Here is a 72089-nt window from a genome sequence, read left to right on the forward strand (position 1 = left end):
CTAAAATATACAGATAGGTTGCCTATTGCCTCATGTTGTACTACCTAATCTATACATATGACTTGCCTATTACCTAATGTTGTACTACCTAATATATACATATGAATTGCCTATTGCCTAATGTTGTACTACCTAAAATATACAGATAGGTTGCCTATTGCCTCATGTTGTACTACCTAATCTATACATATGACTTGCCGATTACCTAATGTTGTACTACCTAAAATATACAGATGAATTGCCTATTGCCTAATGTTGTACTACCTAAAATATACAGATAGGTTGCCTATTGCCTCATGTTGTACTACCTAATCTATACAGATGACTTGATTATTGCCTAATGTTGTACTACCTAATCTATACAGATGAATTGCCTATTGCCTAATGTTGTACTGCCTAATCTATACAGATAGCTTGCCTATTGCCTAATGGTGTACTACCTAATCTATTAGGATGCCTATGTTTTAAACGTGGAACCATTTGATTACGTTACCTGTCCGTACATAATAAAATTAAAAAAAAAACCAGGTAATTTATTAGGTTTATTACCAGTTTAATATAAAGATTGTTACTGGTTGTAACGACGCCATTGCTGTCCACTAATTGTTACACATTCCTCATCCTTTCCCACATCTTGTTCAGTGGTTCTAACTACGTTTTCATCTAGACCAGCAGTAGCATGTACCGTTTTAACTGAATAAATGCGCTCTATAAAACCCTCAACAAGAGGGGAAACAATCCAACCTATGTATCATCATACAACTTTCTAACGCTAACACAGTGGACACAGACGACACTAGAACAGCGGTCGGCAACCTTTTGAGACGGAAGAGCCAAAAGTTACAATTTTAAAAATTTCCCAGTTTTAAAGAGCCACACACATTTTTTTATACCAATATTTTATTATTCGATTAGGATTAGGTAAATACATTTGATATGCTATTTCAAATAAATAGCTTTAAATATAACATACACTTCTTTCGAGAATCAAAAAATAAAAACATTGGACTATCCCAATCCACTTTAGAAGCAGTTAACTTTCTCTTTCTTTACGTGCATCACCTGCTCAATGGGTGTCTCCCATTAGCCAGGCAGGCCTTGACACGGCAAACTAGGACTAAGTGGCTTGAATATTCGTTTGATTACCGTGTATTGGTCTTTTCTATCCTTTGGATCTCACCAGGCTTATCTTCCACCCCACTGAACGGAAAGTAAACTCGTATCCCACCGTCCAGTACCCGGTTCAACAATCTATATATATAATTCTCCTCTTCGAGCCGTTAGAAAACAAGCTGCAAACGCTCTCCCTACCTTCCCACCCCTACATGGTTTTAGTGAGCTGTGTTCACTCTAAATGTTTACAAGCAGAGCCAACGATTTTAAACGTAGGGGGGGGGGGAGGGGGGGGGAAGGAAGGGGGGGGGGTTATGGTCCTTAACGAGCTACTTATAGTGTTTTAAAGAAATATTTTCAGTGTCAGCGTTGGTACTGTCGAATTCACAAATTATGAATTATTGAAAATTAGAAACAACTAAATAGCGGCGTATGTTATGCCGCGGGCCGGCTCGTAGTAACTAATCACTTAAAAACTACTACACGCACGTCAAATTAAAGATTACTAACCGATACGGACATGCATTCTGAATAAAATGACATTGACATTTAACGCTATTCGACAAAGTCGGCACTTGACAGTGGCAAGCATGGAATAGTCGCCACGCGGCTGGCCACAACACGGATGTGGGGCTGGGCCTGGTGCCCAAGCAGCTGTCCGTATACTTTCTACTCCACCTACTCTTAATGTTCTCTGATGAGTGTTTTTATCCTGTTTAAAGTTTAGTTTCTTTAAAGTATAATATTTGTTGCGAAGTGGAAATAATATTTTCCGTAGGCCAACCAGAACAAGCCTTCGCCGTTTTGAGGGTTAACAAGGGGGACAACTGGATATTGGATTGGTGGTCTGTCGTCCACACTAAAATACATTAACTATTGTTTATGTCAGGGGTCGGCAACCTGCGGCTCGCGAGCCGCATGCGGCTCTTTTGATATCAAGATGCGGCTCTCCTGCTCCTTGAACAAATACTAATAATCTTAATAAAAAAATAAAATATTTGAAATAAAAAAAAAATTTAGTGGCTCTTTAAAACCAGGGACATTTTGAAAATGGTAACTTTTGGCTCTTCCGCTTCAAAAGGTTGCCGACCCCTGGTTTATGTTCCCTTTTTCAAGGGAGCCAGAAATAGTTTATTATTAACAAAATAGTATGATAGCGTTGAGTGAAGTGCACAGATTATGATTAGCATTAAAACAAAAATTATCTAGTGTTTGTAATTTATAATGTAACATTAAGTTATATTACATATGTAAAACGTTAAGAAAGTAATAAATGTTTCATTAAAAATGTAAAAGATGTAATGATTTTCTACTCTAGTTGTAAATGTTTATTGATAATTTTTATAGTTAGATACGTATATATTTCTTGCAAGCCAGTGTTAAAAGTTGTCTCCCTCGTTAGTTTTTTTTAAATTAATATATTTAACATAGGGGAAGTAATGCATTTTGTCCAAGCCAAGTTAACTTGTGCTTGCCGCTGCTTTGAAAAAAAAAAAGGAAAAAAGAAAGACAAACATTTTCTCAATAGATTAAACATTGCTTAAATATTTATTGTTTCAACTGAGCAAATGATGTTTCGACAGAATGCTTAGTTGTTTGGAAGGAAGCAATCGGTTTTTCAAACCGATGGCAGTTAGGTGGACGAAATATTTGTGTGTAAGTATTAGCTCATATACATGTTTCTATCATGTTTTGGGGGATTTTCGGTAACTGGAAGTGGTGTAAGTTACCGGTTAAACGTCCACTGATGTCATGTGATGGGGTCCACCTTGTGAGGCTAAAGATCTGTACTGTATCGTAATACAAAAACTCTAGGCGATAGTCATAATATCTATAGAGTCGATGGGCCCGTTGTTTAAACCACTGTACATACGTCTGGCCTTTCGCTCAATAAGTTTTAAAAAACGGTAAACAATAACGGCCTCGTTTTAAACAGCTGCATTCATTGGATATTTATAAAATATCACAAGTTTGATGTACTTACAGGTAAAAAGACGTGCGGTTATCTAAAGTGTATGATACCTTTTAAACTGCTTAAGGGTCAATATTTCAGTAAAGAAGGATTCAGTACTGTCGTGAAAGGGTATGGCTGAAGGGACAGAATGAGTTAAAGTCCGTGTAGTTTATCATATTGCAGGTTAACATGTGCATTCTGCCCGTGTCTTCGCGTGGTACTCGAGTACTTAGTTGATTTAAATATATTCCAGGTATAGAAGTAGCATAAGAACATCCCCCGATTGGAATACAGTATTATTTAATACGGTGTAGATACATATTTTATCTACCGTCGATGACGGCTTGTATGAGTGAGAAAAACTAAGACAACTATATTTTTTTTTATCAAGTTATACATTGTAACAATTATAAGATCGTTATAAACTATCTCATTTATAGCGTCGTTGAAAACTGTTAAATTATAACGTCGTTATAAACTTCCGTTTGTGTTTTAAAACAACACAGACGAATAACGCTAGGTTTGGGAGTGTGGGTGTACTGCCCGCTTAAGGCTATGGAGACGTATTTGGTTTTTTGTTCAGTTAGTCGAAATATATTCGACTTCAAATATATCGTCCTCTTTTTTACGTTCTCGTATATACGAAGTATAGAGAAAGCTGTGACTATGTCTGTTCATAACATCTGTACAACGTTATTTTGTGAACGTGTTAAACCTTTTTTTTTCTTTACTAATTTTTTTTACATATATTTTTAGAAATTGAAAATATTTTTAAGAATTGCTGCAGTTAGTTTCTTTACTAACGTTAATGTTTTTTTCCTACATCCCGTTTACGTGATTAAATAATTCACAAACTATTTCACGTTGAATTTTTAATCCTTAGATCGATCTCATACAATCACTCGTGCTTGTAACACACAGTAACAAGTAGTTATATGTTTATAGTTTAGTTATTCTGATTTTTATTCATCCCCCCCCTTCCACATAATAACCACTAATGACATCGAGCAGAAAACAGTGGCTACTATAGCGAACTAAACTCTACTAACCTGGTATTCGGAAGTTACTAGACTGAGACCACGTGACCACACCCCTATTATACACGTACAATAAACAAGAACAAACAGGAGAGGTCAACGTGACAACAGACATCACATAACACGAGGGTTGAACATGAACAATACAGACAGGTATTATATAACACGAGGGTTGAACATGAACAATACGGACAGGTAACATATAGCACGAGGGTTGGACATGAACAATACAGACAGGTAACATATAACACGAGGGTTGGAAATGAACAATACAGACAGGTAACAGATAGCTTGAGGGTTGAACATGAACAATAGGGACAGTAACATCGTATAATGAACATTATCCATCCATACTATTCACTACAAGAATACATTGATCTACAAACTCAAGAAAACAGTGGCATCTAATCACTCCAGATTATCCTACAATACTCGCACTATATAATATAGACTGACTGTTAGCGTAAATATTGGTGTGCAGGGATTAGTTCATATTTAACGCTATTTATTTAAAAAAAAATATCAAATTTATTTACATAATCCTTATGAAATACCACAATATTGGAATATAATATTACTGGCTCTTTAAAAACTGTGAAATTTTGTAAATTGTAACTTTTGGCTCTTCTTCTCTAAAGGTAGCCGACCGCTGGACTAAGATCAGTGCAGATTTGTCCCTTTTGTAAGGGATCCAAAAAATAAGATTAAATAATCAATAGAAAACGTGCTATAGCGTGATTGCTTCAATCTGTAGAGAACAATGTGAATAAAAGTTTCATCTGTCTACTTTCTTCTTTAAAAATGAAATGATTAAAATAATTAATAGTCAACCAAATTAAACTTGCATACTGTTTGTGTTTATTCATCTCTGTTAATTTTATTTTTATATCTTGTAGTTTGTTTTATAAAGGGGAAGTAATAAATATGCAACCATCCTGTCTACATCCCAATTAAACAACTCGAGTTTGATAACACAAAATTGTACTTTTCGTCCATTACTGATTGTCCAACTACATATTCATAGTCTTTACCGAAGTACCTCAAATGCTATAAAATTAAAACAAATAAATAAAAATAAAAATGTATATTGTGTTTCTGCATTTCTAAGCTTTTTATTCGCAGCTGTTAATTCGTTTCGCTGTAATTGTTTTTTTTATGTATCGTTCTAATAAGAATGTGATCTACAAGACATGTCAGTGTGTCCACTTAATTAAAACGCACGGAAGTCATCATGTTTCAACACACACACACACACACACACACACACACACACATACACACACACACACGCGCGCATACATACACACTGGGCAAGAATGCAAAACTGGACTCTTTTGACTCATTAAAGACTATTGTCAAACTTAGTTTCTTGTACATTACCACAAAACGTTTGTTGTAAAATTCATAAAGATTTTTTTTTTATGTCTCGTTCTTATAAGAATTTGATATAATAGACATGGCACGGTGGCCTCTTAATTAAAACGTACGGAAGTCATCATGCTTAAACACACACACACACACACACACACACACATACACATTGGGCAAGAATGCAAAGCTTGACTCTTTTGATTCGATAAAGTCTATCGTCAAACTTAGTTTCTTGTTCATTACCGCAACTAGGTTGTTGTAAAATTCATAATGACAAAAGAGACAAGAGCAAATACTGTTTCTAAAAGATAATGTCAGAAAAATGCTCAAGTCGACATAAATACCCAACATACACAAGTGTACTCTTTGTTTTAATATTTTTATTCATGCTTAATGAAACAAATATAATGTTTGGTGGTATGTTTTCCACACCAAACCTAACGATGCCGTTTATTTTACTTTAATTAGTCCCTCATGTAAGGGATCCAGAAATAAATGATTCTACCATTAACTACCTATGCTGAAACAAATTTTAACACTACTTAAATAATTATTCTTAAAATAAAGGTAATGTTTATTCATTATAAGTGAAAATATGGTACAAGTTGTATTTTATTTTATCCATAACTAGTACACAATTATTTGCCTACAGAATAATTGCATACATTTTTTAAGTAAAACAGTAATAGACATTGTGCATTTTGTTATGAGTTGTTCTATTCGAATCTGTTTGAGCTATTTTAATAAGTTATTTCCCTTGAATTTAAAAAATGTGTGTCCCTTCTGTCAGAGATACAGAATTAATATTAAACAAAGTGATTTAAGTGTAGTTATGCATCGTTTTTTCTTACTTAAAAAACTTTTTTTTAATAAAGTAAATGTTTATTCTGGGTGAAAACGATATATAAGATAAAGGTTGAAACAATCGATATTACTGCACGATATTGTGATTTATATAAAATTATGTAAATTAAAATTATGAATAAAAAAGCCACATCGTATTATATTACTACTTTTCCAATGAAATTTGTACTGCGTTTTAATTAGATATGAACTTTTTTGAGGATATCAAATTTTTTGAACCATATAATTTTACTTTTCCCAAATTTTCTTGCAATTTTTTAATTAAATAAAGTTCACAAACAAATATCTTAGGGGTCGTCCAAAAATGACGTCACACTCGTAGGGGGGAGGGGGGTCCGTAATTTTGTGACGATGTGTGATAAGGGGAAGAGGGGGGGGGTGTTATAAAAAAAGTTAGAAAACGAGTTTTAGCCTTTATTTCACGTTAAAGAAAACGGTTTTAATAAATCGTAATAGGAATTGATCAAAATACTCTACGATGACATAGTTCTGACAAGATTTTGTAAAAATGTCGATGTTTTAAGAAAAATTTAACAGCAATTTTGAGGAGGGATTGTAGGCTGATGAGGGGTGGGGTCTGGTTTTTTGTGACGACGTGTGACGGAGGGGAGGGGGGAGGTAAAAATCGTCAAAACAGCGCGTGACGTCATTTATGAATGACCCTTTATAGTCAAATTAAATATAACCAGACATTGTAGCATTACACGCTTGGAGGAGGGGGTAGGTGGATGGCATCAAAGCAAAAAAAAAAAAAACATATACACCACATGTGTATATCTATCTTCTATATATATAACTCTTCGTGGAGACATAAGAAAACAAACACCACGCAGTTTAGCCACCACCCTCATCCCCACCTGTCAGGTGAGCTGTGGTTCACCCCGAATGTCTACCATACTAGAGCAAGGTTAGTGACGGCTATTAGGGGCAGATAATTTAGTATTAAACGATTTGAAACGAAGGGGAGGTAACAATTTATGATTGATCTTTTCTTTGTCTGTAAATGTAAACGGCTACTTTCACGGGATGGGGGGAGGGGGGGGGGGGGGGGGCGGGAGGGGGTAGTGTTGAATTCACAAATTATGAATTGCTGATAAGCAGAAAATAAAACAACTAGATGGCGGCGTATACTACGTCGCTGGTCAGCTCGTTTCAATTAAAGTTCCAAAATGCATTCTGAACAGAGGCGTAGCGACCCTACCCGGCGCCCGGGGACAAACTTTTCGATTTGCACCCCCCCCCCCTCGTGATTTCGATTTGCACCCCCCCTCAAACTTTCGATTTGCACCCCCCCTCGAGATTTCGATTTGCACCCCCCTCAAACTTTCGATTTGCACCCCCCCCCCCCTCGAGATTTTGATTTGCACCCCCCCTCAAACTTTCAATTTGCACCCCCCTCAACCTTTCAATTTATTTTTCCAACCCATTTTGGCGCCCCCTAAGCTCGGCGCCCGGGGACATATGTCCCCCCCCGCCCCCCCCTCCTTCGCTACGCTAATGCAGCATTCAACAAAAACTGAAAACTCACGAATTGTTGGGGAGGATGACTTCTAGAAGGATTGAGCTGATATTAGAGAAAACAATGCTAGAACCTTCTGTGTTAATCACTGACTAAAGATTAGCACATCGCTATTATTGACTTTCATTATTTTAAAGATATTAGTTTTGTTCACTGGCCACTAGACATGTCTGACTCGACATGATGGCCAAAACACATTGGGCCACAACACGGGTGGCCAAAGGCAGTATAGATCTCAACCTATGGGCCACGATGATGTGACCTCTGAGAACGGGTTGTAGCGGGTTGATGTAGTTTGGGTTGAACTTTACCAGGAGGCTCCTAAATGTATTTTTTTATCAAATCATTATCCCATTTTTGATGCAATATTTTACTGTTGGCTTTGTAAACTTCTGGCTCTAATAACATGAGTAAACATTATTTATAAATTAAAACTTCAATAAAATTAGCGTGTCTGATTTCGGAGTAATATTGCACTTGAGAGTAAATAATGTTGCTTTCTGTTGTTGGTGATTTTAATGTATTAAAATAAAACTAAGGTTGTTTAAATCAAAGAGCGAAATCACGGAAACAACATATTGAGTAGTCGCTCACCCTTCACTTCAACTGCCCAGACTGTCTACTATATCACATATTTCATTCATATCGTGATAGAGGATAAAGTATTATTTGTAACATCAACTATAACATATATCTATCAACGAGAATACAGTGATCTACAATAGTGGCATTTAACTTCTACAAACTATCCTACAGTACTCACACTATTCTACCGTAGAATGACTTCTAGCACAAAATGTAGACCACCGAATTGACGAGAATTGTTATTACATATTGTAGACATGAATTAATAAATTAATACATATTTTACGACTTCAGTACAATCATATATTTTTAAAAAGAAAAACTATGAAGTATAGTGAATTACATTTTTTTTTGTTTCGAATTCATTTCATGTATTTGATTTAGTTATTTCCCTTCATGTAAAAATGTTTTCTAAACTACTCTAAGGTGATAATGCTTTCGGCCTTAGCCCGCGCCCTTTTCAAAATATACTATACATAGTTTTCCCAACTACTGGGCCTTTTAGCGTTGAAAACAAGGCTAAAGATTGGAAGAAACTATATCAATGGGCTAGCTCATCTATTGATGAAAGTGTTAAGAAAACACACCTTCATAGCGAGGTGGCCGCTCACTTTGTTGGCGGACAAGCCATAAGGGAGAAGACATCCGCCCTCATTGGACAATGCATCTAGCATCTAAAATCTAGAGTATTATTTCCTTCACACCTTAGTAATCATACGACAAATCCCAGTGACGTCGTTGTTTCGAGGGTCACCCGGTTTCGCCCTCCTCCCAAAAATCAAATATATATTTGATATATATATATAGTTGCAATTGGTGTCATCCCTCTCCATTTTGCCTAATGGCGTCAATTTGTGCGTGTTAAATTAATCCACCGAAAACCTCATCTTGAAAAACCATTGTTTTCATCGTAGATTATTAGATTTTGGTGTCACCCAAACCTCGGTCGTTGATTGACATCAGCTATTTAAAATATTTAACAAAATCATTTTTTTCATCTGTAAATTTTGTAGTTGGTGTCACCAACACCCACCCGGGTGATAGTTTTAAAGTGTGCACAGTAATAATAAAGTTCTTTATCTATAGTCAGTTATTAATACATGTGGATTAATTTTAATTAATCATTAATTGAACTGGAAAAATGCGTATTTCTTCTATATGTTTTGCAATTTTTCGCCTTGATGCCATTCCCCTTAACGGTGTCATCCGGTGCGGTCCCCACTCCCCACATCCGCCTCGAGACGCCTTTGACAAAACCAATGTTTAAGGAGCAAGGTTATTCGTAATGTGCTTGCAAACAAAGCGGTATAAGTGATTATTATCCTGCTATTACTTTTTCTTTTGTTACTTCGCAGGGGACATCTTTTTTTTTAAAGTCAGATTGGCGCTAGACAACACCCAACAAAGTAATGTTACCTTGTACCTTTGTGTTGATGATACACTAAAAACACTGAATTACTTAAATGTAAAACAAGAAGGCGCTGTTTTTCTTAGATCATAGTTGTTGGGGCGCGGGTTTGTCCACACTACTGCCAGGACGCCCCAGGGAGTTCTGTAAGAAAACCTTGAGAGTACGTTAATTATCTTCCGTTATACTGAAATAGAACAAACCTCGGCGACCGCCCAGGTGTCAGGGTCGTCACTGTGTCAGGAGCCACCGGTTACACTACCACAGGGGCGTCACGAGGCGCACTCAGGAGCCACCGGTTACACTACCACAGGGGCGTCACGAGGCGCACTCAGGAACCACCGGTTACACTACCACAGGGGCGTCACGAGGCGCACTCAGGAGCCACCGGTTACACTACCACAGGGGCGTCACGAGGCGCACTCAGGAGCCACCGGTTACACTACCACAGGGGCGTCACGAGGCGCACTCAGGAACCACCGGTTACACTACCACAGGGGCGTCACGAGGCGCACTCAGGAGCCACCGGTTACACTACCACAGGGGCGTCACTAGGCGCACTCAGGAACCACCGGTTACACTACCACAGGGGCGTCACTAGGCGCACTCAGGAGCCACCGGTTACACTACCACAGGGGCGTCACGAGGCGCACTCAGGAGCCACCGGTTACACTACCACAGGGGCGTCACGAGGCGCACTCAGGAACCACCGGTTACACTACCACAGGGGCGTCACGAGGCGCACTCAGGAGCCACCGGTTACACTACCACAGGGGCGTCACTAGGCGCACTCAGGAACCACCGGTTACACTACCACAGGGGCGTCACTAGGCGCACTCAGGAGCCACCGGTTACACTACCACAGGGGCGTCACGAGGCGCACTCAGGAACCACCGGTTACACTACCACAGGGGCGTCACGAGGCGCACTCAGGAGCCACCGGTTACACTACCACAGGGGCGTCACTAGGCGCACTCAGGAACCACCGGTTACACTACCACAGGGGCGTCACTAGGCGCACTCAGGAACCACCGGTTACACTACCACAGGGGGGTAACTGGGCGCACTGTTATTCGTATAAGATAGTAACTTAGCTGTATTTTGTTTTTACAATATTTGAGTGGGTGGGGGAGGGTTGGATTGAGACGACCGAATCATTGAGGCGTGTTTTGCCGTTAAAATATTTCTTTATGTAGGATGTGTTGCTATAGAGAGACCGATGACGGTAGATGAGGGTAAGCGTGTATCAGCGGTCAGCCAGTCACGCGGAGTTCTTTTCGCTGTGGTTGCTGTGGTTGATGTGGTTGCTGTGGTTGCTGTGGTAGCTGTGGTTGATGTGGTTGCTGTGGTTGATGTGGTTGCTGTGGTCGCTGTGGTCGCTGTGGTTTCTGTGGTTGCTGTGGTAGCTGTGGTTGATGTGGTTGCTATGGTTGCTATGGTTGATGTGGTTGCTGTGGTTGCTGTGGTTGATGTGGTTGCTATGGTTGATGTGGTTGCTGTGGTTGATATGGTTGCTGTGGTTGCTGTGGTTGATATGGTTGCTGTGGTCACTGTGGCAGCTGTGGTTGCTTTGGTTGCTGTGGTTGCTGTGGTTGCTGTGGTTGATATGGTTGCTGTGGTTGCTGTGGTTGCTGTGGTTGCTGTGTTATTGTGGCATGGGGTAAACAGCGGGGTGTTCATATAAAAAGCAGTAGACTTAAAGACATTCGCTGGTATATTTGACCAGATACATAGTGTAAGATTTAAGTAAATAATGGGTAAATACTATAGCTGTAACGAAGCTGTTGAACAGACAGCGGGCTATAAATGTTGAGGATAATATATCGGACACAGTCGAAGTTGCATTTGTTATGGAGATGTAGCCGGCAGCATTACATGTGTAAAATGTTACCGTGTTTGTTTATTGTATGCTTACTTCATGTATGTGTATGTGTGTGTTTGTGTGTGTTTAGTGTGCGGATTTGACTAATACAAAACTGATGTGTTATTTTAAAATACATTTTAATTAACTGCTGCTTACAAACTTTTTTTTAATGTATGGTCTCCTTTCCAACGAAACGTTAGAGAAAAATGGGATGATACAAGCGAGTTACTTCTCGGAGGTGGTGACAAAGATAAATTACCTCCCATGTAGATTTATTATTATTTTTTTCTGTTTTTTTTATTGCAGGTTAAATAATATTAATGTAATTATAATTTCTTTTTTAAATTCTAGATTGTAATTTTTTTTTAAATGAAGGTAATTAGGTTTCAACTTCATCAAAAATTCTTAATTAAAAAATACATAGAAATCTGAAAACATCAATTTTTCTTATTGTTTGTAAATTGTGTTTAAATAAAAAAAAAATTTAAGAAGTTTAGCACCCCCCCCCAAATTTTTATGAGTTTAATTTTAGAATAAATTTGAATTTTTCCTAATGCATTGATATAGAACAGGGGTCTCCAAAATACGGCCCGCGGGCCGCATAAATCAAAGACATGTCTGGAAGAAACTGGCCCCCGAACTGAAATTTAATAGTTAATTTGGCCCTCGGACTGAAAAGTTTGAAGACCCCTGGACTAGACAATAAAGTGGCTCCCTACAATAAAATTATTACAAATCGCCTCACAACAAACCTAACGATACCGATTTATTATTTTCATTTGATTTTTTTTTTTACCTAGGGGTAAAAATGGTTGACGTAATTGTCTGGTGGAAGGCTTTAGCTTTCATCTTGTAGAGCGTCTGCGTAGGTATATAGGCCTATTATGCTGTCTTTGTAGGGCCCCCCTACACCGATATTTCATTATAGCTTATAGGGTTCTGGGGATGTTAGTGTTTTAGGTGTAGCTTGATTCCTTTTACTTGGGGGGGGGGTGTTAAATCGCAGAAAACACATTGGAAGGCAATTACGTTTAAATGCTCTTATGCACGGTGCCTTACATTTTCAAGTGGATAACGTTAATTATGTAATTACTTATTGTTGTCCCTCGAAATAGAAGGAGCCAAAATTGTTTTATATAAAGAGATCATCTATATTCGCTTGATGATTTGAGAATCACCATTGAAAAAATAATGTATCTTAAAATAAAGCTAAAGTTTGATATTTAAGATTTTTTAAAATTTTCAATTTTGTTTTATAAAAATACATTTTTAATTACAAGATTTAAGTTTGCACTAATTTTATTTCTAAAATATTTATTCAATTAATATATGTGTTTAGCAAACTGTACTAATTTCTTATTTATTTATTTTTACTTATCTATTTAAATAAGTTGTCTCCCTTAATATAAATTTTCCGAAAAAGGGAAAGCAATACCCTTTGTCTAGAATCTAGACCAAGCCTAAGGCAAAATTTAACTTTTTGTGTTGGTTATTGCAGTTTTCCTTTACTCTTGTCTTTAGAAGAAAGAAAAAAAAAACGATTAACATCTTATAGACAAAAAGAACATTGTCTTAAAGAATCTAGATTTCAACAAAAAACACTCGAAAGACGCCACACTATCGATTCTCTCAAACAGTGCTCGAAACAAAGTGTAAAAATAAAACTATATTAAAAGGAATTAAACATATCTTTAAAATTCTATTAAAAATAAAAAAAAAACTCTAAATGCGTTGGTGTTTAACATATGAGGCTATTATATGTAAGTGTTGGTGTCCCCAACATATGAGACTGTTATATGTAAGTGTTGGTAGGCCCAACAAATGAGACTATCAATACATTTACATCTTTATTTTTATTTAATTATGTATTTATTTATTTTAATTTTTAATTTTCTTCATATTTTGAAAACAAAACAATCAAAACAGAAGTATGTGCTTAGACATATGTTTACGGCACCGGGAGGCTTAGCGGTAGAGAGCTAGACTGCTAACCTGAAAGTATGGCGATCGAATCCGGGTCCAAGTCAGTAGAACGTCCTTTAATGCACACATCTGTGATGTGTACCTATGTCATGTTATGGAAATTAAGTGCTGACCACACTTTCCGTTATATGCAAGAAACATATGAACTCTATCTGCCCATGATTGCTGGGTGTAAACAGGATTATGTACTATTTTCTTACTTTCTACATCCAACTTATATATTAACATGTAAGCGTTTTCCAACATTATGTTTACTTAATTAATTAATTTGTTTTGCACATTCTTTTTGAATAGAAAGAATATAAAGACCACCATGTGGGTTACTTGAGTTATAGGATCCAATTAGATGTGTTTCTATTACATTCAATTAGGGGAAGTAGAGTTTGATTGCGTGGGTGGCAAACAGAAGACCGACATCAGTGTATTATGGGATAGATGACTTTAAGATAGAGCATATGATGTTCACCATGACCGAAAAAACTTTTAAGCTTCAAATTTTTTTCTGGAAAACTCCCGTCTGACGTATTGCACTGCTGACATACTAGTGTCTCTACGATCAACGAATGTTTAATTACGTTTTGTTGAAGCTTAGTCATTGATTGTGAAATCAATACAACTAACGCTACAAACAGAAACTAATACAAAAACCAAATGCTATTAAAACAAAACGCTACAACAACTAAAAGCACTACTTCATCCGCCTTTTTTGTCTTTAGCGTGAGACAGGTACATCAGAGCTCGGTGGACTCATGAACGTCTTACAGTAAAGAGTCCGATTCGAGATCCGAACTCGAAACCTTCGGGCTAATAATACCACTTTTATATCTTGATTGTTACTGGTTACAGCGACACCATTGCTGTCCACTAATTGTTACACATTCCTCATCCTTTCTCACATCTTGTTCAGTGGTTCTAACTACGTTTTCATCTAGACCAGCAGTAGCATGTACCGTTTTAACTGAATAAACGCGCTCTATAAGACCCTCAACAAGAGGGGAAACAATCCAACCTATGTATCATCATACAACTTTCTAACGCTAACACAGTGGACACAGACGACACTCGAACAAAAACATATTAGTGGAAATAATATTTTCTGTAGGCCAACCAGAACAAGCCTTCGCCGTTTTAAAAGTTAAAAGGGGACAACTGGACATTGGATTGTTGATTTGTCGTCCACACAACTTGGTGGTTGACATAGAGGGTGATACACACACCCTCCTCACCCAGCTCAATAGTTGACAGAGATGGTGATACACACACCCTCCTCAATGGTTGACATAGAGGGTGATACACACACCCTCCTCACCCAGCTCAATGGAAGGTGGACAGTTTGTTTTTATATAAGCAAACACGGTCATGTTGCCTGTAGATCATCTGTGATAGTGACAATACAACTAGAGATTAAGATAGCAACTACATGGCGGTATTACAGCAGAAGGTAGATTATGCGTTGCGATACATAAGAACAATCCACATAGCTCTTGATATAACAAGACTTATTTAATTATCCCTATTTGAAAGGGAGCCAAAAATTTTACAGAGTAATAATAGCAAAGTAATACGTTTAGGCAACATGAAATATATATATAGAATATATTTTTTATTAGAGCTTGTGTTTTATATTTCAGGCTATAGCAATTATTTTTAATATCTATGTAAAAAATTAAGTTACTAAACAAAAATGTAATAAAAAGTGTTGTTAGGTAAAAAGTTTTGATACACATTTTAAAGGTATATTGAGTATTATATTAATTAGTTGTGCATGTATTTGTAATAAATTAATGCAAAGAGTTGTTTCCCCTATTTTTTTAAAAAATGTATTTAAAAAAAATAATATTCACATAGGGGAAGTAATACGTTTTGAACTGCCCAAGCAAAATTGTACTGGCCGCTGCATTTAAAAAAAAACGAGAGAGATGAAAGATTATTGTTGATTAAACAAATTAAACATGGTCTTTTCTGTTATTGATTTCAACATGATCAAAACGGATTCGAGTTTGAACCTTAGGGCAAATAAAGCTTGACAGCTAGAGGCAGTAATTCTTCTGGGACTGCGTAACGCTTTTTTTTGGACGATTTTTACCTCCCCCTTCCCCTCTGTCACACATCGTCACAAAAAGCCAGACTCCCCTTAAAATGAAGTCATACCTCAGCCTAAAACCCCCTCAAAATTGCAGTTGAATTGTTCTTAAAACAGCGATATTTTCTCAAAATCTTGTCGGATCTCTGGCAACATAGAGTGTTTAATCAACTTCCATTACAATCTATACAAACAGTTTTCTAAAATTCGTTTTTTAATAATGCAAAAGCATGACATCACACCATCTGAACACCACAACCCCCCCTCGCCCCACTCATCACACACCGTTACAAAATTACGGACCCTTCTCCTTACATTGTTTACGTGATTAAAATAATTCACAAAATATTTTACGTCGAATATTTTCCCGAGTTTGGTCTCATACAATCAGTCGTGTTTGCAACACAGAGTAACAAGTAATTATATTGTTATAGTTTAGTTATTCTGATTTTCTTCATTACCTCCTCCCCCCCCCCCCCCCCCCTCTTTCCACATAATAACGACTAATGACATCGAGCAGAAAACAATGGCTACTATAGCAAACTAAACTCTACTAACCTGGTATTAGGAAGTTACTAGACTGAGACCACGTGACCACACCCCTATTATACCCGTACAATAAACAAGAACAAACAGGAGAGGTCAACGTGACAACAGACATCACATAACACGAGGGTTGGACATGAACAATACGGACAGGTAACATATAACACGAGGGTTGGACATTAACAATACGGACAGGTAACATATAACACGAGGGTTGAACATGAACAATACGGACAGGTAACACATAACACGAGGGTTGAACATGAACAATACGGACAGTAACAGCGTATAGTGAACATTTATCCATCAATACTATTCGCTACAATAATACATTAATCTACAAACTCAAGAAAACAGTGGCATCTAATCACTCCAGATTATCCTACAATACTCGCACTATATAATGTGGACTGACTGCTAGCATAAATATTGGAGCGCAGTGATTAGTTCATATTTAACGCTATTTATTTCAAATAAAATATCAAATGTATTTACCTAATCCTTATGAAATACCACAATATTGGAATATAATATTACTGGCTCTTTAAAAACTGTGAAATTTTGTAAATTGTAACATTTGGCTCTTCATCTCTAAAGCTAGCCAACCGCTGGGTTAAGATCAGTGCAGATTTGTCCCTTTTGTAAGGGATCCAGACATTTAAAATGAAACACATCAATCATAATATGATTGAGAATATTTTACCACAACTTAAATAATAGATTCTTAAATAAAGCTAATGTGTCTCTGTTCTTAGTGAAAATTTGGTACAAGTTAAATTTTATTTTTTATCTAAATTTAGTACAAAATTGTTTGCATACTGTACAATTGCATACATTTATATGTAAAACAATAAATAGATATGGTGTATTTTGTTATCAGAACTTCTTCCAGGCATCTCTTTTACCGCCCCCCCCCCCCGAACGAAAGTCTACCGCCCCCCCGAAAATTTCAAGTGCCCCCCCTGAGAAAAAAGTCTGGAAGAAACACTGTTTGTTATGAGGTGTTCGATTCGTTTTTATTTGAGCTATTTTGTTAAGTTATTTCCCTTGCATTGTAAAATTGTGTCCCTTCTTTAAGGGATATAGAATTAATCTTAAATAGAAGGATTTTAGTGTAGTAATGCATCGTTTTTTTTTTACTTAAAGATCTTTAAAAAAAAAAGTAAAAAATTATTCTGAAAACGGTATTTAAGATAAAGGTTGAAAAATCGATATTACTATGGGACATTGTGATTTATATATAACTAGTGTGCCCTTCCCGCGCGTTAATGCGATCTTCAAAGTTTAAACAAATTAAACAAACACATTATGAAAGTAATGATGACATTACATTTACATTTTTTATTGAAACTTATCATTCCTTTAAAAAAGGAAGTATTATTACATTTAATTTGCATCTTCAAAAATGTATAAACTAATTTTACGAGCCGGCCCGCGGCATAACATACGCCGCTATTTAGTTGTTTCTAATTTTCAATAATTCATAATTTGTGAATTCGACAGTACCAACGCTGACACTGAAAATATTTCTTTAAAACACTATAAGTAGCTCGTTAAGGACCATAACCCCCCCCCTTTCCTTCCCCCTCCCCCCCCCCCCCCGTACGTTTAAAATCGTTGGCTCTGCTTGTAAACATTTAGAGTGAACACAGCTCACTAAAACCATGTAGGGGTGGGGAGGTAGGGAGAGCGTTTGCAGCTTGTTTTCTAACGGCTCGAAGAAGAGAATTATATATATAGATACGGAAAACTATTATAACATTCATTGTACATTTTTACTATAACATATTTATCATTGTAATATGGACATATGATTAACATTTACTTTACATATTAATTGATACGTTTATAGCATTTTTATATATTGTTACCATTTCTCAACTGTCATCTTCCCAATTGTTTTGCAAAACGTTAGGCGGATGCATCATATCGAAGTTGAGCACGCATATTGGTTGTCAAGGTTAATTTCTTTACATGTTGCCATAGAACAGATGATTTGAGACATGCATAAAGCGCATCGGCCGGTGTTGAACGTGGTATAACTGGCAGACTTTGTCTAAAATAAAATGACAATAAAATGATAGGTCCGCCAAAGATCTGCCCAATATCCCTCAAATCTTGAACTGTGCCATCAATCGCTTCAAATGCTTTTTTTTAGCTCCTTCGTGCATATTTCCCATATGGTCAGTTCACATGTTTGGTGAACTTTTCCCATTTCAGAATTTTCGGTGATATTGCATGTTGGCGTCTTGATGGAATGCAAATTCAACGGTAATTTTAGGGCTGAATGTGCTGTTCAACCACCATCTAAAAGTGTTGCTGCAATTCCAGATGAGGCAATTGCCAAGGCAATTTTATTTTTTGATCGTATCGTTGCCAAAATGATTGAAATAAGAAAGCGCCTGAGGCGCCGGGAAGTGCCATATCGGGCACCCGACCACTTTGCTTTATATTTATATATTACATATACTTTTGTATGTATGTATATACGCATGTTTATATGTATTCTCATATATTTTTTTCTGGGTGTATTTAATTTTTTTTTACCTCCCACCATACATGAATTAACACATACGTTGTTACAATTCTCAACCAAACCATTTACCTCAGGCATATTTAGCAACATTGAGTTAATGTAACTGCCCCCCCCCCCCCCACTCACCCCCTCCCCACCCCTGAGGTGATTGCTTTAAACGGTTCTAAGATAATACTAACGATTTTTATCTGTAGTCGGTTATAAATACAGCTTGATGTTGCATGTTTTCTATATCATTAGCAGGTTTACGTCATGGTGTCACCCCCCCCCCCGCTCTACCCTTGTCGGGATTTGTCAAATTTGCTCTTAAAAGACTATTTAACTCACTCTAATTAATCACTTAATTAAATGGAACTATCATTTTTCTGTATATGTTGCTATTTTAACACGTTTTTCTTAACTCAGCTTCGCGTTTGTTTGTTTGTTTGGATGTTTGTTGTTAAAAGTGACATCGAAAATTAGCCCACTTCTGATTGCTCTAGAGATCTGAAATTTGGCATGTAGGCTACTTTCGCCTAACAATTTCAGATGCAATCATAAAAACTAGCAATTAGAGACCGTAATTAGCTTAATTTAATTACGCCACAAGGACCATAACATTGAGGACATGATTTCTAAAGATGCCGACAAGACTGGAGGCCTATTGACACAGTTACTTCGGCCTCAATCGATGTGAGCGCGCTGGCCGTGATCGTATAGTGGTTAGTACTTCGCGTTGTGGCCGCGACAACCCAGGTTCGAATCCTGGTCACGGCATGTATGCTTAATTAAATTACGCCCTTTCTCTGTTTAAAGCGTATCGGTCGCTCAAGATTTTTAGTCCGTGTATTTATAAACACTTAGTCAAGTCAAACTTAATCAAGTCATTAGATAAAGTAGAAAATAAACTATATAAAAAACTTTTTAAAAACCACGTTTTTCATGTGTAGCAACGGAATAAAAAGGAGAAAATAAAATACTTAAAAAAAACTTTTAAAAAAACCACGTTTTTCTTGTGGACTAAAAAGTAGAAAATAAATTTTTCTTTTGTGCTTCCTCGAGCTGTGCAGGTTCTTGTGATGACTGACAAAAAACGTGGTTCGGGCAGATGGGTCGGGAAATTTGATGGTGAACGCACCCACGTTTTTTGTCAGTCATCACAAGAACCTGCACAGCTCGAGGAAGCACAAAAGAAAAATTTATTTTCTACTTTTTAGTCCACAAGAAAAACGTGGTTTTTTAAAAAGTTTTTTTTATTTAAAACGTTTTTCTTAACTCAGCTTCGCGTTTGTTTGTTTGTTTGGATGTTTGTTGTTAAAATTGACATCGAAAATTAGCCCACTTCTGATTGCTCTAGAGACCTTAAATTTGGCATGCATGCTACTTTCGCCTAACAATTTCAGATGCAATCATAAAAACTAGCAATTAGTGACCGTAATTAGCTTAATTTAATTACGCCCCAAGGACCATAAAATTGAGGACATGATTTCTAAAGATACCGACAAGACTGCAGTCCTATTGACACAGTTACTTCGGCCCCAATCGATGTGAGCGCGCTGGCCGTGATCGTATAGTGGTTAGTACTTCGCGTTGTGGCCGCGACAACCCAGGTTCGAATCCTGGTCGCTCAAGATTTTTAGTCCGTGTATTTATAAACACTTTTTTAAAAACCACGTTTTTCATGTGTAGCAACGGACTAAAAAGGAGAAAATAAAATACTTAAAAAAAACTTTTTAAAAAACCACGTTTTTTATGTGTAGCAACGGACTAAAAAGGAGAACGGACACGGTAACACATTGTTAAAGGTGACACGGTTGGTACGCTGGGCATGCTAAAATACACATAAACACGTTTTTCCTTAACTCAGCTTCGCGTTTATTTGTTTGTTTATGGGAGATTTGATCACGTGATTCGTGAGTAGATCTCCACGCCAGCAACGTAAATTACACCCTTTCTCTGTTTAAAGCGTATCGGTCGCTCAAGATTTTTTTAGTCCGTGTATTTAAAAACACTTAGTCAAGTCATACTTAATCAAGTGATTAGATAAAGTAGAAAATAAACTATATAAAAACTTTTTAAAAACCACGTTTTTCATGTGTAGCAACGGACTAAAAAGGAGAAAATAAAATACTTAAAAAAAACTTTTAAAAAAAACACGTTTTTCTTGTGGACTAAAAAGTAGAAAATAACTATTTACATACATTTGATGACAAAAAACGTGGGTCGGGCAGATGGGTCGGGAAATTTGATGGTGAACGTACCCACGTTTTTTGTCATCAAATGTATGTAAATAGTTATTTTCTACTTTTTAGTCCACAAGAAAAACGTGGTTTTTTTTAAAGTTTTTTTTAAGTATTTTATTTGCTTTGATGTCACCTCGCACTCTAAATGGTGTCACCTGGTGCGGTTCGCACTCCTGCCTCCCCATCGCGATGCCTATGATTGTACTTACATCAATTAGAGAGCTATTGTGATAGTCTTTGACTTAGCTAGTGAGTTGGGGGGGGGGGGGGGGAAGTTGAAAGGGGGTGGGGGGGGGGGGCGGGGAAGGAAAAGGTATTCCCTTTCCCAAAGCGAAATAAAAAAAAATGATGTAGAAAATATACCTACCAGACATTTTTAAAAGAGCCGTTGTAAAATGCTAAATTTTATCTATCTATAAATATAAAAAGCAATGTATGTTTGTGTGTGTGTGTGTGTGTCTGTCTGTTTGTCCTTTATGCATTACTACACCTCTCATCACATCGCCGTGAAACTTTGGGAGGTTGTTGAGAATATTCCTGGGGAGGTTTCTGCGAAAAAAAATATCAAAGATAACGCCACAGACAACAATCAAAATAAAAGATCAACAAAACGCAATAATTGAAACAACAGTGTCACTATTGTCTCATCAAGTTTCTTAATCTTTTCATATTTTAAGCGTACTTTATTATAATAGAAATTATTTTATAGTAATTTATTCTTTACGAAAATGTATGATACATCTATGTATAGAAGCATATAGAACCGTATTTTAAAAAAAAAATGTGTAAAAAAATTCCATATATAAGTGTTTTATCAAAATCGTAGATCCGTATCAACTTTTGAGCGATTTCCGATAACCGGAAGTGGTACTTTTCCTACTTTGAATTTTTCAAAAGCCTATAACTTGAGTACTATTTCAGATAGATAAATGAAATTTCACATGTAAGTAAAAGATCTAATTCTCTACTTTCTGTCAAATTTTGAGTAATTTCCGTTGACCGGAAGTAATAATTTACGCTACTTCCGATTTCTCAAAAAACTAATGTAAATTTTAAAAGTACTAATAATATTGCGCACTATTATGCGCTTTTTTATTTGGCGTTCACTTGGTGTGCAATTAATTTGTCTACGAGATTTTATTCTATTTTTAAATCTTTAAGTATTTAAAATGGATTAAAAATCATGTCTATAGCCCGAGTTCCCATCCCCTGTTATTTTATATAAGAATATTCGAGAAAGTTAAGGGGAGATCACTCCAGGTTTATTATATCTTGTAGTTTGTTTTATGAAGGGGAAGTAATAGACATGCACCCATCCCGTCTACAGCCCAGTCAAACAACTCGAGTTTGATAACACAAAATTGTACTTTTCGTCCATTACTGATTGTCCAACTACATATTCATTGTCTATACCAAAGTACATTAAATGCTATAAATTTAAAACAAATAAAAATGTTTATTGTGTTTCTGCATTTCTAAGCTTTTTATTCGCAGCTGTTAATTCGTTTCGCTGTAATTGTTTTATTTTTATGTATCTTTCTAATAAGAATGTGATCTACAAGACATGTCAGTGTGTCCACTTAATTAAAATGCACGGAAGTCATCATGTTTCAACACACACACACACATACGCATACATACACATTGGGCAAGAATGCAAAACTGGACTCTTTTGACTCATTAAAGTTTACCAGCCGACCCGCGGCGTATCATACGCCGCTATTTAGTTGTTTTATTTTCTACTTTTCAGTAATTCATAATTTGTGAATTCGACAATACCAATGCTGCCACTGAAAATATTTGCTTTAAAATACTAACCCCCCCCCCTTTCCCCTGACCCCGACCCTACCCCCCCTCCCACCGTGAAAGCAGCCTCCTCTTAGTTACCTCCTGTAAGTTTAAAATCGTTTCAAACTAAATTATCTGCCACTAATAGCCGTCACTAGGCCCGGCTCTACGATTTGTAAACATTTAGTTTGACTACAGCTCACCAGACCGTGTGGGGTGGGGTGGGGGTGGTAGTGAAGGTGATATAGAGAAAGAGAGGGGACAGTAAGGCGCGCTTTGCAGCTTGTTTTCTAGCGTCTCCCAGAAGAGAATTATATATATATAGATTGTCAAACTTAGTTTTGTTCATTACCGCAACTAGGTTGTTGTAAAATTCATAATGACAAAAGAGACAAGAGCAAATACCGTTTCTAAAAGATAGTGTCAGAAAAATGCTGAAGTCGACATAAATACCCAAAAATACACAAGTGTAGGCCTACTCTTTGTTTTTAATATTTTTTATTCATGCTTAATAAAACAAATATAATGTTTGGTGGTATGTTTTCCCACACCAAGCATAACAATGCTGTTTATTTTATTTTAATTAGTCCCTCGTGTAAGGGATTTTAATTAGTCCCTCGTGTAAGGGATCCAGAAATAAACGATTTTACAGGTAACATCAAATGTTTAGACAAATTTTAACACTACTTAAATAATTATTCTTAAAATAAAGGTAATGTTTATTCATTATAAGTAAAAAATATTGTACAAGTTGTATTTTATTTTATCCATAACTAGTACACAATGTTTTGCTTACAGAATAATTGCATACATTTTTTAAGTTAAACAGTAGTAGACATTGTGCATTTTGTTATGAGTTGTTAAATTCGAATTTGTTTGAGCTATTTTGTTATGTTATTTCCCTTGAATTTAAAAAAAAAATGTGTCCCTTCTGTAAGAGATATAGAATTATTATTAAACAAAGGGACTTTCGCCTCTGTTTGTTTGTTTGTTTGTTTTTCCAATCAAATCTTGCGATCGAAATTTCGGGCACTTCCAGGTTAGCTAGCGCGCTGAAATTTTCAGGGAAGCTTTGTTTCCGATGACAATAGAATATTCAATTGTTATTATTACTAAATTGATCCATGGAAACATTTTATTGATCATTTTAGACCGCTATATAATTGTACAAAAAACGTGGGGAAAAAGGGACATAACCCAGTAACTGTAATTTGATGAAAACAAGGTTCGGTACTCTCCCTCTTTTTGCTTACTGAGTAGTGTTCACGCGGTGTTTGTGTACAAACAACCGTAACAACTGGTGGCCAGTATTCGGGAGACGATATGGTCGAGTGGTTGGGCACACGATTGCTATCCCACTCGACACGTGTTTTTTACGAGTTGTCTTCGTTTACCCAAAAAAGAAGTGAAAAGATAAAATCGATAGAAAGATTTTAATGCAAACAAACAGACAAAGACTAAAAAGTAGAAAATAATAATCATTAAAAAAGTTAAAAAAAACCACGTTTTCTGATTGAACTAAAAAATAGAAAATACATGCTATACATCACAATAATGCAAGCGATCACTCTACTATAATCGATGAAAAACGTTGGGCGCCGTGATTTTCTTACAGTTTCTAATACTGTTGACTCTCTACAAGCTCCCTAATAAAAGTCAATAGTATTATCTAATCAATAGTAATATAACTTTTACTAGAATAGAATCTCATAGAAAAAATAATTGCGCACCAAGCGAACGCCAAAACAAAATGTGCATAATAGTGCTCAATATTATTAGTACTTTATAAATTTACATGCGTTTTTTGAGAAATCGGAAATAGCGTTAATTAGTACTTCCGATCAACGGAAATTACTCAAAATTTGATAGAAGGTAGAGAATTAGATCTTTTACTTACATGTGAAATTTTATTGATCTATCTCAAATAGTACTCAAGTTATAGGCTTTTGAAAAATTCAAAGTAGAAAAAGTACCACTTCCGGTTATCGGAAATTGTTCAAAAGTTAAACAGGATCTACGATTTTGATAAAATACTTATATATATAAAATTTCATCAACATAGCTGTAACGGTACGCAAGTTATCGTGTTTACACACAATGTGGCACACAGACAGACACACGGACATACGGACAAGATTGCAAAATTATGTTTTTCCGTATCCGTGAGGTGTAAAACGTCGAGATTTGTAAAAATCTCGATTTTTTTGCACGATTTCTATACTTTCTCTATAGGCCTACTTCGTATATACGAGAAAGTAAAAATGTTTAATTGCAAGGGAAATAACCAAATTAAATATATATATATTAAATATATATATATATATATATATATATATATATATATATATATATATATATATATAATGCAAATCCAAAATCAGAAAACTTAAATACACTAAAGTTATTACAGACTTATATAAATACGTATACTTCTGCTTAATAATCAAACATGTCTACCAACACTAGACGTATTTAAAATGCAAGTTACATCTTATTTTCACTTAGAGACTAGAAACATTAACTTTATTATAATAATCGTTCATTTAGTATTGTTAAAGCACGCTTTACCATACCTGTGAGCATAGTGATGTTTTTGTATTTCTGTATCCCTTGCATAAGGGACAAAATCAAATTAAAATTATACTTAGTGTACTTTATTTAAAGTATAGGTTTAGTTGGGCGCCGAGTTATAATGGATCATTAAGATACCATTATTATACTGAACCTAATGTAACATGTAACATTTAAATCTACATAATAGATGAAATAGACATCACAACAACAACAAAAATAAACCGGGAGTGATCTCCCCTAAACTTTCTCGAATATTCGTATATAACTTGGAATACAGACATGGTTTTTAATTAATTAAACTTTAAAAAAAAAATCATAAAAAACGTTTTAATAACAAGCTTTTATGTAATAATGCACTAAAAAGTAGAAAATAAATTATAGACTACTATTTAAATAACTAAAAAGAAAAGCGTGGGTGTCTTCCTTAACATCAGTAAAGGTATCAAATAGATACTAATAGTGACCCACGTTTTTCTTTCTAGTTATTTAAATAGTAGTCTATAATTTATTTTCTACTTTTTAGTGCATTATTACATAAAAGCTTGTTATTAATTCGTTTTTTTTTTAAAAAAATTTCAGTATTTTACATGTTTTATTTACAATAGTTACATGACTAAAAACCATTGCGCGCCTAGCTACTGAACGTGATGGCGCAGCCATTGAACGCGATGGCGCAGCTATTGAACGTGATGACGCGTGTGGTGTGGTTGGATAAACATGCCTACTAAAGTGTTTACTTCTTATAATTTATTCTGGTATTAGACTTGTTTATAATCTTCATCTGCATGCACATCTCACGAATCACTCTCCCGACTTGAGTCACACCGGTCAGTATACGTCCTTTCACCACGATGATATTCTTCTTCTTCGTTCTTAATGTTAGTGTTGGAAGGTATCCTTTTTAGTATACGTGTCAACTGGTTATGCACCATTGAGCCCATTCACTCCGATTTTTTTTTTGGATTTGCTTCCGTAGCCTTTGTCCAACCAAGAACAAACTACAAGGCAGCAGTTGTTTAAGACAATAAGATAGTCGTTTGTGAATTTTATATGGTTTCAAAATTGCAAGAAAAATTTGGTAAAAGTAAAGTATGCTGTTTTTTCTAAAAATCGTTTATCTTCAAAAAGGGGGACACTAATTAAAACACAGTATAGACATCTTTTGAAAAATAGTAATTTAATACGATGTGGGTTTTTTTAATGTTTCACAATTTTAAATAATTGTGTATAAATATCAATTTCCAACAGTAATATCGATTTTTCTCAAACTTTATCTTTTAAATTGTTTTCACTGAGTATAGACATTAACCTTATTTAAAAATACTTCTTTAAGTAAGAGCAAACTTGCATAACTAATCAACAATCCCTTTATTTAATATGAAATCTGTATCCTTAACAGAAGGGACACAATTTTTAAATGCAAGGGAAGTAGCTTTTAAAAATAACTAAAATAAATACAAATCGAACAAATCATAACAAAATACACTATATGTATTACTGTTATACCATTACAATGCATGCATTTGTTTAATAGATAACACAATTGCGTTAATAGTTATAGATATAAATAAAATACAACAAATACCACAATTTCTATTAGAATTTAGACACATTAGCTTTAATTTAAGAATTCTTAAATAATTAGTGTTAAAATTTGCATAATCTGACTTGTGGATTCGTTTCACTATTTGATGAGTATAATTTACTATAATATTTATGTTGTGTACAGCATGAAATATGTTGGAAGCCAAAGTGGCATATGTCCTTCAGTTAGCTATTATTTATTAAGATAAACTGGTGAGCTCAAATTTCCCTGGGTATCGACTCTGGTTAAAATGCATTCTCCCCTCACCCCCCCCCCCTCCCCCCACCCCCTTGAGGAAAGACTTACGAAATAATCAATACGAGCTGACCCGCGACGTAGCATACGCTACAATCAAGTTGTTTTATTTTGTGAATTCAACACTCTCCCTCCCGAGAATCATATATATAGATACGTAATGATCAGACACTGCTCTGCCTGTATGAAGGTTAGTGGATGCTATAATATAAAGTTCGAGGTTGGTACAATGTCCAGGTTTCTCAACTGTCCATTGTGTTTTATTTTATACAAACATGTTTGTAAAATTTGGTAATTTTGATCTTTGGTGTTGTGGCCAGGGATGATGTCACAGAGTGCGGATATGACAATAAGGATCTTTCACTTACATTTTTCTCTTTATGGTATATGAATTGAACTATACAATGTTAATGTCTGGAACAATTAACAGTGTCCGTAGAAGCTTAATTAAAATATCTGCCCCAATGTATATGGATCCAAAATTTACGTTTCGATAATTAAACCACATTACTTTAATATTTTTTATCATATTTAAGGGTTAAGCTTTAACATAAAAATAATGTGTAACGTTGTAATATACATTTTAATTAAATAATATTAACACACTTTTTTAAAATGTCAAGTTTGCATTTAATTTTTTTTTTCTTTTGAAAGTCGTCTCCATTTATAAAAATTGTATAAAAACAAAAAAACAAAAACTTCACAAGGGAAAGACATAGAATAAAGTGGACAGTATATAAAGGTTAGGATCCGAGTCACATTAGGACATAGAGGCAAGTAGTAAAACAACTTCAATACGTCCACTGAATGCAATGGCGTAGCCAGGATCGTCTCATGGAGGGGAGGCTTCAAATTTTTTCCAGCATTATATATATATATATATATATATATATATATATATATATATATATATATATATATATATATATATATATATATATATAATGGCTTCACTATGACGTAAAATAAATTGAAAGTACTCTGAAAGTACTCTGAAGAAATAAGAAAAAAACACAATGTTGGCCGACAAAATAAAACAATTTATCACTCTAAATAAATAAACCAAAAAAAGACACACACAATGAACGCAACACAATCTTTTTGTAATCCTTTTAAAAAACAATTTGAAATAATGATTCCTAGAAAATTAAGATAAACGAACTAGGGGAAATAATCGCTCTCTTAATATAAATATGTATATTTCTACAAATTTAATTGTAAATATAAAAACATATCACTAATTACTTTAGTATGTAGTAAAAAACTTTACTTTATTCGTTTTTACAAAAATAATTTGTCTGCAATCAGAATTTAATATATTGTCATCATAAATGCTAAAATGTTACGGTATAATTTAAGTTTTCAAAATTAGAGTTGGTATAAAATCACGCTTTTCAGTTTTTATTAAAAGTAAACCTGATAGGTGGAAGATTTTAATTAATAGCCTACATGTAACTAAACAATTGGACTTACAGTTGAGATCAAACATTTTCTAATTAGCAACAGTTTTTTTGTGTTCTTTAAAGATCATTTTTTTTTAAATAATGATAAGGTATGGGTTGGATCAATGAATTGCACACACACCTATTTACTGGTAATTGCAAAAAATAATATTTAAATAGTTTTACCTGTTTCAAAAGCTATTATTCTGGCGGCAAGATACTTTGGTACGTCATTACGCTGTTCCCCAAATGTACCAACAGATCAGTTTTGGGTGGATTGGGAGGGGCGGGGGTTCAACTTCATTCACCGCTGTCCGGTCACCTTAGGTCAATTATCCTACCCAGCGTATACCTAGGTGTGTCCCGTTTTAGGTGGTGAAGTGTGGTTTTTAGATGATGGTTCTAAACATACATATACAATTTTACATATATACTGATTCAGAAATAGATTTAAGTAAGGAACAGTGGTATTATGACAGTAAAAAATTTACAGAGGGGTCCGTGGGGGTTGTAACCCCCCCCCCCCACCTCTGCCTACGCCACTGACTGAATGTCATGTTTGTCTTGTCAGAGTGTCGTGTTTAGAAAATAAGTTGAGTAGCATCCTAGTCACTCTAGACAAAATGTATTACTTCCCCTATGAATTAGGGGAAAATATGATATCTAAAAATAAATAAATAAGTAATTAGTACAATTTGCCAAAACAAATATATTATTGTATGAAGTTAGTAAAAAAATGTAATGCCAACTGGAGTAAAGTATAGTTTATATTTTTTTTGATAAACACATTTAATACAATTTTTAAAATCTGAAAAATATAAACTTTAGCACTATTTTAAGATGAATTATTTTATAAAGGTAATACAGATATAATTAGCATTTTAATTGTTGTGTAATGACAATTTTTGGCTCCCTTTGAAAAGGGACACATTAAAATTTTAAAAATTGGTATTTTTAGGATTATTGTGAGGCAATTTGCTGTAATGTTATTGTAGGGAGACCCTTTATTTTACTTCTTTTGTATACACAATTTTATAAAACTCAAGCGAATTAATTCAGTGAACTTTCAAAATAAAACAAGAATTTAAAACAGGTAAAAAAAACATTTTTTGATATCAATCACAATGTCCAACAGTAATATCGAGTTTTTCAACCTTTATCTTATATATCGTTTTCACTCAGAATAACCATTTACTTATTTAAAAAAAAAAAAAATGCTCTTTAAGTACTAGCTAACTACAGGAAAATCCCTTTATTAAATCTATATCTCTTACAGAAGGGACAGAATTTTACAATGCAAGGGAAATAACTTAACAAAATAGCCCAAACAAATATTTTGCGGACAGAAAGAGAGAGAGAGAGAGAGAGTAGTGCGCACATGGGCTTTTATATATTAGGATTTGTATGCCCAATATTTGACGCATCCATTAATGAATTTCGTCCGGTTTTGTTACAAATATTTACATCACATCTACTTTCAATTAATAATCCTGCAATCTTGTCATGGCCGTTTTGAGAGGCCAGATTTAATGCATTCCATCCATTATAATTGACAGCATTTACATCACAGCCGCTATTAATTAACAGCTGTACAACATTGTCATGTCCATTTGCAGCAGCAAATATTAAAGCGTTCCATCCATCTTTATCGACATCATTAACATTACAACCTGCTGTAAGCAATAGCTTTACCGTCCCCTCATGTCCTCTACCTGAGGCCAGCATTAGAGCATTGGTTCCATTCTTATTAGCAGCATTTACAGCACAGCCGCTCTTTATTAAAAGTAGTACAACAGTTTCATGTCCATTTTTAGAGGCTATAATTAGTGCACAGTTTCCATCCTTATCATCAGCATTTACATTAGCTCCACCTTTAATTAACTGTTGTACAACTTTGTTGTGCCCATTTGTGGCAGCCCAGACTATTGCATTCCACCCATAACTGTTAACAGCATTAATATAGCTACCTTCTATAAGCAACAGCTTTACTATTTCCTTATGTCCTCTATCTGATGCCAGCATTAGAGCATTGTTTCCTTCCTTATTAGAAGCATTTACATCACATCCATTGTCTATTAAAAGCTCAACAACATCGGTGTGACCATTCTGAGAAGCCAACATTAAGGCATTCAATCCATTATTGCCTACAGCATTAAGATCATAGCCGACTTTTTTTAAAAGTTGTGCAACGTTAACATGAACAATCTCAGGAGGTAACAGTAATGCATTCCCTCTAGCTTGTATAACAACATAATTTAAACTAAGCCATCTATCAATTATATTTTTTAAAGTTGAACAATGCCCATGTTCCGCAGCGAACAGTAGGGCATCAATTGTAGATTCATCATTGTAATCTCCATTCTGTTTACTATTACTGTTTACTTTTCCATCTTGAAACGCAACTGGTGAATTATTTAAAGCATTAATACTAACGGTATTTAACACCGTTTTATTGTCTTCTGTGTAGTGATTATTCATTTTTTATGAAGATATTTTGTTTCTATTGTATAAGGAAAATACAAGAAGGACTTCTTCGTGCTCTAGAATGTAAAACAAGATGTAAACATTAGGCAATTAGAACATTTCTAGCAACATAATATAACTATAATTAATTTTTAACTGTTTTAATGAGGATTAACGACAAATCTCATTTTATTCAAAACCTCAAAAATATAATAGCTTAAATATACCATCTTAATTAAGGTTGATACAATGTTATTAATAACTCTTATCCTTATCATTATGTACATTCTTTTAGTTATTTCAATGTTTATTGTAATGTCCGATTTTACGTTACTAAAATATAAATAATTACACTATTAAAGTAAAATTATTTGAATAATAGTCGTGTGCGACTCATTAAACTTTAACCGGTTTTCTTTCAAAACATGTGCTAACTTTACCTCATTAATATATTTTCCGAAGATGTAGTGGCAGTTTTAGATGAAAAAAAAAACAATACGCATTAATTTTCGTGTCACGAATTTCTTGTAGGTAATATCTTACATATTCCGCAACCAAGCCTAAGATGCAAATGTCTAAAATACCTTCAAATTAGGAAGTTATTTCAAAAACATGACTATTTGAAATCACTGTTTGAAATATGCTATAGGTACTTTGTCTTTCCAACAATTTTTTTTCCCTACAGAATATCAACATTTATTACGTTAAAACAGAGCTATACTAATCGGTAGCAACGAATTCACTTTTATTTGTTTATAAAGTCAAAAGTTATTAGCCTACACCACAAAAACTCCAAAATCACATGAATGGTAAGGGACTGTATATAATCTCAACTGAACCGGTTATATCCGGTATTCTCGTGTTTTATAAAATCAGCTTCGTGTTTCTAGTGTCTGCTGTGTTCGTCTGACATACCGGTTTACAGTGCTTGGTTTTCCCAAAATGATAACCTTCCGTGACGTAGAATGTGTTAGGGTGTGCATGTAGTACCAAGTGGTGCAAATAGTATGTGTACTGTAGCATGACCGTACGACGTCTGTGTATGTTAATGTTTATGACGTCAACGAGTGTAATTAGAGAAGCGACTGGGTCGAGTTGCAGCTAATGTGTTGTGGAGCTGTCTATTAGGAGGACACATACAATGACACGGGGATGAAGCGGCGGACCGTAAACGCAAATTGTGGTGGTAGGAGAGGCGAAAGACAAATGTGGTCTGAGAATACGTGTTATATACTGGAGAACAGGTATTTGAGTTGATTAAAGAGACATTTTGTTAATTCAAGCTCAGTGTTGTCAATTCAGCTCCTGTTGAGTTCCCAGAAACAATAAACCAGACCCCACCGCTTCTATACTTAAGATAAAGTGAATAAGTGAACTAAAATGTTCACACTAAATACATTCTACATATAACTGCAATAGAGATTCACAAAGTCAGTTGGTATCTACATTACGTGGCATACAGATTATCCATTTAAGGTGTTATAACTGTTCTAAAAATAAAATGGAATTGGTATGTTCACTTAACCGTTATATCCTTCTTGCCTGCTGGTAAAATACAAGACTGTGTTTTTCTTGTGAGTCGAGTCAAATGTAGCGTGAATTCTATACTATAAAATAAAAAGGACTGTAAATGTTTGCTGCGTAAATGAGTAATGTACGCAGGGGGGGGGGGGGGGGGGGGGAGAGAAAAGTGACCCCTATATTGGAGATTAGTTACATTAAATTTAAAACAAGTTCTGCAACACAAAAAACATCAACAGTAGGCATATTACTGAAACTAAGTTTAAGCCATTGTAAGGGTTATTTTTCTTTGCTACACGGAACAATTCAATTCAAGCGTAAAGAATTTTCAAGGAGCGTACAAGAAATCAATATCACGTTTAAATCAATACCTATCATTCAAATAGTGCTACATCCAGCTATATTAATAATCGACGGTAGATAAATATCTTGACTATCAATTGTGATCCCTTTTAAAGCTATCATATTTATACATATATTTATCATATATATATATATATATATACACATACACATATATATATATATATATATATATGTATATATATATATATATATATATATATATATATATATATATATATATATATATATATATATATATATATGTATATATATATATATATATTTATATATATATACATATATATATATTATATATATAATTTTCATATAGGCCTACATTTTTTCCTTTGGTGGGGGTGACACCATGAGTTACCGCACCGGGTGGCACCCGACCTAGCGACGCCACTAGAAGTAATGTATTTTAATAAATTTCCAGTGTTGAACTATATAGAGACTAACATCAGTTTTAAATACTTAAATACGCCTTTCTTAACTGACAAACCGTCTAAGCCTTCAGACTAATCATACTTTGTTTCGATGAATCAGACAATCATTCAGACAATACAATATTTGTAAAGGATATTTTCATGATTTGTTTTCTATAAAAGCTGCTTGAACAAAGGGCACAAAAACACACACCACTTGTTTTATTGGTTATACAGGTGACTTGCCTATTGTCTTATGTTGTACTACCTAATCTATACAGATGAGGCATAAAGCATCACTTCCACTGTGTAAAACCACTAAATATATAACAAGCGGGGTATTTTCAAAATTAACGTGTGTGTACATATACACATAATTTTTTATCATAACTAATTCCTTTCACTTGAATTTGTTTTGTAAGTGTCCAATAAAAAGCGTTAAGTAGATTAAAATATATGTTTTTTGTCTGTGTGTTTTTCTATTTGTGTTATTATTATTCTTTTTTTTTTTTTTTTTTTTTTGTTAATTTCTTTGTCACTGGAAAGATTTTTTTTTAATTTCTATCGGCGCTGAAACTATTTTTAAATGTCTTTCAGCAAGCCTTGCCCAATAAGTCATTTTTGTGGGTGTGCTTCCTGAGGGTGGAGCCTAAAGCGGGTCGTCCCACCTACCCACTTCTAACTACCCTACGCCGGACCAAACTGTTTATATCATTCTATAAATAGGATCGGGGAATATGTCTGAACATATACCTTGAAGCTAAATACATATTTCACCACATAGTCAAGTAATTGTCGTGTTATATTGGCTTGCATATTGCCTAATGTTGTACTACCTAATCTGTACAGATGACTTTTCTATTGCCTAATGTTGTAATACATAATCTATACAGATGATTTGCCTATTACCTAATGTTGTACTACCTAATCTATACAGATGACTTGCCTATTGCCTAATGTTGTACTACCTAATCTATACAAATGACTTGCCTATTGCCTAATGTAGTACTACCTAATCTATACACATGACTTACCTTTTGCCTAATGTTGTACTACCTAATCTATACAGATGACTTGCCTATTGCCTAATGCTGTACTATCTAATCTATAAAGATAAATAGCCGATTGCCTAGTGTTGTATTACCTAATCTATACAAATGACTTGCATATTGCTTAATGTTGTACTACCTAATCTACACAGATAGCTTGCCTATTGCCTAATGTTGTCCTACTCAATCTATACAGGTGACTTTGTTTTAAACGTGGAGCCATTTGATTACGTTACATGCCCGTACATAATAAAATTTGAACAATGAGGTTATTTATTAGTTTTAATACCAGTGTAATATAAAGATTGTTACTGCCTGTAACGACGCCATTGCTGTCCATTAATTGTTACACATTCTTCATCCTTGCTCACATCTTGTTCATTGGTTCTAACTACGTTTTCATCTAGACCAGCAGTAGCATGTACCGTTTTAACTGAATAAATGCGCTCTATGAGACCCTCAACAAGAAGGAAGACAATCCAACCTATGTATCATCATACAACTTTCTAACGTTAACACAGTGGACATGGACGACACTTGAACAAAAACATATTAGTGGAAATAATATTTTCTGTAGGCCAACAAGAACAAGCCTTCGCTGTTTTAAATGTTAACAAGGGGGTCAACTGGATAATAAATGATTGTTGCTCTGACGTCCACACTAAAATACATTAACTATAGTTTAATTTCCCTTTTTCAAGGGTACCAGAAATATATATTATTTCTTGTAATAGCAACATCTAAATTATTTGAAGTGCACGATTTATAAATAGTATTTTTTTTAAATAAATGAGTTTTGTAATTTATAATGTAACAATAATTTATATCAAATATGTAAACCTTTAAGTAAATAATAGAAGTTTTATTAAAAATTTAAAAGATCTAATAATTTTCTTCATTAATTTAAAATGTATATTGACTGTTTTATAAATAAGATATGCATATTTTTTTTAAAGCCATAGCTTTAAGTTGTCTCCCTTGTCAGATTTTTAAAATTAAAACATTAACATAGGGGAAGTAATGCATTTTGTTCAAGCCAAGTTAACTTGTACTTGCCGCTGCTTAAAAAAAAAAATTAACATTTTCTAAACAGATTAAACATTGTCTTTAATATTCATGATTTCAACTGAGCAAATGATATTTAGACATAATGCTTAGACGCTTTGTAAGTAAGCAATCAGTTTTTCAAACCGATGGCAGGTGGACGAAATATGTGTAAGTATTAGCTCATATACATGTTTCTATCAAGTTTTGGGGGATTTTCGTTAACTGGAAGTGGTGTAAGTTACCGGTTAAACGTCCACTGATGTCATGTGATGGGGTCCACCTTGTGAGGCTAAAGATCTGTACTGTATCGTAATACAAAAACTCTAGGCGATAGCCATAATATCTATAGAGTCGATGGGCCCGTTGTTTAAACCACTGTACATACGTCTGGCCTTTCGCTCAATAAGTTTTAAAAAACGGTAAACAATAACGGCCTCGTTTTAAACAGCTGCATTCATTGGATATTTATAAAATATCACAAGTTTGATGTACTTACAGGTAAAAAGACGTGCGGTTATCTAAAGTGTTATGATACCTTTTAAACTGCTTAAGGGTCAATATTTCAGTAAAGAAGGTTTCAGTACAGTCGTGAAAGGGTATGGCTGAAGGGACCGACTGAGTTCAAGTCCGTGTTCTTTGAATTTGACCCCTAGTCAACCGTCCTTCACTATATACTTTATCATATTGCAGGTTAACATGTGCATTCTGCCCGTGTCTTCGCGTGGTACTCGAGTACTTAGTTGATTTAAATATATTCCAGGTATAGAAGTAGCATAAGAACATCCCGCGATTGGAATACGGTATTATTTAATACGGTGTAGATACATATTTTATCTACCGTCGATGCCGGCTTCTATGAGTGAGAAAAACTAAGACAACTATAATTTCTTTATCTAGTTATACATTGTAACAAGTATAAGATCGTTATAAACTGTCACAATTATAGCGTCGTTGTAAACGGTCAAAATTATAGCGTCGTTATAAACTGTTAAATTATAACGTCGTTATAAACTTCCATTCATGTGTTTTAAAACGACACAGACGAATAACGTAAGGTTTGGGAGTGTGGGTGTACTGCCCGCTTAAGGCTATGGAGACGTATTTGGTTTTCTGTTCAGTTAGTCGACATTTATTCGACTTCAAATATATTGTCCCCTTTTTTTTAACTATACGAGTCTTAGTGTACCCCACTGACAGTGGTGTGTGTAGGATTTTTTATTAGAGTGAACCGGGTATCTCTAAATATTCTGTGGTCGAGAAACACATAAACTCTACTTCATCTTCACGATGTACTTTCTTGTCTAAAAGGCGAACGTAATTACGAGTATGTATTTTTTTTTCTTTTTTATTATTGGTGGTGACCTAAGAGTAGTGGATTGCCTCCTCTGGTATTGAAAAAAAAATATATTCTTACATTTCAGGGGAGACTACTTATTTAAAACTGCTACACAAACTTAAAAAAAAATGTTTTTGTAGATAATTTAAACTATATGTTAGTTTTATTCAAAAATAAAAATTAATTTGTTTTTAAAACTTAATAAGGAGAACAACTACATATATATGTTTAAATGTATAGAAATATTTTTAAACATGGTTTTATACTGAACATAGACACATGAGTTGTTTTTTTCATAAACTGTTTTATTCAAGAGTCTGTAACAATTTTGTCATATCTCAAAACTTTAACACATGTAATTTTGGCTCCCGTTCTAATGGGACAACTACTCCATTAAAGGTAATCTATCGTTTTAAGTCAGAGGTCGGCAACCTTTTGATATGCAAGAGCCAAAAGTTAGAATTTACAAACTTTCCCAGTTTTTAAAGAGCCGCAACATTTTTAGTTCAATATTCGGTATTTGATTAGGATTAGGTAAATAAAGTTGATTTGTTATTTAAAATAAATAGCTTTAAATATGAAAAAATATTTATTCATATAAAAACATAGACATGTTTCGCCAGAATAGTAAAATTAGTAATGAAATAATATTATTTTAGGACTCAATTTCCTTTAGAAGCTGTTAATTTTTATTCATTTTTTCTTTACGGATATCACCGGCTCAGGAGGTGTCTCTCATTAGCCAGTCAGGCCTCAACACGGCAAACGCCGACTAACTGGCGTGGATATCGGTTTGAATAACTTGCATCGTTCGCTTCTATCATTTGGTTCTCACCAGGCTTATCTTCCATCCCACTGAACGCAAGGTAAAGTCGTACCCCACCATCCAGTAAAAATGAAATTATAGAACTATTAATATTTGTGCAAGGAGCTGAATAGCCGCATCTGGACCTAAAAAGAGCCGCATGCGGCTCGCGAGCCGCAGGTTGCCGACCCCTGTTTTAGGTACGTCAAATCGCCCGAGTCTAGTATTGTGAAAAACAGGTGACTCCTTAAATTTTAATAATTATTTCATATTTTTAGGACGATTTAAGTTTTCAAAAATACAAAAATGTTTGCTTGTTTCATTTATGTACCTGTTTTTAAACAATTAAATTAAAACATTTCAGTAATAAATGAAGACTAGCGATGTTTCCAACAGATGCAACCATGTTTATTTACCACGAGCCGACCCGCCGCTTATCATACGCCGCTATTTAGTTGTTTTATTTTCTACTTTTCAGTAATTCACAATTTGTGAATTCGACAGTACCAATGCTGCCACTGAAAATATTTGCTTTAAAACACTACCCCCCCCTTTTCCCTAACCCCGACCCTACACCCCCCCCCCCCCCCGTGAAAGCAGCCTCCTCTTAGTTACCTCTTGTAAGTTTAAAATCGTTTCAAAATAAATTATCTGCCCCTTATAGCCGTTACTAAACCCGGCTCTACGATTTGTAAATATTTAGCGTGACCACAGCTCACCAGACCATGTGGGGGTGGGGTGGGGGTGGTAGTGATAGTGATAGAGAGAAAGAGAGGGGACTTCAAGGATGCGCTTGCAGCTTGTTTTCTAGCGTCTCCCAGAAGAGAATTATATATACGAGCCGACCCGCGGTGTATCATGCGCCGCTATTTAGTTGTTGTTTTTTCTACTTTTCAGTAATTCATAATTTGTGAATTCGACAGTACCAATGCTGCCACTGACAATATTTGCTTTAAGACACTAAACCCCCCTTCCCACCCCATCCCCGTGAAAGCAGCCTCCTCTTCGTTTCAAACTAAATTATCTGCCCCTAATAGCCGTCACCAAACCCGGCTTGTAAACATTTAGCGTGAACACCGCTCACCAGACCATGTGAGGGGTGGGGGGGGGGGGTAGCGATAGAGAGACAGAGAAGAACTGCAAGACACGCTTGCAGCTTGTTTTCTAACGTCTCCCAGAAGATAATTATATATATATAGATAGATAGGTGGCAGCTCTTGCCTAATGACATTCATTTTTTTTTCCACTTATTTGACTTAGTGCAGACTTGATAATAAAGTGGCTCCATAAAATAAAATTATTACACGTCGCCTCCCAGGAAACCCAACGATACCGATTTATTAGTTTAATTTGTCCCTTTTTAAGGGGAGCCAAAAAATTTCTATATTTTTTCGTAATCACATTATTTGAAAGAATTACCATTATATTAAATTTAGTCTTTAAATAAAGCTAAAATTTTCTCTTTTTAAATTTTTATTGAATATTATTGAATATTCAATATGATTAAAAAACATATTTAACTTTACATTATTGCAGTTAGCCATAATTGTGTTTATAAATAATTATTTAATTAATATATATCTTTAGGAAATTGTATTAATTATTTATTCATTTATTTTTAGTGATCAATTTTTATAAGTTGTATCCCTTATCTAGTTTTTCCCAAATACAAAGGGGAAGTAATACATTTTGTCAAGGCCACGCCTAATGGAAACTTTAACTATTTGTGTTAGCAAAAGTAGAAAATAAATTATACACTAGTATTTAAATAACTATAAAGAAAAGCGTGGGTCTCTTCCTAAATATTAGACACTACTATTTAAATTAATATAAAGAAAAGAGTGGGTCTCTTACTAAATATTTGTAAAGGTATCCAATAGATACTAAAGTGACCCACGCTTTTCTTTAGCAGAAGTTCTGTGCTTATTGTAGAGTACTAACATTTGGTTCATGTACTAATAAAGCGCCACCTTTTGTTCAGTGCGTACATTGTTCATTCATTACTATTTTAATAAATCGTATCTATGCATACAATGTCGTTCACCTAAATAAAACGATGCTTAAGTTATTGTTATTTTAGAAACTGAAGCTAGAGTAAAATACAACTTCCATGTATAGGAAGACTTTCAAAAATAAATTAAAAAAGGATAATCTATTCATAAAATTATATATTTATAAATGAAATTTCTTCTACCCAACAGAGACAGTAAATTATTAAATGGCATTGCAGATTTTTATCTTAAATTCTGATTTACTCTGATTGAAATAGTTGCATTACTAAAATAGTATCAAGATGGAAGCAGACAGAACAATGAGTGGTAGCAATGGACTCACCAACACTTACATATAACATGCTACGACCATCCAAAACGTAGCTTACATTATTAGTACTACATTAAGACAACTTAAACCACCATAGACATACCGCAGCAACAGTCAAGAGTAAGAACGAGGACAGCACCACCACAGAAAAATACAACCATAAGCTGTCAAAACTAACGACACAGAAGACAGCACGACAGCAACAACCACACCCTTAAACCAGTCGACCTCAGCAGAAACACCAACCAGAGAAGAAACAATATATATTTATATGAGGTAGGTCGTTAGATAGGTAGGTAGGTAGGTAGGTAGGGGGGCGCGTCTTGATGAAATAAGATGAAATGCATCATTATGATGTGTGTTTAATCAGGGTATTTTGATCGAATGATTGTTGGTGCGAGAGATACAACGAATGAATGTTTGATGACGCGGATGAAAGAGAGTGAAGTTTTGGGATACGAACGGGTTGTTATGGTAATCAGGCTAGGCAGTTCGGACTAGTGAGAATGTAAGAGATGCTCCGTATAATGTCGGTGTCAAGGATAGTTTGATGCTTATTTAAACGAGAATAGTAGTTGAATAAATATTGAACAAAAAAATGACGCACCATGACACACATAGGTCACCAGTCACAGGTTTATGTACAACAGGAGACGAGTAGACAATACAGTGACTAGGATGTTTACAAAGACTGACGTGTACAGTGATATAGGGGATCAATCCACACAAATGTTGAAGTTTAGACCCTCGAGCCTCACCTTTTTGATCCCACTTTGTCCCCTCGCCAGGCTTTAATCCTCAGATTTTGAACACAACAACGAAGGATTTAAAGTACGTATACATAACGGTAATCGCCCGCCTCCATAGCGCAGTAGCTAAAGCACTGGTCTTGTAAACCAGGGTCGTGAGTTCAATCCTCACTGGGGGGCTGTGTATATTGAAGCGATCTGCTGCTCCAACTTAAAAAAAAAAGATCGACTAGTTACCACATAGTCTACGCGCTCATTGTTTACATTTTGGAATATTTATGATAGGAAGCGATGGAGTGGGGGCGTATTGTCAACCTGGTTAACGGGGCTGTAGCCTGAAATGTTGGTTTTATATCAAGACAGTAAATACGAATGATACGTAGTCCTTATGATAAGATAGCGACACAAAACATCACGTGACGTCCACTGCTCTGTCAAGACCATGGATCCGAAACAATATTTAATCTAAACAGGAATTTTAAAAGACAATACATCCCCTGGTCCTGACAGGCTGATGTCCAAATTTTACAAGGCTGCTCTTTTTACTGACACGTGATCAGGAAAACGCTTTTAATAGAGTGTCACATAGTTTTTTTTTTAATTTAACACAACACAATAAAAACATGTAGAAGCTTACTTTGTACATTTAAAAATATTATTCAACCATTTTTTTTATCATGATAATCGTAACAAAGCCTTTTCACATTTCTATAACTTCTAATGTCAAACTCTCAACGTTAGCCTCATATTCGTTAAATTGTCAAAGGCGATACACACGTAGCTCCTTGCAGGCATATCTTCTGGGAAGATCTCACCCCCCGTCCCACCCCCCTCCCTCGGGCCGAATAACATCTACCGCTCCCGAACGAAACAGAATGTATATAAAAAGTATATACGTTTAACAGTGTTCGCCCCCACCCCGTAAAGAAAGTCTTATTGTAATTCGACATACTATGATGCGTTTAATTTAAGAAAGGCGCGGGTTAACACCGAATGTATTATCACTTTCCTGTTGTTAGAAAAAAAAAGTTTAATTGTAAGGGAAATAACCAAATCAAATATATGAAACAATTACAAATCCAAAATCAGAAAACCAAAATACACATTAATTTTTTGTGAGACTTTTTACAAACACTTATACGACTGCTATGTAATACAACATGTCTACTAACACTAGATGTATTTAAAATAAATATTAATTCTTATTTTCACTTATAGACTAGAAACATTAACTTTATTATAATAATCATTCTTTTAGTATTGTTAAAGTACGCGTTAACATATGGTCAATTGTTCATTTAGAGAGTATTTCTGGATCCCTTGCATTAGGGACATAAATCAAATTAAAATTATAGTTAGTTTACTTTATTCTAAGTAGGTATATAGTTTTATTTGGGCGCCGAGGTATAATGAGTCATTAAGATACCCTTATTATACTGAACCTAATGGGTCACTGTCGTTCATATATGCAACATACATATTCAGCTTTTACAGTAAAAATACAATACATATATTTAACGTTAACAAAAATAAAATAAATAAAATAAATAAAATACAACTTTATTTCCAGTAAAATTCAAACACTTGCAAAAAGTATTATGTGATATGTTGTCTGTAATGTAAAAGAACCGTCAGACATGGCTGTCATTTATCTCCTATTTCCTTACATACCCAGGTTAAAACCATTTTAATTGTATCTATCACAGGTACAGGTAACATTCAAATCTACGGAATAGATGAAGTTGATATCACAATAAACAATAACAAAGTTGTATGCGTATATTTGGACTTAATAAAAGAATATTATATTTGCTATTACGGCTCTTATGTTTTATATATCTTTTATATATCACTGAACTAACTATTATTCAAAACAACACTGCTTAATAAACAAAAACAAAAAAGTTATATACACATTACATTTCATTTCGTTTTCATTTAAATGTATTATTTTCCATAGTAAAATGTCTCCTACATTGTACACATCTAAAAGATAAACTTATGTGAGGTAATATGTTATGTTAAGTCCACTGCCCTAGCGACAACACTATGTTACCTATATGTACCCTTCCTTCTTTTCTCGAACTGCAAACAATAATCTCGACATTTTTTTCTCAACGATGAACTTGACTACTCGATATTTACAAAAGACGATTACTAAACTCACGATTACTCAAAACACGATTCAACTATCCGATCTACCTGATACTCTCAGCTCACAATTACTCAGATCTCGATTAATATAAAAACACATTTCATCTAAGATATACGATCAAGTTGTTTTATAAAATTGCCTTAAGGAATTCTACGATATTTTCTCTTGCATCAGAAACCACAGCGGTCTGTGTGTAACCAGTTACTTGAGTTTAGTGTGTAGCCGCCAATCTACGATACTTCTCCTAAGTGGAGCCCTGGTTCTTCCCAGGACTGGATTTATTTCAGATTTGGCTTCGGTTTCTGTAACTGTCTTTTGTTGTATGTGGACGAGTAGTTAACCCATCGCACACATATGTCCCTGGGCGCCGACCTTAGGGGGCGCCAAAATGGGTTGGAAAAATAAATTGAAAGGTTGAGGGGGGTGCAAATCGAAAGTTTGAGGGTGGGGTGCAAATCTAAGATGCAAACCACTAAGCCTAGTGTTCCTAATATTTTATTATGTGATACCGGAAGAGTCAACCCCCTTTTAGGTAACCCAAAAGTAAAAACTGTAACTCGGTATTCCTGTGCTTGAAACATGGACTATTTTCAAACTTTAATATTATTGATGATACTTTGGCAGAACATCACTGTTTTCTGTAACTGCATTGTTACATTGATGCCGGCAGTAAGGACAATCCTATTTTATTGTATCATACGCCGCTATTTAGTTGTTTTATATTCTACTTTTCAGTAATTCATAATTTGTGAATTCGACAGTACCAACGCTGCCACTGAAAATATTTGCTTTAAAACACAGTAGCTCGTTAAGGACAATAACCCCCTTCCTTTCCCCAACCCCCACCTCCACCCCCGTGAAAGTAAACTTCTCTTAGTTACCTCCCCTATGTTTAAAATCGTTTCAAACTAAATTATCTGTCCCTTATAGTCGTCACTAAACCCAGCTCTACGATTGTTATGTAAACATTTAGCGTGAACCAAATCTCAAAAGACCATGTAGGGGTGGGGGTGGTAGGGAGCGCGCTTACAGCTTGTTTTCTAGCGTCTCCCAAAAGATACTTATATATAAAGATATCATTTGTTTATATACACATCACCCTTTCAAATGTCAGGCACCTAAAATGTAAATCACGAAGCCTGGAGTTCCAAATATTATGTTATGTGATACCAGAAGAGTAACCCCCCTTTTTGTCATTTGTTAATAAACTCAGCACCCTTCACGAATTCTAGGCATCTAAGATGTAAGCCACTAAGCGTGGTGGTCATAATATTTTATTATGTGATATGGGAAGAGTCATCTTTCTTTTTTTTTTTCAAATTTAAAGCTACCCCAGACCCTTTGTAATCTGTACTATTTTTTATTTTTATTTTTTAAATTTATTTTTGTACTTAACTCCTACAATAATTTCCCCTAGCTCCACTTATGTGGCTTTTTTTTCTTTCTGTATATATCAACCACCAGATATTGGACATGATGCAAATAATTGTCAATTTAACTGTTGTTACTGTTAAATGCGTGGTATTTTGTTTTATTGCAAATAAAAGTATTTAAAAAATGGGACAACAACATAAAATATTAAATGCAAGTGTATGAAGCCAATTCTGTCTTTCTGTTTCTGTGTTTTTATGTTGGATAGCTCGCTAAATCCGAATGTTTATACCAGAAGTTCGTCCACAATACAATAGTGTGAATACTGTTGGCTAGTTTGTAGAAAGTCAAATGCCACTATTGTATGTCATTGTATTTAAGTTGAATATTTGAAATGTGCAGAGGCGTAGCGACCCTTCCCGGCGCCCGGGGCGAACTTTCAATTATATATATATATATATATATATATATATATATATATATTATATATATATATATATATACATATATATATATATATATATATATATTATATATATATATATATATATATATATATATATACATATATATATATATATATATATATATATATATATATATATATATATATATATATATATATATATATATATATATATATATATATATATATATATATATATATATATATACTAGTACTAGCTGTACCCCATTGCTTCGCTAAAATGTACCCACCCCCTCCTCCAAGCGTGTAACGCTACAATGTCTGGTTATATTTAATTTGACAATAAGATATTTGTTTGTGAACTTTATTTAATTAAAAAATTGCAAGAAAATTTGGGAAAAGTAAATTAATAATCTTTTTTAAAAAAATCGATATCTTCAAAAAAGTTCATTGCTAATCAAACTCAGTACGAATTTCATTAGAAAAGTAGTAATATAATAATGTGGCTTAGCCAGGATCGTCTCATCGGGTGTAAGGGGGGGGGGGGGAGTTTAAATTTGTTCCAGCATTTTATAAATATAAATAAATAAATAAATAAATAAATATATATATATATATATATATATATATATATATATATATATATATATATATATATATATATATATATATATATATATATATATATATATATATTTATATTTATATATATATATATATATATATATATATATATGTATATATGTATAAGTAGTATATTAGGTCCCTTTTGGGTATCATTTTTGGCGGAGCAGGGGAGGCGCAGGTACAATGACATATAGTAAAATACTCGGGAGCAGGGAAGGGTGAAGGTACAATGACATATAGTAAAATACTCCCAGCCTGGCGCATCGGGAGGGTAAGGGTGGGTGAGCAGGATGCGCTGCAGGTACAACGACATATAGTAAAATACTACGCCAACTGGGGTTGGCGGAGCAGTGAAGGGTGAGTCACCTTTTGGTGACCTTGTGACGTAATTAGTAACATTATGACGTAATCATTGACCTAGTTACGTAATTTTAATGAGTTTTTTAATTAGTTTTAATGAGTTTTTTAAATTTTAATTAATTTTTGACCTAGTTACGTAATTTTAATGTTTTTTGATTAATTTGATTTTAATTACTTTGTTTGTGTTTTGTTTGTTTATTTTTTAATAAGTTTAATTAATTCGATTTTTATTTATTTTGTATTTGTTTGATTTTAATTATTTTAATTTTGTTTGTTTACTTGTTGTTTAATTTAATTACTTTGTTTATATTGTGTAATTTTTATTGACTAGTTACGTAATTTGATTATTTGTTTACTTTTAATTATTTTTATTGAGTAGTTACGTAATTGGATTTTAATTTTTTAAATTTTTAAATTTTAAATTTTATTTTATTAACTAGTTACGTAATTTGATTATTTGTTTGAAATTCATTTTATTTCTTTGATTTTAATTACTTTGTTTAATTTAATTACTTTGATATATTTCTTTTCTTTGTTGTTTAATTTGTTGGTTTGTTTGAATGTATGTATGTTTTTAAATTCTCCCCTACAACGAGCGTGTATTAGAACAGTCTTTGTATACCAACCTTTAACCAGACATGTAACACCTGTTACGTATCGACCCGCCCGCGAAGTTTTCTCACCGCTGCCCGTTTTAATGAGAATGTATTGATCGCAGCCGCTGGCCCATCACACCTAATTAAATTTCTGTTATGCTTCACCGAGTTACCCCCGCTCGGTTGACGGGTTATGGTAATTAACGACATACATTAAGTAGCTTTCCGCGAAGCACTTAGGTCATTATGCAACAGCTGTTGTGCGACAGCTGGTGCTGTAATTAGGCCGTTCAACCGGATAAATGACCGCGAAAATTGTGTTCTAATCACTTCAACTTCGGACTTCAAATCAAGCGTCACCGCGACTTATCCAGCCTGCGACCTCTGTTGACTCCTGAGACTAAACCCACGCCAGCTTTACCAACCATCACATCCACCTAACCCTATACGGACCACATCTTTTGTGCGTGTTTATTCTATTAAAGGTAAGGTTAATATTACTTTTTGTTTTAAGGGAGCTAACCCCATTAAAATACCCTTTAAATAAATATGTATCTAAATAAGTAGTCATATGTATTCCTTTTAGTGTACAACCGACCCTACGAGACAGACTAACCATCGACCGAACCTATTGAGCTACCTACCCATCCCCGAGGCACCCACTGAACCAAACGTTCCAGCTACATCCAACTACACCATTTCGGATCTCCACACACAGCTAACTTCACGTTCAGCTTACGCGTTCAAACCCATAGGTACGTTCATTTTTAATTTTGTTTTAAGTATGATTTTTGTTTCATGCATTTTATTTTATGTATTTATTTTTATTCTACAGCCAGTGACCTACCCAGTCATCCAACTACTAGACACTTCGTCAATAATGCAAACCGCCCAGTCTACCACCCATCCAGCCATGAGCCGTAACAAGTGTGACATATGCAACCGTGTGTTCACCCGCAAAGACGGTTTGACAAGACATCACGACTCTGTTCACCGCCGACAAGGACATCTCTGTACAACATGCGGGAATCTATTTACACGACTTGACAATTTAACAAGACATTGTAAAACAACACACACCAACCAAACATCACCGACCGACACCCCATCAGCAACCGATAGACAAACTCCACAACCACTATACGTGACCGACAGACAAACCATGCAACCCCTAGCAGCGACCCAAACAACTCGTACCATGACCAACACTATTCCATTAAAGCGACATACGATGTATGACGACATAACAAACAACAAACGCGTAAAGACTAACAACCACAGTGACGTTAATTCACACACCACTATTTTTCCTGTAGACGACCTACCCATGATACGTTATACATGTGACATATGTGAGCATGCATTCAACTGCAAACATGGTTTGAAACGACATCACGACTCTGTTCACCGCCGACAAGGACATCTCTGTACAACATGCGGGAATCTATTTACACGACTTGACAATTTATCAAGACATTGTAAAACAACACACACCAACCAAACATCACCGACCGACACCCCATCAGCAACCGATAGACAAACTCCACAACCACTATACGTGACCGACAGACAAACCATGCAACCCCTAGCAGCGATCCAAACAACTCGTACCATGACCAACACTATTCCATTAAAGCGACATACGATGTATGACGACATAGCAAACAACAAACGCGTAAAGACTAACAACGACAGTAACGTTAATTCACACACCACTATTTTTCCTGTAGACGACCTACCCATGATACGTTATACATGTGACATATGTGAGCATGCATTCACCTGCAAACATGGTTTGAAACGACATCACGATACGGCACACAGACGACGAAGACATACATGTAGAGAATGTTTGCAAGAATTTACAAGAAAATATAATTTAACGAACCACTATAAAATACCACACACCATCAAAACATTACCAGACGACACATCAGCGACCGACACGAATATCCCATAGGATGACTTCTCACAGACATCTCCTTACACCCAACACAGAAACTCACTTTCTTACTTTTATATTAAAAGACAAGTAGACACAATGTGACATCTCCCCTAGACTGTAGACCGATGGGGTTGTTTTTATTCAATAAAAATTTATTATATATGGTCTTTTGTGATTTTTTAATGTGTTATTGTTTTGTTACTTGTCCCTGAAAGTTATGTAACTCGGTATCCTGTATAAGAGGTATGACTGGAATCAAAATCACGGGAGAGAACGTGACGTACATCGCGATATTTGAAAACAGGGCGATGTTTAACCTCAACCAAAAAAGACAATGAACCTAGAAGGAAGACGAATATATATCTTAGTCTTGCAGCAGATTACCTTCCCATGTTCACTTTAGTATTACAGTTTTCATCAAACTTCTTTTTGACTTGAACTTCGTTAATTTTTAAGAAAGTTTACTTATACATAATACATTACGTCTAATGACAATTTTTTATTTTTACCACTCAATGTATTTTCTTTTTCTATATCTTACATTGTCATCTTAATTTTTGATCACCTTAGTAAAAATTTGCTTAAGATTATAAACTTCAAGTTTTAAAAAACAACAACGTTATAGTACGTCGTGTCAAATGACACACCGTTTAAAATGTCTACATTTAAAGTTCACCAAAATAATGACGTAAAATCTAAATATGATATGACGTTAGCATACATATCATTCAACCTAATCACTCTAAAGTACAAATCAATAATTTTTATTGATTAAGGGGCTGGGTGAGTTATTTTTATTCGGGTGCCCAGGGAAGGTTTGGAGTTGGTTGGGACAGATTTTATACACGAGTCGGTGACGTTTTCACCGAGGCAGGGTTCGAATCTAGACCATGCATGTTTTGGAATTGTTAGGGAGAGTTAAACTAAGGTCGGTGAAGTTTTCACCGAGGTTGGTTTTGAACTCGGAACATGCATGTTTTGGAATCGGTAGGTGTAGAGTCCATACTAGGGTCGGGGAGTTTTGCTAACACTGAGGCAGGTTGCAAAGTTGGCACATGCATGTTTAGGAATTGATGGTAGCCGAGTTCATACTAGTGTCGGTGAAGGTTGGTTTTGATCTCGGAACATGTATGTTTTGAAATTGTTGGTAACCGAGTTCATACTAGGGTCAGGGGAGTTTTTGTTAACACCGAGGCAGGTTGCAAAGTTGGTACATGCATGTTTAGGAATTGTTGGTAGCCGAGTTCATACTAGTGTCGGTGAAGGTTGGTTTTGAACTCGGAACATGCATGTTTTGAAATTGTTGGTAACCGAGTTCAGACTAGGGACGGGGGTGTTTTCACCGAGGCAGGTTACAAAGTTCGTATATGCATCATTGGAATTGTTAGGTAGAGTTAAACTAAGGTCGGTGAAGTTTTCACCGAGGTAGGTTACAAAGTTGGTACATGGATGTTTAGGAATTGATGGCAGTCGAGTTCATACTAGGGTCGGGGAATTTTGTTAGCACTGAGGCAGGTTGGAAAGTTGTTACATGCATGTTTGGGAATTGTTGGTAGCCGAGTTCATACTAGTGTCGGTGAAGGTTGGTTTTGAACTCGGAACATGCATGTTTTGGAATTGTTGGTAGCCGAGTTCATACTAGTGTCGGTGAAGGTTGGTTTTGAACTCGGAACATGCATGTTTTGGAATCGGTAGGTGTAGAGTCCATACTAAGGTCGGTGAAGTTTTCACCGATGGTGGTTTCAAAGTTAGTACAGGCATGTTTTGGAAGTGTTAGGGGCCGAGTTCATAGTAGTGTCGGTGAAGGTTGGTTTTGAACTCGGAACATGCATGTTTTGAAATTGTTGGTAACCGAGTTCATACTAGGGACGGGGGCGAGGGCGGCGGACAAAGTTGTCGATGTAGGTAGGGTGCAAGAGATATTCAACGAGGAGTGGTGTCTACAAGTTATGTATCCCAGTCTGTTGGAGTGGTTTCTAGGGGGTTGTGATATTAGTTGAATAAATATTTGTCTGTAGGATTGTCATACAGCCTTTGTCTCTTAAATGGAATAGGTATAGTGCGGGTAGTAGTAGTAGTACGGTCTGTTTATCTAACGGTTGGTATTGAGGTTAGTGTGATGACGCAAGGTTGGATGGGAGAAGGGGAACGGGGTTGCGGACAAAGGGAAGGGGAAGGGCGAATAGTGATAAAAATAACTCACCCAGCCCCTTAATCAATAAAAATTATTGATTTGTACTTTAGAGTGATTAGGTTGAATGATATGTATGCTAACGTCATATCATATTTAGATTTTACGTCATTATTTTGGTGAACTTTAAATGTAGACATTTTAAACGGTGTGTCATTTGACACGACGTACTATAACGTTGTTGTTTTTTAAAACTTGAAGTTTATAATCTTAAGCAAATTTTTACTAAGGTGATCAAAAATTAAGATGACAATGTAAGATATAGAAAAAGAAAATACATTGAGTGGTAAAAATAAAAAATTGTCATTAGACGTAATGTATTATGTATAAGTAAACTTTCTTAAAAATTAACGAAGTTCAAGTCAAAAAGAAGTTTGATGAAAACTGTAATACTAAAGTGAACATGGGAAGGTAATCTGCTGCAAGACTAAGATATATATTCGTCTTCCTTCTAGGTTCATTGTCTTTTTTGGTTGAGGTTAAACATCGCCCTGTTTTCAAATATCGCGATGTACGTCACGTTCTCTCCCGTGATTTTGATTCCAGTCATACCTCTTATACAGGATACCGAGTTACATAACTTTCAGGGACAAGTAACAAAACAATAACACATTAAAAAATCACAAAAGACCATATATAATAAATTTTTATTGAATAAAAACAACCCCATCGGTCTACAGTCTAGGGGAGATGTCACATTGTGTCTACTTGTCTTTTAATATAAAAGTAAGAAAGTGAGTTTCTGTGTTGGGTGTAAGGAGATGTCTGTGAGAAGTCATCCTATGGGATATTCGTGTCGGTCGCTGATGTGTCGTCTGGTAATGTTTTGATGGTGTGTGGTATTTTATAGTGGTTCGTTAAATTATATTTTCTTGTAAATTCTTGCAAACATTCTCTACATGTATGTCTTCGTCGTCTGTGTGCCGTATCGTGATGTCGTTTCAAACCATGTTTGCAGGTGAATGCATGCTCACATATGTCACATGTATAACGTATCATGGGTAGGTCGTCTACAGGAAAAATAGTGGTGTGTGAATTAACGTTACTGTCGTTGTTAGTCTTTACGCGTTTGTTGTTTGCTATGTCGTCATACATCGTATGTCGCTTTAATGGAATAGTGTTGGTCATGGTACGAGTTGTTTGGATCGCTGCTAGGGGTTGCATGGTTTGTCTGTCGGTCACGTATAGTGGTTGTGGAGTTTGTCTATCGGTTGCTGATGGGGTGTCGGTCGGTGATGTTTGGTTGGTGTGTGTTGTTTTACAATGTCTTGATAAATTGTCAAGTCGTGTAAATAGATTCCCGCATGTTGTACAGAGATGTCCTTGTCGGCGGTGAACAGAGTCGTGATGTCGTTTCAAACCATGTTTGCAGGTGAATGCATGCTCACATATGTCACATGTATAACGTATCATGGGTAGGTCGTCTACAGGAAAAATAGTGGTGTGTGAATTAACGTCACTGTGGTTGTTAGTCTTTACGCGTTTGTTGTTTGTTATGTCGTCATACATCGTATGTCGCTTTAATGGAATAGTGTTGGTCATGGTACGAGTTGTTTGGGTCGCTGCTAGGGGTTGCATGGTTTGTCTGTCGGTCACGTACAGTGGTTGTGGAGTTTGTCTATCGGTTGCTGATGGGGTGTCGGTCGGTGATGTTTGGTTGGTGTGTGTTGTTTTACAATGTCTTGTTAAATTGTCAAGTCGTGTAAATAGATTCCCGCATGTTGTACAGAGATGTCCTTGTCGGCGGTGAACAGAGTCGTGATGTCTTGTCAAACCGTCTTTGCGGGTGAACACACGGTTGCATATGTCACACTTGTTACGGCTCATGGCTGGATGGGTGGTAGACTGGGCGGTTTGCATTATTGACGAAGTGTCTAGTAGTTGGATGACTGGGTAGGTCACTGGCTGTAAAATAAAAATAAATACATAAAATAAAATGCATGAAACAAAAATCATACTTAAAACAAAATTAAAAATGAACGTACCTATGGGTTTGAACGCGTAAGCTGAACGTGAAGTTAGCTGTGTGTGGAGATCCGAAATGGTGTAGTTGGATGTAGCTGGAACGTTTGGTTCAGTGGGTGCCTCGGGGATGGGTAGGTAGCTCAATAGGTTCGGTCGATGGTTAGTCTGTCTCGTAGGGTCGGTTGTACACTAAAAGGAATACATATGACTACTTATTTAGATACATATTTATTTAAAGGGTATTTTAATGGGGTTAGCTCCCTTAAAACAAAAAGTAATATTAACCTTACCTTTAATAGAATAAACACGCACAAAAGATGTGGTCCGTATAGGGTTAGGTGGATGTGATGGTTGGTAAAGCTGGCGTGGGTTTAGTCTCAGGAGTCAACAGAGGTCGCAGGCTGGATAAGTCGCGGTGACGCTTGATTTGAAGTCCGAAGTTGAAGTGATTAGAACACAATTTTCGCGGTCATTTATCCGGTTGAACGGCCTAATTACAGCACCAGCTGTCGCACAACAGCTGTTGCATAATGACCTAAGTGCTTCGCGGAAAGCTACTTAATGTATGTCGTTAATTACCATAACCCGTCAACCGAGCGGGGGTAACTCGGTGAAGCATAACAGAAATTTAATTAGGTGTGATGGGCCAGCGGCTGCGATCAATACATTCTCATTAAAACGGGCAGCGGTGAGAAAACTTCGCGGGCGGGTCGATACGTAACAGGTGTTACATGTCTGGTTAAAGGTTGGTATACAAAGACTGTTCTAGTACACGCTCGTTGTAGGGGAGAATTTAAAAACATACATACATTCAAACAAACCAACAAATTAAACAACAAAGAAAAGAAATATATCAAAGTAATTAAATTAAACAAAGTAATTAAAATCAAAGAAATAAAATGAATTTCAAACAAATAATCAAATTACGTAACTAGTTAATAAAATAAAATTTAAAATTTAAAAATTTAAAAAATTAAAATCCAATTACGTAACTACTCAATAAAAATAATTAAAAGTAAACAAATAATCAAATTACGTAACTAGTCAATAAAAATTACACAATATAAACAAAGTAATTAAATTAAACAACAAGTAAACAAACAAAATTAAAATAATTAAAATCAAACAAATACAAAATAAATAAAAATCGAATTAATTAAACTTATTAAAAAATAAACAAACAAAACACAAACAAAGTAATTAAAATCAAATTAATCAAAAAACATTAAAATTACGTAACTAGGTCAAAAATTAATTAAAATTTTAAAAACTCATTAAAACTAATTAAAAAACTCATTAAAATTACGTAACTAGGTCAATGATTACGTCATAATGTTACTAATTACGTCACAAGGTCACCAAAAGGTGACTCACCCTTCACTGCTCCGCCAACCCCAGTTGGCGTAGTATTTTACTATATGTCGTTGTACCTGCAGCGCATCCTGCTCACCCACCCTTACCCTCCCGATGCGCCAGGCTGGGAGTATTTTACTATATGTCATTGTACCTTCACCCTTCCCTGCTCCCGAGTATTTTACTATATGTCATTGTACCTGCGCCTCCCCTGCTCCGCCAAAAATGATACCCAAAAGGGACCTAATATACTACTTGTATATATATATATATATATATATATATATATACATATATACATATATATATATATATATATAAATATAAATATAAATATATATATATATATATATATATATATATATATATATATATATATATATATATATATATATATATATATATATATATATATATATATATATAAACATATAGATACTAGTTGTACCCCGTTTCTTCGCTATGATTTAAAATAAATTGAAGGCAGTACTTTGAAGAAATAAGCAAAAACACACACTGTAGGCTGACAAAAAATGTATCACTCTAAACAAAAAGCAAACAAAGTATACACACAATACAACCAAAAACAATGAACGCAGCACAATCTTTTTGTAATCCTTGTAAAGAAAATTGACATAATGATTTCTAGAATATTAATTAAGACAAGCCAACCAGGGGAAATAATGGGGGGTAGGTTTATTACTTTAGGTCTATTATCCTAACCAGCGCATACCTAGGTGTGACTTTAATGTCGCTCTACACATTTTTTTACAGTCTGTCCTGTTTTAGGTGGTGAGTTGGGGGGAATAAGATGACTGTTCTAAACATACATATACAATTATAAATATATACTGATTTAGAAATAGATTATAATAAGAAACAGTGGTAATATAACAGTAACCCCCCCCCCCCATGCCTACGCCACTGATATAATACCATGCGGTTTTTTTTTATGTTTTTTTATGTTTCAAAATTTTAATTTACATAATTTTATATAAATCACAATATCGTGCAGTAATATCGATTGTTTCAACCTTTATCTTATATATCGTTTTCACTCAGAATAAACATTTACTTTATTGAAAAAAAAGCTCTTTATGTAAGAAAAAATGATGCATAACTACACGTAAATCCCTTTGTTTAATATTTATTCTGTATCCCTTACAGAAGGGACACAATTGATAATTTCAAGGGAAATAACTTAACCAAATAGCTGAAACAAATACGAATTGAACAACTCATAACAAAAATGCACGATGTCTATTACTGTTTTATTTATAGAATGTATGCAATTATTCAGTACTAGTTTTGGTAAAAAATAAAATACAACTTGTACCATATGTTCACTTATAATTAATAAACATTAGCTTTATTTTAATAATAATTATTTAAGTAGTGTTAAAATTTGTTTAATCATATATAACTTTATATAGTTTATTTATTTCTAGATCCCTTACGTAAGGGACAAATTAAAATAAAATAAACGGCACCTTTCGGTTTGGTGTGGAAAACATACCACTAAACATTATATTTGTTTTATTAAGCATGATCAAAAATATTAAAACAATAGAGTACACTTGTGTATTTTGTGTATTTAGTGACTTCAGCATTTTTCTGACATTATCTTTTAGAAACGGTATTTGCTCTTGTCGTTCTTCTTTATGAATTTTACAACAACCTATTTTTGATAAAGAACAAGAAACTAAGTATAACGATAGACTTTAATGAGTCAAAAGAGCCCAGTTTTGCATTCTTGCCCCATGATTACTTACGTACGGTTTCATTAAGCGGCCACCGTGACATGTCTATTAGATCAATCAAATTATCATTAGAACGAGACATAAAAAAAAAAATGAATAAAAGTACAGCGAAACGAATTAACAGCTGTGAATACAAATGCAAAAACACAATACATTTTTTTTTTTAATTTTAAGCATTTAAGGTACTTCGGTATAGACAATGAATATGTAGTTGGACAATCAATAATGGAAGAAAAGTGCAATTTTGTGTTATCAAACTCGAGTTGTTTGATTGGGCTGTAGACGGGATGGGTGCATGTCGGGTTAGCAGGGAACGAAAAAGCTGACTTTCTTGCAAACAGGGGTGCGAAAAAGTGACCGCTACCTCCCCTGTTAATATGGCGAATGTCTTGTGAGACTAAAGGAAAGTTTTAAACAGGAGAGGGAAAAGGAGTGGACAGAGGGGTCTAAAGCCCGGACCGTCTTCAAGCACATGAAGAGACCCTCTAGGTCTGACCCATGGTGGAATTTGCAAAGATGGCAACAGTCCATTATCACCCAGCTGAGGACGAGACACTGCCCGTCTAAGTCATACATGTATGGCCTACAGATTACCCGTGATGACCAATGTCGTCACTGTGGTAATGCCGTAGAAACGGTGGAACATGTCATCGTAGAGTGCCCTGGGATCGACGGGATCTGTGACGTGGATAAGCTCTTGTATAAGAACCTGGGGTTGATGAAGGACGTTTGCAATTTCGAACGAGAGTGGTGTCCTCTCGTACTGCCGCGCGGCGGACCGTGTGGCCTTACTCAGAAAACGGCATTAGACGAACCGAGTCCCCACCAGAACCAACTCGCAGCCCCTGCCGACGACCTAGTAGGTGTGCGGGTGGGAGGCAGGAATCAAAACCAAGTAGTCGTCGATCCGGCCATAGCCGGTAGATCGGGCGACAACCCAAGTTGGGCCGATAGCCGCGTAAGTGGCAGCTTGAGATGAATGCTTCACCCCCCCCCCCCACGTGTTCTAGCCTGGTTGCCCGAATGTACCTATTCGGCGGGGTACGGAAGGGCCACCATAGCTCAGACTTACCCACGGAAGCACGTAAAGAAGTATCCGCGAACGCCCTCGTCTACGTACTGGAGCAGGAGATAAGCCCGAGTCCAACCAGCAGGCGAGGGGGAAGGCAAGCCTGGTGAGAACCCACGGAAGCAAAGCGACCGACACCCAGTCTTCGAACCGATATCTCCGTCAGGCTGCCAACAGCCCACGTAAAGCCAGTTAGTCGGAGTACACTGCGTCGAGGCCGGCCTGGCTAATGCGATCGCAACTCTTTAGCTGCCGCACCGTGTTGTTCGAGTTCGATTACTGATGTTATTATTCTAGCAGAGATAGATAAAATACTTAAATACTTTTTCTGCGAAACAGGTGTATAATTTTATTTGAATAAATATTATTTCATATTTAACTTTTGGTTCTTCTTGCCGACCCCTGCCTTAGATAAAACTTTGAATCAACACCACACCTGCCGCAGTAATTTCGGTTTTATTATTATTATTATTTTAATGTGTCCCTTTTTTAGAGGGAGCCAAAAATTTATAATATTAAAATAAATTGTGAGAATTAACAAATGAAGAATTTATTTTATACAACAAATGGTCTTGAAATACAGCTAAAGTTTTTATTTTTCAGACTTTTAAAAATATTTAACGTGTTTATCAAAACGTCATATAGAAATATCGGGTCTACGACAAATTCCCGAAAGACACTTGCCCGAATGCCGTTTGCCCGAAGGCCGATTTCCCGAATGGACACTTGCCCGAATGCGACAAATGCCCGAATGGACACTTGCCCGAATGCGACAAACGCCCGAATGGACACTTGCCCGAAAGCGACAAATGCCCGAATGGACACTTGCCCGAATGCGACAAATGCCCGAATGGACACTTGCCCGAATGGGACAAATGCCCGAATGGACACTTGCCCGAATGCGACAAATGCCCGAATGCCACTTGCCCGAAGGCCGTTTGCCCGAAAAATGTTAACATTATATATTACTAAATAATCATTCGTAATCAATTTAAATTTAAAATGTTGGTAAACAAAACACATCTACGCAAAAAGAAAGTGAAAAAAATAATATTATATATTACCACGCAGAGATTTTAAATTAATTTGTATTTGATATTTTAAAAGTGTAGAAACATACTTTCTCTTCCATATATGAAATTAGACAAAAATACAATTTTCATTCATCTCCGGATTTTAAAATGAGTTTTGCTTTCTTTATTAAGTAATCGCTACAACACATTGTCTTAACAAGGTGCATTAAATGGAGATCAAACATATTTGACTACGTTTAGTTTTTAAATTTGCCACCTAGACCTCGCCTCATTCTTTTGTTAAATGATCACCACACAAGTTAAGCATAATAAGATAAACAAACAAACGCGCTCCTGTTCAATGTTGCGAGACGCCGCGCCGCCTACATCGTGTCATAAGCGCTATATAACCACCGCAACACATCGGCTAAACAAGGTGTTCAAAACAATCATCAAAAGAATGTTAAAAACACCGCCGCCAACATCACCTTACATTTATTAAACAATAAAGTTTCTCTTACTGCACTTTCTCAGTTTTGAAAAAAAAAAGCTAAATTTAAAAATACAAACAACTTTGCTTTATGCTTAGAATTGTGTTTATAATCATAATTTCAAACTTAAATTGATTAAAGAATGTCTATTTGGAAATATTATTTATTATCTAATATTAACATTTATCGGGCAAACGGCCTTCGGGCAAGTGGCATTCGGACATTTGTCGTATTCGGGCAAGTGTCCATTCGGGCATTTGTCCCATTCGGGCAAGTGTCTATTCGGGCATTTGTCGCATTCGGGCAAGTGTCCATTCGGACGTTTGTCGCATTCGGGCAAGTGTCCATTCGGGCATTTGTCCCATTCGGGCAAGTGTCTATTCGGGCAAGTGTCTATTCGGGCATTTGTGGCATTCGGGCAAGTGTCCATTCGGGCATTTGTCGCATTCGGGCAAGTGTCCATTCGGGCATTTGTCGCATTCGGGCAAGTGTCCATTCGGGCTTAAATTGATTAAAGAATGTCTATTTGGAAATATTATTTATTATCTAATATTAATATTTATCGGGCAAACGGCCTTCGGGCAAGTGGCATTCGGACATTTGTCGTATTCGGGCAAGTGTCCATTCGGGCATTTGTCCCATTCGGGCAAGTGTCTATTCGGGCATTTGTCGCATTCGGGCAAGTGTCCATTCGGGCGTTTGTCGCATTCGGGCAAGTGTCCATTCGGGCATTTGTCCCATTCGGGCAAGTGTCTATTCGGGCAAGTGTCTATTCGGGCATTTGTGGCATTCGGGCAAGTGTCCATTCGGGCATTTGTCGCATTCGGGCAAGTGTCCATTCGGGCATTTGTCGCATTCGGGCAAGTGTCCATTCGGGCGTTTGTCACATTCGGGCAAGTGTCCATTCGGGAAATCGGCCTTCGGGCAAACGGCATTCGGGCAAGTGTCTTTCGGGAAAACGTCCGGCTCCCAGAAATATCATATTCTTTCAGATTGCATTTTTTGATATAAATGTTAATTCAATTAATAGATTTTTTTGGCGAACTGTACTAATTACTTATTTATTTATTTTTAATTATCAATTTTGATAAGTTGTGTCCCTTGTTTTGTATACATAACCCTTATAAAGTGTTCGGTTTTCACCACGAGTGGGGTGAGGGAGGCAAGGGGGTGGTGTAGTGTTGAATTCACAAATTATGAATTGTTGATAAGTAGAAAATAAAACAACTAGATAGCGGCGTATGATACGTCGCTGGTGAAGCTAGATATTGTTTTATTGCTATAAAGATTACTCTATGTATATTTAATTAATAAGACCCGTAAAAAGAAATATAATATTATAATGTTTGCATCAGTCCAGATATTAAAAGAAATAACTACACAAGAACATTCAAAACATGTTAATTGAACCATTGTTGCATTTTTCACAACAGCTCGCTAGATCCGCCCCTGTGATACCCTCTTAAATGTGACCTGTGCTTGTGACAGATACAATGGACCCAAGCGAGAATAGTCTCAAAGGTATTCGAAAGGCCCATTAAATAATTATAAAAGCATGCGCTGTGTAATTAATATTATATGGCTATACAATCGTGATTGCGGTTTTTTTTTTCTTAAAAAAGAGTGGATGTATTCGACGTGTTAGTATTTTCGGTAATTAAACACAATTTTAAAAAAAACAAGCAGATGCAATTCGTTTTTCACCCGGTAATGGCGACAAAAACAATGCCATCCAGCTATTCGATAGGCTTACATTTTATTAAACAAGATTATGTTGTTTAATAACTGAATCTGCAAGTTATGTAAACAAATAACTATCAAACATGAAGTCTCTGGCAGATGAGGCTCGTTAGCTGGGGACAGCCACTCTTCTAGGAGAGACAACTCCAAAATCAAACAACTGCTGCCTTGTAGTTTGTTCTTGATTGCACAAAGACTATGGAAGCGAATAAAAAAAAATGGAAAATAGGGTGAAAATGGAGTCAAAGGCCACAATGGCGCATAATCAGTTGACATGTATTCTTGTATTAGAGTTAATCCATTCCAACACTAAAATGAACGAAGAAGAAGATCACGGAGTTCCTTTACAGCCAATCAATGTTTGTGTCACGAAAATGAAACAAACGGTTATAAAATGGGCTTGATGAAAATAAATAGAAATGAAACCATAAAGTAAAAAAAAATATTCTCAAGTTATCTGGATTTTCAACTTTTATAGTATTAATATTAATTTTTAAAAATTATTCTTAGGCTTAACCTAAAATTGTAGCCTATTTTTAATTTTTTTTTTTACGGCCGCTATGAAGTTAACATATAAATAACATTTCATTTTTTGTTCATGTCTACAATATGTTATAACGATTCTCGTCAACTCGGTGACCTCCATTTTATGCTAGAAGTCATTCTACGATAGGATAGTGTGAGTACTGTAGGATATTTTCTGAAGTTAAATGCCACTATTGTAGATCAATCTATTTTCGTTGATAGGTTGATAGATATATGTGGAAATTTATGTTAAAAATAAGACCTTGCCCTCTATCATGACATGAGTGAACTATGTGAGATAGTAGAACGTCTGAGAGTTGAAGTAAAGGGTGAGCGACCACTCAATATGTTGTTTCCGTGATTTCGCTCTTTGATTTAAACAACCTTAGTTTTATTTTAATACATTCAAATCAGCAACAACAGAAAGCAACAGTATTTACTCTCAAGTGCAATATTACTTCGAAATCAGATACGTTGATTTTATCGATGTTTTAATTTAAAATAATGTTTACACATGTTATTAGAGCGAGTAGTTGACAAAGCCCCCCCCCCCCCCCGAAGAGAAGTCTGGGAGAAACTTTGCTCGAGTTTGATAACACAAAATTGTACTTTTCTTCCATTACTGCTTGTCCAACTACACAGAGGCGTAGCGACCCTTCCCGGCGCCCGGGGACATACTTCCAATTTGGCGCCCCCTCGAGAGCATATTTTCGATTTGCATCCCCCCCTCGAACTTTTCATTTGCAACCCCCCCTCAAACTTTCAATTTGGCGCCCCCCCTAAGGTCGGCGCCCGGGGACATATGTCCCCCCCCCCGCCCCCCCCCCCCCCTCGCTACGCTACTGCAACTACATATTCATTGTCTATACCAAAGTACTTTAAATGCTAGAAATGTAAAACAAATAAATACAAAAATAACAATTTATGTTGTGTTTTTGAATATTTAAGCTATGTATTCACAACTTTAATTCGTTTCGCTGTATTTTTTTAATGTATCGATCTAATAAGAATGTGATCTACTAGACTGTGTCCTCTTAATTTAAACATACGTAAGTCATTATGTTTAAACGCACACACACACACATACACATTGGGCAAGAATGCAAAACTGGACTCTTTTACTCATTAAAGTCTGTCGTTAAACTTAGTTCTTTGTTCATTACCGCAAACAGGTTGTTGTAAAATTCATAAAGAAGAAAGACAAGAGCAAATACAGTTTCTAAAAGTCAATGTCAGAAAAATGCTAAAGTTAACATAAATACCCAAAATACACAAGTGTAGGCCTACTCAATTGCTTTAATATTTTTGATCAAGCTTAATAAAACAAATATAATGTTTAGTGGTATGTTTTCCACACTAAACCTAACGTTACCGTTTATTTTATTTTAATTAGTCCCTTACGTAAGAGATCCAGAAACAAACCGATTACTGCGAGAGAGTGAGATTAAACAAATGTTAACACTACTTAATTAATTATTCTTAAAATAAAGCTCATGTATATTAATTGTAAGTGAAAATATGGTAAAAGTTGTATTTTATTTTATCCTTAACTGGTACACAATTTTTTGTCTACAAAATAATTGCACACATTGTATAAGTAAAACAGTAATAGACATAGTGCATTTTGTTATGAGTTGTTCGATTCGTATTTGTTTGAGCTATTTTGTTAAGTTATTTCCCTTGTATTTAAAAATTGTGTCCCTTCTGTAAAGGATACAGAATTAATAGTAAACAAAGGGATTTGCGTGTAGCTATGCATTTTTTTTTCTTGCTTTAAAAACTTTTTTTTTAAATAAAGTAAATGTTTATTCTGAGTGAAAAGGATATATAAGATAAAGGTTGAAACAATCGATATTACTGCACGATATTGTGATTTATATAAAATTATGTACATTAACATTTTTAAACATAAAAAAACCACGTCGTATTATATTACTGCTTTTCCAATTAAATTTCTACTGCGTTTTAATTAGCTATGAACTTTTTTGAACATAACAATTTTTTTAAAAGATGAATTTACTTTTCCTAAATTTTCTTGCAATTTTTTTAACCAAATAAAGTTCACAAACAAATATCTTATTGTCAAATTAAATATAACCAGACATTGTAGCGATAAACGCTTGGTGGGGGGGGGGGGTGGATCGCATCAAAGCAAAAAAAAAAAAAAAAAAAAAAAATATATATATATATATATATATATATATATATATATATATATATATATATATATATATATATATATGCACACTTTACACTTTAATTGAAGTTCCAAAATGCATTCAACTAAATCTGAAAACTCACGAATTGTTGGGGATAAGGACTTCTAAAATGATTGAGCTGATATTAGAGAAAACAATGCTAGAACCTTCTGTGTTAATCGCTGACTAAAGATTAGCACATAACTATTATTGACTTTCAACAATTTAAATATTTTTGTTTTGTTCACTGGCCACTTGACATGTCTGACTCGACATGATGGTGGCCCCAACACATTGGGCCACAACACGGGTGGCCAAAGGCCATATAGATCTCAACCTATGGGCCACGATGATGTGACCTCTGAGAACGGGTTGTAGCGGGTTGTTGTAGTTTGGGTTGAACTTTACCAGGAGGCACCTAAATGTATTTCTTTATCAAATCATTGTCCCATTTATAGATTTCATGCAATATTTTACTGTTGGCTTTGTCAACTTATTGCTCTAATAACATGAGTAAGCATTATTTATAAATTAAAACTTCAATAAAATCAGCGTGTCTGATTTCGGAGTAATATTGCACTTGAGATTAAATAATGTTGTTTTCTGTTGTTGTTGATTTGAATGTATTAAAATAAAACTAAGGTTGTTTAAATCAAAGAGCGAAATCACGGAAACAAAATATTGAGTGGTCGCTCACCCTTCACTTCAACTGCCCAGACTGTCTACTATATCACATAGTTCACTCATATCGTGATAGAGGATTGTTATTTTTAACATCAACTATCACATATATCTATCATCAAAAATACAGTGATCTACAATAGTTTCACTTAACTTCTACAAACTATCCTACAGTACTCACACTATCCTATCGTAGACTGACATCTAGCACAAAATGGAGGCCACCGAGTTGACGCGAATCGTTTTATTATATTGTTGACATGAATAATGTTTTTTTTTTACTTCATAGAGGCAATAAAACAAAAAATAAAACAAAATAAAAACTTATACCAAAAAATAATTTAGAAATTTTATATTTTTAGAATCAATGTTATAAAAGTTGCAAATCCAGATAACTTGAGAATATTTTTTTTTTTTAGTTTAAGGTTATATTTCTATTTATTTTCATCAAGCCTAAGTTATAACCGTATGTTTCACTTTCGTAAGACAAACATTTATTGGCTGTAAAGGATTCTCGTGATCTTATTCTTCGTTCTTCAATTTAGTGTTGGAAGCGATCACCTCCAACACAATTAAGTATACATGTCAACTGGTTATGGGACAATGAGGCCATTGACTCCAATTTCACCCTATTTTTTTCTTTTTTTTTGGATTTGCTTCCGTAGCCTTTGTGCAACCAAGAACAAACTCCAAGGCAGCAGTTGTTTGATTGTAAACTTGTCTCTCCTAGAAGAGTGGCTGTCCCCAGGTAACGAGCCTCATCTGCCAGAGACTTCGTGATCGATCATTATTTGTTTACATAACTTGCAGATACAGTTTTTAAACAATATAAGGTATTTTGTATGATGTTGGTTTTATATCAAGACAGTAAATACGAATGATACGTAGTCCTGGTGACAAGATAGCGACAAAAAACATCACGTGACATCCACTGCTCTGTCAAGACCATGGAACCGAAACAATATTTAATTTAAACATGAATTTTAAAAGGCAATACATCTCCTGGTCCTGACATATTATTCAACCTTTTTTAATTATGATAATCATAACAAAGGCTTTTCACATTTCTATAGCTTCTAATGTCAAACTCTCAACGTAACTAACACATCACCGTTAGCCTCATATTCGATGAGTTGTCAAAGGCGATACACACGTAGCTCCTTTCAGGTATATCTTCGGGGAGGATCTCCCCCCACCCCTACCTCCGGGCCGTAGAACATCTACTGCTCCCGAACGAAACATAATGTATATAAAAAGTATATACGTTTACCAGTGTTAGCCCCTACCCCGGAAAAAAAAAAGTCTAATTGTAACTGGACATAATATGATGCGTTTAATTTAAGAAAGGCGCGGGCTAATATATTATCACTTTGCTGTTGTTAGAAAAATAAACCGGGAGTGATCTCCCCTAAACTTTCTCGAATATTCTTATATAACTTGGAATATAGACATGATTTTTAATTACTTAAACTTTTAAAAATAGAATAGAATCTCATAGAAAAAATAATTGCGCACCAAGCGAACGCCAAAACAAAATGTGCATAATAGTGCGCAATATTATTATTACTTTATAAATTTACATGCGTTTTTTGAGAAATCGGAAATAGCGTAAATTAGTACTTCCGGTCAACGGAAATTACTCAAAATTTGATAGAAGGTAGAGAATTAGATCTTTTACTTACATGTGAAATTTCATTGATCTATCTGAAATAGGACTCAAGTTATAGGCTTTTGAAAAATTCAAAGTAGAAAAAGTACCACTTCCGGTTATCAGAAATCGTTCAAAAGTTGAGCAGTATCTACGATTTTGATAAAATACTTATATATAAAATGTCATAAACCTAGCTGTAACGGTACGCAAGTTATCGTGTTTACACACAATGTGACACACAGACAGACACACAGACATACGGACAAGATTGCAAAATTATGTTTTTCCGTACGAAGTGTCTACTCGGAATAAGATTTTTCGGCAAAAGATAGTTCTGCGCATGCGCAGTGACCTATGGCTAGGGTTAGAATGAGGGTTAGGGGTAGGATTAGGGATAGGGTTAGGGATAGGATTAGGGCTAGGGTTAGGGATAGGATTAGGGCTAGGGTTAGGATTAGGGATAGGATTAGGATTAGGGATAGGATTAGGGATAGGATTAGGGATAGGATTAGGGATAGGGTTAAGGATAGGATTAGGGTTGGTATTAGGGTTCTGCGGTTGTAAACACTCGCATGCGCAGTACCATCGAAAACATCGCCGCTAAGTCGTAGTTTCTCTCCATTGCGCATGCGTATCGCATGCGTATCTTACTCCGACTAGAATCGGCCTTTTCCGTATCAGTGAGGTGTAAAACGTCGAGATTTGTAAAAATCTCGATTTTTTTTTTGCACGATTACAATACTTTCTCTATAGGCCTACTTGGTATATACGAGAAATTAAAAATGTTTAAATGCAAGGGAAATAACCAAATTAAATATCTATAATAATAGTTTCGCTGTCTGTCTATCTGACAAGAACGCTCTGTCTGACAAGAACGCTCTGTCTGACAAGAACGCTCTAGAGAAAACACAAGCAATTTAAAAACATGCACAGTAATTCGAAAAACGAAATATGACGTCGACACATTTAGCGTAGAGTAGAATATAATCTCAAACCAGAGAGTGCACACAGTAATGTAATGACGTCATTTATTCTCGCGTAAGTAAACATTGAAAAAAAGGAAATGTTGTCTAATCTAAATGGTTTGCGTGAAGAGTTTCTTGCATACAATTCTTCGGGTAGGGGCGAAGCCCCACCCCCCGCGTAAGAACGTCTGAGCCCCCCCCCTCCCCAACTCAAAAGAAATTTCCTCATCGATACTCTATAATAAAATTACCGCCTAATTAATGTGTCTAATCTAAAAAGTGGTTTTCTTGCAATGGGACGGTAGACATGTTTTTTTTGGGGGGGGGGGGGGGGGGGGGGTGGAGGGGTGGGGGGGGGTGTGTGGGGGGGTGTGTGGGGGTGGGGGGTGGGGGTGGGGGTGGTGTGTGGGGGGGGTGGGTTGGTTTCAGTGTTTCTTTCAGACTTTTTCCTCCCCGGAGAGGGGTGGGGGTACTTGAAATTTTCGGGGGCGGGGGTAGAATTTTCTGGGAGGGGGCGGACACTGGAAAAAGTTTATAATTATATTTCGTTGAATGGGACGGTAGACATGTTTTTTTTGGGGGTGGGGGGTGGTGGAGGGGTGGTGTGGGGGGTGGGGGTGGGGGGTGGTGTGTGTGGGGGGGGGTGGGGGGTGGTGTGTGGGGGGTGGGTTGGTTTCAGTGTTTCTTTCAGACTTTTTCCTCCCCGGAGAGGGGTGGGGGTACTTGAAATTTTCGGGGGCGGGGGTAGAATTTTCTGGGAGGGGGCGGACACTGGAAAAAGTATATAATTATATTTCGTTGAATGGGACGGTAGACATGTTTTTTTTGGGGGGTGGGGGGTGGGGGCGGTGTGTGGAGGGGGTGGTGTGTGGGGGTGAGGGGTGGGGGTGGTGTGTGGTGGGGGGTGGGGGTGGGGTTGGTGTGTGGGGGTGGGGGGGTGGGGTGGGGGTGGTGTGTGGGGGGTGGGTTGGTTTTAGTTTAGAGAAAAGAGACAGCACTATCAGCCTAGCGCCCGTTGTACCCTTCCTCAACGGGCCATTTTTCTCGTATATATATAAGATGCAAATCCAAAATCAGAAAACTTAAATACACTAAAGTTATTACAGACTTATAAAAATACGTATACTTCTGCTTAATGATCAAACATGTCTACTAACACTAGATGTATTTAAAATGCAAATAACATCTTATTTTCACTTAGCGATTAGAAACATTAACTTTATTGTAACAAAACTTCTTTTAGTATTGTTAAAGCACGCAATACCATACAGTGGATCACGGGGTTTTAAACTTTATTTCTGGATCCCTTGCATAAGGGAGAAAATCAAATTAAAATTATAGTTAGTGCAGGGGTCGGCAACCTGCGGCTCGCGAGCCGCATGCGGCTCTTTTGATATCAAGATGCGGCTCTCCAGCTCCTTGAATAAATACTAATAATCTTAATAAAAAAATAAAATATTTGAAATAAAAAAATGTTAGTGGCTCTTTAAAACCATGGAAATTTTGAAAATCGTAACGTTTGGCTCTTCCGCTTCAAAAGGTTGCCGACCCCTGAGTTAGTGTAGTTTTTATAAGTATAGATTTAGTTGGGCCCCGAGGTATAATGGGTCATTAGGATACCATTATTATACTGAACCGAATGGGTCGCTGTCGTTCACGTATGCAGCATACATATTCGGCTTGTACAGTAAAAATACAATACATATATTTAACGTTAACAAAAATAAAATACATAAAATATACCTTTATTTCCAGAGAAATTTAATCACTTGTAAAAAGTATTATGTGATATGTTGTCTGTAATGTAAAAGAACCGTCAGACATGGCTGTCATTTATCTCCTATTTCCTTACATACCCAGGTTTAAACCACTCTAATTATATCTATCACAGGCACAGGTAACATTCAAATCTACAAAATAGATGAAATAGACATCAAAACACACAAAAGAAAAAAAAAGTTGCATGCGTATATACGGACTAACTAAAAGAATATTATATTAGCTATTACGGCTCTTATAATTTTTTAATCTTTTTAACTGAAATAATTATTATTCAAAATTACACTGCTTAAACAAAATAAAAGATATTTACATATTATATTTCATTTCGTTTTCATTTAAATGTATTATTTTCGTTAATAACACGTCTCCCATATTTTACACATCTAAAAGATTAACTTAGTCGAGCGAGTATGTTATGTTAAGTCCACTGCCCTAGTAACAAAACTATGTCACCTATATGTACCCTTCCTTCATTTCCCGAATTGCAAACAATAATCTCGACAATCCTTTCTCAACGACCAACTTGGCTACTCGATATTTACAAAACACGATTACTGAACTCACGATTACTCAAAACACTATTCAACTATCCGATTCTGTCTACCTGATACTCTTAGCTCACAATTATTCATATGTCGATTAATATAAAAAAAAAACACCTTTCATATAAAATAAACGTTCAAATTTTTATATAAAATTACCTACAATATTTTCTCTTGAATCGGAAACCATAGCGGTCTGTGTGTAACCAGTTACTTGAGTTTAGTGTGTAGCCGCCAATCTACGTTTTTATTTTCTTAATATAAAGGACTAAAAATGACAAACTACTAGAAGGATGTTTGATTTTTAAATATTTTTAGGTCCATCTTTCAGTATTCTGCTTTGCTAATTCTTTAATCTGTTCTGGCCTCAACCCATACTACCAAGTACCAGATGCAATAACCATTACCTCCCCTGCATGAATAGAACAAACACATAATAAGGGAGAGAAGGATTACAAATTGAGAAAATTAACATTAAAATAACAACATGTACACGCACAAAAAGTGAACGGTGATTAATTAATTATTTCTCTGAGTTACATCTACAAATAATTTTTGTATTCAGAAATGTAAAACTATATTTTTTACGTAAACATAATTTTTATATATATGTTTAACTCACAATACAAACACGCAGACTTTCTTACAGATTTTTTTACACAATTTGTGTTACATGTCTCTCCCCAGCATGCCACCTAATTTTATGTAGGCCTACTCAGTTACTTTGATCCCTGGAATGGGACAACTGAAGCAGGAGAGTAATGAACGTCGTTTTTCCCCGATTATATTAAGAAAGAATGACTGTCGTCTATGTTTGAGATAAAAATGAATTAGAATAAAAGTTACATCTGGTTCAAAAAAAAAAAAAAAAAAAAAAAAGAATGTGACAACTAATTTAAATATCAAGTGCAAGTGTTTGGTTCCACTTTCCACTTCTGTCTATCTGTGTCTGTATTTGTATCTTGGATAGCTCGCTTTACCCGAATGTTTATGCACGCAGATTGTCCACGATACATTAGTGTGAATACTGTTGGCTAGTTTGTAGAAGTTAAATGCTCCTATTGTACATCATTGTATTCAAGTTGAAATATGTAATAGTTGATGTTAAAAATAATATGTTATCCTATCTCATAATATGAATACATTATGTGTGATAGTAGAAAGTGTCAATTATTACAATATTACTCTGAAATCAGACACGCTGATTTTATTTAAGTTTCAATGTATAAGTTATGTTTACCCCTGTTATTAGAGCGAGTAGTTGACAAAGCCAACAGTAAAATGTTACATCGTATCTATACATGGGACAATAAACTGATAAAAAAATACATTTAGGAGCCTCCTTGTCTCGTGCAACCAAAACTACAACAACCTCCATAAACCTTTGTCAGAAGCCACCTAATCGTGGCCCATAGGTTGAGAGCTATATTGCTTATGGCCGCCCATGTTGTGGCCCAAAGTGTTTTGGCCATCATGTCGTGGCCAATAGGTTGAGAACTATACTGCTTATGGCCGCCAAGGTTGTGGCCCAGTGTGTTTGTGCCATCATGTCGTGGCCCATACGTTGAGATCTATACTGCTTATGGCCACCCATGTTTTGGCCCAATGTGTTTGGGCCATTATGTCGAGTCAGGCATGTCAAGTGGCCAGGGTATTGTCAACATAATATCTTGATTTCACAGCGTGGTAAAAATAACTATTAAGGCCTTATTGAAAACACACAGTTTGTTAAGGAGAGTGATTCAGCTATGGCGAGCCGATGGTTGAAATTATTAAGTCCCATATAGTATATCGGGTAAATAGTCTATTATTGATATGTCCGTAAGTTGTATTATATTTCGTTGGGTATGATAACGATGAAATTCGATATTATATATTTTATAAATCTGTATATAACGGAAAAGGTTCGATAAATAGTCGAGATTTCCCAAACATTGTGCTTAATTGTTATATAATTGTGTTTTTTGTTAATAAAATGAAACCGTGTATAATTAGAAAGTTGCGTAATCTACATACAATGATAATTATTTTCAAATTAGTTTTTTTCTGTTTATACTTAGAGTCAACATTATGGATCGTTTGATTTCAATTTTGAGATTTGGGGGTCAGTGGCGAACCGTGGTCGGTTGTCACCCGGTGCGGCACTTTTTCGTGTCACCCCCAGAGGCGTAGCGTCCCTTCATGGGGACAAACTTTCAATTTTCCCTTTGCACCCCCTCCCTCTAACTTTCAATTTGCACCTCTTAAAAGACTATTTAACACTAGAATTAATCACTTAATTAAGTGGAATTATCATTTTTCTCTATATATTTTGCTATTTTTTTGCCTTGGTGTCACCCTCCCTAAATTAAATGTCACCCGGTACGGTCCACACCCCCGCACACCCCTCCCCCCCCCCCCTCGCTATTCCCCTGCAGTACAGACATCTTTTGAAAAGTAGTAATTTAATAGGATGTGGTTTTTTTATGTTTCACAATTTTAATTTGCATTATTTTATATAAATCACAATATCGTACAAAATTTCGAATTTTTCAACCTTTATATTTTATATTGTTTTCACTCAGACTAAACATTAACTTTATTAAAAACATTTTTCTTTAAGTAGCAGCAAACTTGCACAACTACACAATCCTTTCATTTAATATTAATTCTGTATCCCTTACAGAAGGGCACAATTTGTAAATACAAGGGAAGTAACTAATTAAAATCACTCAAATTAAAAAAATCGAACAACTCATAACAAAATACACTATCTCTGTTACTGTTTTATTTTTTAAAAGTTTGCAGTTGTTCAGTAGTCAAGAAATTGTGTTTTAAATATACATAAAATAAAAATACAACTAACACGATATTTTCACTTAGAATTCAGATACATTAGTTTTATTTAAAGAATTGTTATTTAACTTGTATTAAAATTTGCTAAGCTTGAATATAAATAGTTCTTTCTAGCTATGTCTGAATCCCTTAAATAAAGAAACAAGAGTAACATTGATGAGTGTATGTCAGGGGTCGGCAACCTTTTGAAGCGGAAGAGCCAAAAGTTACAATTTTCAAAATTTCCCCGGTTTTAAAGAGCCACTAACATTATTTTATTTCAAATATTTTATTTTTTTATTAAGATTATTAGTATTTGTTCAAGGAGCTGGAGAGCCGCATCTTGATATCAAAAGAGCCGCATGCGGCTCGCGAGCCGCAGGTTGCCGACCCCTGGTGTATGTCAGGGATCGGCAACCTGCGGCTCGCGAGCCGCATGCGGTTTGTTTTGATCTCAAGATGCGGTTCTTCGGCACAAATATTAATATTTATTCTATTTTATTTTCAAAACTCATGAAAATATTGTTCTGCAACACTAGGTAATGAATTATATAATCACAATCATAAACATAAACAATAAACACTCGCTATACTATTAGAATACTTAGGTACTCCCCTATTTTATTTTCAATGTGCTTCCTATTAAACTGTCCATCCCTAATTGAAACATTCAACTTCATGGCGGATATCACAAAGAAACTTAACGAGCTAAATGTAAAACTGCAAGGAAAGGAAAAATCAGCTAGAGAAGTGGATATTTCGAAAACAAATATTACTTTTTTTGTTGTTGAAGACACTGAGAGCGGTATATTACTCTAGAAACCAATGCAACTATTAGCATGAATTGCTTGAGCATTATAATAAACACAATGAAGGATGGATTTGAGCAATTCAAAACAAATGCAAGTACTCTGACGTTCATAGTAGAATATCTCAGCACAAAAACCAATGAGACTAACTTTGAGCTATTTGGAATTGATGCTGGTTTGCTTTAAATGCAATTCCTGGATTTGAAAACGACTCATATGTGGAGCGGATAATTCACAAAACTCAAGACGAGGTAAAAATAGTTGAAGG

At 35.4% G+C, this 72089-nt stretch overlaps 1 protein-coding gene and 1 non-coding gene across 2 annotated transcripts; one reads left to right on the plus strand and one right to left on the minus strand.

Moving 5' to 3' along the window:
- The first annotated feature begins 19547 nt into the window (after positions 1 to 19547).
- Positions 19548 to 19619, plus strand: Trnah-gug (transfer RNA histidin (anticodon GUG)). The gene has a single exon. It is a non-coding gene; the product is annotated as a tRNA-His (tRNA).
- Positions 19620 to 30115: 10496 nt separating this feature from the next.
- On the minus strand, positions 30116 to 31207 carry LOC131952297 (ankyrin repeat domain-containing protein 29-like). Its single transcript, XM_059314908.1, has one exon. The coding sequence runs from the start codon at positions 31205 to 31207 to the stop codon at positions 30116 to 30118; it is 1092 nt and encodes a 363-aa protein (XP_059170891.1).
- Positions 31208 to 72089: the final 40882 nt, after the last annotated feature.

This window comes from Physella acuta, unplaced genomic scaffold (genome assembly GCF_028476545.2).
Source record: "Physella acuta isolate Inbredline_101_S28 unplaced genomic scaffold, ASM2847654v3 ptg000071l, whole genome shotgun sequence".
NCBI lineage: Eukaryota > Metazoa > Mollusca > Gastropoda > Physidae > Physella > Physella acuta.

Coding starts and splice junctions, on each gene's coding strand:
- LOC131952297 (XM_059314908.1), bottom strand. CDS start 31,207: ATGAATAATCACTACACAGAAGACAATAAAACGGTGTTAAATACCGTT.